This window comes from Microtus pennsylvanicus, chromosome 2, assembly GCF_037038515.1.
Source record: "Microtus pennsylvanicus isolate mMicPen1 chromosome 2, mMicPen1.hap1, whole genome shotgun sequence".
Lineage (NCBI taxonomy): Eukaryota > Metazoa > Chordata > Mammalia > Rodentia > Cricetidae > Microtus > Microtus pennsylvanicus.
In genome coordinates, this window is record NC_134580.1 from 96,788,763 (window position 1) to 96,859,492 (window position 70,730).

The window sequence follows — 70,730 nt, forward strand, 5'->3', positions numbered from 1 at the left end:
ATTGTAATGGTTGGAATGAGAATGTCCCCCCATAGACTCAGGTATTTGAACTCTAGTTCCTAGTTGGTGGTGGTGTTGATGGAGGTTATGGAACCTTTAAGAGGCAGAGTCTTACTGGAGGAAGTGTCACTGGGGGCGGGCTTTAGAAGTCTATAGCCTGTTCCACTTCTAGTTTTCTCCCTTCCTCTATCCCCGCCCTCTGCTTTCTGTGTGTGGATGGAGATGCGATCTCCCAAAGTCCTGCTCTGGCTGACTGCTGCCAAGCCACCCCCACTATTATGCCACTCCTTCTAGAAACACAGGCCAAGATAAACTCTTCTCTAAATTGCCTGCGGCCATGGTGTTTTATCACAGCTGCTGAAAAGTAACTGATACAGAGGTCAAAGCCAAAACCTGGATGGGAAGCCAGAAAGAGACCCAGCTTGGTTCAGGGAGGTCTGTGCTCCTCCCAGTGTCTTGGGCTGTTAGGGGAAGAGTGTTATGTAACACACCCACCTCTGGATGGTTTTCTCCCTGCCTTGGCTTAGAGACTGTGCTGAAAGGAAGGCAATGAAATGATCCAGAAGCAACATAAACCAAGGGACCCATGGAGAAGGGAAGTGGCAGTGGTTCTGCTGGCTTGGGAGATTAGGTCATCTTCTGCGCAGGATCACAGGCATAGCGGGCCAGGGATCTCCCGAACTGCCCTTCAAGTGCTCTGCATTCAGTGTCTCCAATGGTCCTCAATCTCCCCATGTTATTTCAATAAAAGTTCAATGTTGGACAATTCAATTCCAGCTGGGGCCTACCCTCCAATGGGGGGGTGGGCAGGCAGACAGGGTGCAATCGAAGGAAGAGAGTCTCTCTCTGGGGTAGGAGTAAGGTCAAGAGGAACAGATTCAGGGGTGGAGAGAAAATGTTCGAGGTCAGAGAATGCTACAGCTGGGACAGCAGTATCACCCAGGGGCCTCTGTCAACAGATCAGCCAGTCAGCCCGCAGGAACTTGTAGATTTAGGTGTCTTAAAGTGGGGGAACCAATAAGACAGAGGTATAATGAGCCAACCAACGTGTCGCCAAGACGAAGGGAGTAGAGGGTGAAAAGACCCATAGGCCCCGGACTGAGGGCTGCTTGCTGCTGCCCGGCTGCTCCTCTGTAGTAACTGTTGCTGACTGGGTATTTGGGAACTCTCCAGAAAAATCTGGGGTTTTCTTCTCTTCAGTGGAAACTCCTTTCTGGCCTATACTTCTCCTTTTCTGCAGAAGTACCCTACTTTCACGATCATCTCAAAAACATTGGAAATCGCCATGAACGCCTGATCCTTGCATCTCAGTCACCTGAGAAGCTGAGATATAGGCTTGTACCACCAAGTACCACCTTTAGCCCCAGGGAAGCAAGCAAGGGCTTAGCCTTGTTGTATTCTGTGTTATATTATAGTTTACAGGACATATGGCTACCCTGAATGAAAGAATGAATGGGATACTTCCAAGATACTTTAAAAGAAGCTGGTCAAAGTTAAGAAGTCGTAGAGGTTAAAGGTCTTGCTGGGGAAAAGGGGGGCAGTGCTAAACCAGTGTAGGTGTAAGAGATAAAATGAGAACTAGAATCTAACTTTTTTAAATTCAGGGGTTCTATGGGAAACAGTTGGGTGAGAGTGGCCTGAAGATCCCTGGACAGGTGTGAGACTTAGGGCAGACAACAAGACTTGGCAACCCAAGAACTGGGTCAGTCACGTGCTCAAAGACATAACACTCAAAACATCAAAGAAACCCTTGTTCTTAAGGTGTCCCTCGCTGGTCTTAGAGAAGAAACTCAGAGCGAATCTGAAGAGAATTCTTAGCGTCCGAGCCTGCTGCAGCGCCTGAAAAGCCATTGAGACTAGCACCTCAACCCAGGAACTACAACTCCCATTATGCACAGCGCAGCGCGAGTTTAGACCCGGGATAAACTACAATCCCCAGAATGCTTTGGAAGAGGGAGCGCGGAGCGTGGCTACGTCTACAATGAGGGACCGTTAAATTTGAAACTTGGCGGCTTAGGCTTGATGGGGCGTGAGGTGGAGGCTTTGGGAAGGAGTTGGGTGCTTGTTTCATTCAGTCTAGGAGCACGGGGAGACGGTCACCGCAACTCCAAGGTCAGCTGAAGGTTGAGGAAGGAACGTCGGACCGTCGGCACCCGGGGGGAAAAGGTCTGCGGACTGGCGAGAGCAAGAACCGGGAATGCAGGATGGCGGCGGCAAGTAAGGAAGAGCTTGCAGCGAGGTGAGGCCCGGAGCCCAGCTGCTGCAGCTGGGTGCTCAGTGGGCGAGGGCAGGATCGCAGAGGTCGGGGAAGAGCAGGCGCTCCCGAGACCCCTTCCTGATGGCTTGGAGCCCTGCTTCCAGCCGCGAGACAACACTTGGAGAGCTTGGAATTTGCCTTGAGCTCTGAGTCTGCTACTTGACTTTGAACATGCGATATGTGGGGGGTCTTGAGATACTAATGCAGTTTGCTGGAGTTCTGGGAGAATTCAAATTACTTATAAAGTAACTGCTTTCAACTAATAGGTGTTTCGTTATGCCAGTAGCAAAGAGATCTAAAAAGCAGAACATTTGCTGGTTTTCCTCATATATAAAATTATAGAACAGTTTTTCTAGTTTAAAACTTAATATGCATTTTAATTATGGAATCCACAATAGCTGGGTCATTTCCATGTCATAAGCTGTTATTCATGCAACAGAATATGTTGATCACCACATGAACATTGAAGGTGGACAATAAAAGACATAAAATTCCAACCCTTGTGAAGCTTACGTTCTGGGGAGGAATGGGGGAAACAATGACTAAGACAGATTTAAAATCAGAAAAATCAGATAGCAATCAGTATTAAAAAGTGTAAAGCCAGAGATGGCAGGTAGCATCGGAGGTGGGATTGGTGCCAGTACAGAAAGGTTTGGATCTGAGGATGTAACTTGGGTAGGGCCCTTGTCCAAGATACACAAAGCCTTGGATTTGTTCCCTAGCACTGATAGGGAAAAAAAAGATTTATTTATTTATTTTGTATACAATATTCTGTCTGTGTGTATGCCTGCCGGCCAGAAGAGGGCACCAGACCCGATTACAGATGATTGTGAGCCACCATGTTGTTGCTGGGAATTGAACTCAGGACCTTTGGAAGAGCAGGCAATGCTCTTAACCACTGAGCCATCTCTCCAGCCCCGGGAAAAAAGATTTGAACAGACTCCACACTAAAGAGATGGTATTTGGGTCAAAACTAGAACTAGTCATGGACACGGGTTTGGAGATAGAGGTGATTGCTAGCTACCAAGACTGGGGACCTCAGGCCCTCAGTTTGGTCCCCACATGGTGGAAGGAGAGAGCCAACTCTGAAAAGTTGTCCTTTGACCTCCACATACTTGCTGTGGTGCACACACACACACACACACACACACACGTAAATAAATAAGCTTTTTTTTTTTTTAGGTTTTTTTTCGAGACAGGGTTTCTCTGTTGCTTTGGTGCCTGTCCTGGAACTAGCTCATGTAGACCAGGCTGGCCTCGAACTCACAGAGATCCGCCTGCCTCTGCCTCCCGAGTGCCATTCTTTTTTAAAGCTAGTCATGTACATATATTGTAGTAATTTAGGAAGGGAAGCTGCTGCTGGCATGGTCATTGTCCCCGGAACACTGTCCTCAGCGAGTATGGGGCGATGTCAAGGTGAATATGCCAACACAGTAATGGCTGGGCTTTCCATTTTGATTGTAATGGAAAAATCACAAGGAGAGTTTTTAGCAAAACAATCATCTGACTTCCGCTTAAGTGGGATTTATTTATTGGTTTGCAGTGTTGATAGCAGAAACGGGGAAAAACAGAAAAAGGTGGAGACCCACAAACCTGTGAAAACCTAGAGAAAGGGGTTGCTGAGCAAGATTGAAAACAGTGGATATCTTTAGAATTGGTAGATTTCTGGATTTTTTTTTCCTTTTTTTTTTTTTTTAAGACAGGGTTTCACTACACACTACATAGCCCTAGCTGGCCTCCTAAGTGCTGGAACTAAAGGCTTGGGCCACCATGCCTGGCTTCTATTTTCCCGTTTTGTTTGTTTGTTTACTTATTTTTTGAAACAGGGTTTCTTTGTATAATCCTGGCTGCCCTGGAACTCTGTAGACCAGGCTGGCCTCAAACTCACAGAGATCCACCTGCCTCTGCCTCCCGAGTGCTGGGATTAAAGGTGTGCACCACCACCACCCGGCTTATTTCTGTTTTAAATTGAAAGTTAAAACATGACATATTAGTCTGACTAACACTAATTTTGAATAAAACTAGATTGTTTCCTGTTAGACATAAAACTTTCTAGCTTAAAAAAAAGTCCACTTGGCTGGGCAGTGGTGGCGCATGCCTTTAATCCCAGCACTCGGGAGGCAGAGGCAGGCGGATCTCTGTGAGTTCGAGGCCAGCCTGGTCTACAAGAGCTAGTTCCAGGACAGGCTCCAAAACCACAGAGAAACTCTGTCTCGAAAAACCAAAAAAAAAAAAAAGTCCACTTTGCTAACTACATGATGATTTTACAAATTATTTTTTCTGGCTTTAAATTTATTCATATAATATTATCAACAGCTCCCCCAAGTTCTCACTTCCATTAGGTATAAACTTGGAAACCAGGTAGTAGGCTCAGAAGCTGAAGAGTGTGATAATGCTACCAGGGTTCCAACTCCCTGTGTCCAACTGAAGGTCAGAAAAGCTCACCTGTCCAAACATGGTGACAGTCTAGTACTGCAACAGTGTTGGTCTCAGGGCTGCTCTGTTCCTTGTTCACAGTGAAGCCATGTGCCTGGAGGGAGATGAGTGGGAGCTGAGTAAAGAAAACGTACAACCCTTGCGGCATGGCCGGATCATGTCCACACTTCAGGGGGCTCTGGCACAGCAGGAGTCGGCCTGCAACAGGACTCTTCTGCAGCAGAAGCGGTATGTAGTAGCGTAGCACGTAGTGAGCGGTTTGGGTCCAACCACAGGGTCTCTTTGTAGCACTGGCTGTCCTGGAACCTACTCCTGTAGACCAGGCTAGCTTTGAACTCACTGAGATGCCTGCCCCTGCCTCCCAAGTGCTGGGATTAAAGGCGTGCGCCACCACCGCCTGGCGATTGCAAGCTTTTTAATTGCATGAGATGGTGTTTATTCCAGGTTAAAATGTAGTGTGTAACCATACTCGTTGCTTTAGGTCTTTGAAAACTGTGTTTTTATGACTATGCTTTAGAGACATAATAGTATTCTGTTCTCGTTTTGGGTTTTTTGTTTTGTTTTGGTTTTTTGAGACAGGGTTACTCTGTATGTAGTATGTAGTTCCAGGCTGGCTTTGAACTCAGAGAGATCTGTCTGCCTCTGACTAACAAGTGCTAGGATTACAGCATTTGCCCAGTGGTATTTTATTTTTAATGCTTGTTTCTGGCGCCTGCAACTTGATCTTGTCCTTACTTCTCTACTGTCTTGACTGGTGCTGGCTCCCTGATGTGTTTCATCCCAATCTCTGCCCTCAGCTGTGTTTCCCAGCTACCGTTGACAGCTCTTGCCTTCTCAATGGCTATTCCCCGAATCAGGTGTAGATAGTCCCAAACTTCAGAAGATTCAGCTTATGGTTTTATGTGGCTGTGGGAATGATCCTCATTCGGTAGAAAGCATACTTTGAATTTTGGTCTTTTCAAGGAGGAAGGATACTCAATAAGATTGCTCTGAAATGCTGGGCGGTCACAGAGAGGGGGGTACCCTGCATCTCTGAGAGACTGAGCCGTGTTGCTAACTTGTGGTATTTGGTAGGATAAATGTATTTAATGCACTGTTACCAAGGGTACTTTTTTCTTTTCCTTTGGGTTTTATTTATTTATTGTTTGTTTTTGGTCGGGCTTTTTCATCAGGACCGCTGGTTCCTCAATAATGACACAGAGACTTATTAATTGTAAAAGCTCAGCCATAGCTTAGGCTTGTTACTGACGAGCTCGTACAAACATTTCTCTTAGTCTGCGTGTCTTGTGACTTTACCTCTTGTCTTGTCTTGCTTCCTTTGCATCTCCTGGCTACTCCATCTTTCTTTTTCCTAGTGTCCTGTGTCTGGCTGTCCTGCCTGTACCTCCTGCTGTTTAGCTTTTTATTAAACCATTAAGAAGGCACCTTGGCAAAGACATATCTTCACAGTGTACAAAAAGATTATCACATAACTATTGGTTGATTGATTGAGACAGGATTTTTCTGTGTAGCCCTGGCTGTCCTGGGAACTCACTCTGTAGACCAGGCTGGCCTCAGATTTACAGTGATCTGTAAAGTGCTGGGATTAAAGGTGCGCACCACAACTGCCAGGCTACTTAGTTTATTTTCAACGGTGACAGGTTTATCTGGATGTAATTCTGTTGTCAGATAACAAATGTCTTCACTCCCAAACGACCCTCCTTTTTCTACTTCCCCATTTTGGTTAACGCTACAAAAACTCTTCTGAAGGACTTATTCATTGCTCTCTGATTCCCTTTTTGTTAAAAAAATTGTTTTCAATTATTTTTTCTTTTGTTTTCATATGTGAGTATGTGTGTGTGAGTACAAGTTCCCAGGGAGGTCAGAAAGGGCTTTGATCCCTGTGAGCTGGAGCTGTAGGCTGCTGTGAGCTGCCCAGCATGGGTACACTCTGCTCTGCTAGAACAGCCAGCGTGCTTTCTTAACCCCTGAGCCTCCTGAGCCAGCCCTTCAGCCTTCTCTCTCTCTCTGCAATGGCTCCAGGGCCTCCTGAGTACCGAGCCCACATTTTACCATTGAGGCACCCGCAGCACTGACATCCCTGCGGAGGATGTAGTTGGAGGGAAGGCTTGGATTCTAAAGTGTGCTAGTAAAGCGGTGCATTCGTCCTAGCGCCTGACTCTCTCCTCTCTCACTCTCCCCTCCGAGAAGCACCTGCTGATGAGAAGTCTGTCAAAGCCACTTTGCTACTCTGGAGTTTTGTTGTTTGTTTGGGGCAGGGCCTTGCTCTGTAGCCTAGGCTGGCTTTAACTTGTGGTCACCTCCTGCAGTCTCCCAGGTGATGGACTTGCAGGTGTGTGTCAGCATGCTCAGTTTATTGTAGAATTTTTTATAAATAGGATGGTAGTTGGGTTTTTTTTGTGTGTGTGTATGTGTGTTTGTTTTACTCTTTTGGCTCTTTACTCTTTGGGGGCCTGCCCCTCAGCTCCTCAATAATCACACACGGAAATTTATTTTTTCTTGAATATCCAGCCTTTGCTTGGCTTGTTTCTAGCCAGCTTTTCTTTTTTCTTTTCTTTTCTTTTTTTTTCAAGACAGGGTTTTTCTGTACCTTTGGAGCCTGTCCTGGAACTAACTTGTGTAGTTATGCTGGCCTCAAACTCACAGAGATCCGCCTGCCTCTGCCTCCCGAGTGCTGGGATTAAAGGCGTGCGCCACCACCGCCCTGCTCCTACCCCTATTTTTACTTCTTAAAACCTTTACTGGAGCCCAGCCTGGTCAACTCAGTAAACAACAAAATGTAATGATTTTCCAAATTATTCTATTATTAATAAAAACTTGGGAGACAGATAGTAGGGTATGAACCTGGTAGATTCAAAAAGCCACAGAGAAAAGCCAAGCTGACCCTCCTCTTTGCTTTTCCAAGATCCAAAAAGGCCCAAAAAACTCTGGTTCATTCTGGTCAGCTTAGCCTGAACTCCGTCCTCTGGGTCAAGGTTGAGTTTATTAGCAGTTTTGGTGGATGGTCTACAAATCTGCAACAACAAAACACCTTTACTATCTGTTCTTGGCAAGTACCATGCCTATTTTGTATTATTGATTTTTTTTTTCACTTTTATACTTTGGTTTTTTTATTAGGAGTATATTGTTTTGTGTCAAACTGTTTTGACACAAACTGTTTTGTTTGTTTATCTATTGATTTGAGGCAAGACTTCACCAAATATCCTAGGCTATTTTTGAACTTACTGTGGTAGCCCAGACGGGCCCTGAATTTACAGGATTTTGGTCTCAGCGGCTATTGTGCTACAATTACAGATATATGCCATTTGGCTATTTTATTATTAGATGACTTCTCTGTGTAGTCCTGGCTGTCGTGGAACTCGCTCTATAGATGATGCTGGCCACAAACTCAGGTATCTGCCTGCCTCTGCCACCCAATGCTGGGATTAAAGGCACGTATCACTGCACTCAGCTTAGCATTTTCTTTATAATAATTATTGTGTATATTTTTTATTACTTGATGTTTTGATACATGTCTATATTTTAGTCTTTTTCATACTCCCCCTTTGCCTTTTCTTATCCCCTCTAACTCTTGCTGAGCTTCCTTTTCTTCCCAATAAGATCATTCTTGTTTTCATGTTTCTGCTGTGTTGTGTTGTGTTGTGTTGTGTGTGTGTGAGAGAGAGAGAGAGAGAGAGACAGAGAGAGAGAGAGAGAAAGCGAGCGCTCCATTGAGTTGAATTAGGGTTGGTTGCTTCCATGAATTGTGGGCCCATGGGTAACCTAGTGAGTCTACCCCTAAAAACCATGATTTGATCCTCCAGCAACCATTAGCTGCCTGTGAGGACTCATGAGCCCTTTCTCACCCAGGGTTGAATGTCACTGGGCCTCATCATGGTTTTACTTTGTTTTGTTTTGTTTTGTTTTTTTAGTATTATTTATGTGTGGAGGTCAGAAGACAACTTGCAGGAATCTGTTCTCTTCTTCTCTGGAGTTCTAGGGACCCGACTCCTGTCCTCAGGGTTGGCAGTGAGTGCGTTTACAAACCATTGAGCATCTCACTGGCCAGTGGGCATTCTCTTGTCTTGTGCACACAACCACCACTGCTGTGTTGGTTGCGATAGTCGTGCCATGGCCAGGAAACATTTTATGATGCTTTTCTTCATTCTCCATCCCTTAGCATCTTCCCACCCTCTCTTCTGTGTTGTCCTGAGCCTGGGAGGGGGTGGTGCAGATGCGGTTGAGGCTGAGCAGTTGCATTCCCTGGTTCTCAGCTCTTTGCCTGGCTAGGGGTCTGTCTTTACTGTCCCCCCACAACAGGCTTCGCTAACCAAAGCTGATGCATAGTCCCTCGTGGGCTTCTGTCCTTACATGCATGTTCCCACACAGAAACACTATTAAAAATAAATCTTTATTTAAATTGATTTTATTTATCTCTACATTTTTCTCTGCTCCCCTCCCTTTCTCTCCCCTCCTCTTCAACCCTCTCCCATGCTTCCAATTTACTCGGGAGAGCTTGTCTTCTACTTCCCATGTAGATTAGATCCATGTATGTCTCTCTTAGGGTCCTCATTGTTGTCTAGGTTCTCTTGGATTGTGATTTGTAGACTGGTTTTCTTTGCTTTATGTTTAAAAATCACTTATGAGTGAGTACATGTCATAATTGTCTTTCTGAGTCTGGGTTACCTCACTCAATATGGTGTTTTCTAGATCTATCCATTTGCCTGAAAATTTCAAGATGTCATTACTTTTTTCTGCTGTGTAGTACTCCATTGTATAAATGTATCACATTTTCCTAAAAATAAATCTTTAAAAATATAAACAAACCTAATAGGTAGTATTATGATCCCATTTTATAGGTGAAGAAATTTAAAACAGCAAAGTAATTGTCATTGTTTAAATTAATGAATGCTGGGATTAGAGGAGGCCTGCAACACCACACCTAGCTTAGAATATTAATTTTTTTTTTGAGACAGAGTTTCTCTGTGTAGCCCTGGCTGTCCTGGAACTAGCTCTTGTAGACCAGGTTGGCCTTGAACTCAGAGATCCGCCTGCCTCTGCCTCCCAAATGCTGGGATTAAAGGCATGTGCCACCACCGCCCGACAATTATTTCTATTTTTATATGTTTAAGATTTTTTATTAGTTTTTATTGAGGTATTTGTATATGTGGCTGTGTACAAGTGGGCGCAGGTGTCTGTTAAGGCCAGGGGCTTCAGATCCCTATAACCTGGAGTTCAAGGTGATTGTGGTACACCCTTTTTGGGTGCTCTCTAAGAGCCCTGTTTTTTTGAAAGATTCTATTTTTGGAAGGGTGGGACTGGAGAGAGATGACTCAGTGGTTCAAAGCACTGTTCCTGTAGAGGATTCAGATTTGGTGCCCAGCCCTCTTGGTGGCTCACAGCCAACTGTACTTCTTTCACATTCTCTTGTAGCCTCCTTGGGCACTGCACACTTGTAGCAGACATATATACATTCAGGCAAACACTCGAATACATAAAATAAAGCTGTAGATAGTTGAGAGACTCCTGATGCAGGTGCTTGGAAACTTGGGTAGTCTGCAAGAGCAAGCAGCACACACTTACCTCCAATTAGTAAAAGCTATTTGGGAACGATTAGAAGGTGTGTCCTTTTTGGGGGAACAGCATCACTGGGGGTGGGCTTTAAAGTTTTAAAAGTGTGGCGCTGGCCTGCTGCCACACTCCCTGCCACGATGGCAGTGGACTCTAAATCATCTGAAACTGTAAGCCACACCCCCAATAAGCTCTTCCTTCTCTAGGTCATGGTGTTTCACCACAGCAGCAGAAAGTGACTGAGACAGCACTCTTACCTGCTGAGCCCTCTCTCCAGCCCAAACAGCATTCCATAATTGATTTGCTGTGATTGTTTTGTTTTGTTTTTTTGAACTGGCAACTGAGTCTAGGGTCTCTGTACCACTGAACTAAACCCCCAATCTAACCTCTAGGATAGTTGTTTAGATCAATTTGAAGCACTTGAGGGGTGACTAGAAATGAGCTCTGCCAGCTGTGTGTGCTAACATGGTCTATTTCAATTCCAGGATGTTTGAATCCGAAATCCGCTTTTACTCTGGAAGTGACCCTCTGTGTGTGTGGGACCGGTGAGTATTGTAAGTGGAAGGAGCAACAGAGGCATTCATAGGTGAATCTTTTGGGCCTTGTTTCTCAAACTGAGGGCTATGGAGTGGTGAACAGAGCAGAAAGTGTTGTCTTGGCGAGGCAGACTTCGGAACAGCCACAGTGGTTTTCTGAGGTGTTTGTTTCGCAGGGCTGTGCGTAGAGCCCAGGACTTTACACATGCCAAGAAAGAAGGGCTGTAGTGCTGAGTTAAGTTCAGTTTCCCTGAGGGCTTTAAGACTGGAGTATGACACAACTTTGAGGTGCGTCTGTCATCATTTTCCACAGCATTTGTTGCAGTACTTCAAGAGAGTTTGAGAGATGGAGGCTTAGGATTTGTCATTGAGCACTGCTAAAGATACATACTTTGAATATATTCAATAGTTTTTGCTGAAAAATTCAGAATAGAGGGCTAGAACGATGGCTCATCTGTTAAGAAAGAGCACTTGCAGAGAGGATTGGGTTGGCTTCCCAGCTCTCACGTGGCTGCTTTCAACCTTATGGAAGTCCAGTCCCAAGGGATCTGATGCCCTCTTCTGGCCTCTGCTTGCCTTGCACATATGTGGTACACAGGCGCATGCAGACAGAACCCATACACACAAATAATAAAATAAGCAAATCCAGAATGGGTTAGGTGTGGTGGACATGCCTTTAATCCCAGGATTCAGGAAGCAGAGGTGGGCATATCTCTTTGAGTTGAGCGCAACCTGGTCATAGTTGAGTACAGGCCAGCCAGGGCTAAATAAGTCTCTGTCTCAAAACAAAACCAAAAATCCCATTCAGAATGAGACTTAGAACTAGAGCAAAAGTATACATCAATTCAAAAATTTTTCTTTCTCCTCCCATCCAGGTATATTAGCTGGACAGAGCAGAACTATCCTCAAGGGGGAAAGGAGAGTAACATGTCCACGTTACTAGAGCGAGCTATAGAAGCTCTGCATGGAGAGAAGCGTTACTATAGTGACCCCCGCTTTCTCAACCTCTGGCTCAAATTGGTAAGTGTCATCTGAATTCAAAATATTAAATGAGATTTTTCCTATAGAGGTCTTAGGAGTAAACAATTGGAAACTCCAGTAACCAATTGAGCTAGGCATGGTGATCCATAAAATCTCTGCTTGGGAGTCTGAGCCTGGAGAATCACAAGTTGAAGCTATTCCGGTCTACATTGTCAGATCCTGTTTTATAAAACTAGCCAAAAGCCTTGAAAAAATAAAACAGAGGGGCTGGAGAGATGGCTCAGAGGTTAAGAGCACTGACTGCTCTTCCTGAGGTCCTGCGTTCAATTTCCAGCAACCACATGGTGGCTCACAGCCATCTATAATGAAATCTGGTGCCCTCTTTGGGGCAGCAAACATACAGACAGACAGAACACTGTATACATAATAAATAAATAAATAAATCTTTAAAAAAAACAAACAGATGTTAACACTGGTAGAACATCTAAATGCACCATCATTTTATGTTTACTGTTTAAAAGATTTTATTCATTTTTATTCTATGTGTATGAGTGTTTTCCTGCATGTATGTAAGTGTGTTCTTGGAGGGTATTGGATCCCCTGGGTGGCAGGGAAACAAAGTGATAGCTTCATTTTTCTGCCGCCATACCTAAATAATCACACAGAAACTTTATTAAATACAACACTGCTTGGTCAACAGCTTAGGTGTGTTCCTACCTAGCTCTTATGTCTTAAAATAACCCATTTCTGTTTATCTGTGTATCGTCGTGAGGCAGTGCCTGCCGTCTTTCTCCTTCAGCATTTCTCTGACTCCACCTACTCTGGCTTTACTCTGCTAAGCCATTGGCTAAAACAGCTTTATTCATCAACCAATAAAAGCAACGTATATACAGAAGGACATCTCATAACGTTTGTGAGCCTCCCTCTTGGTACTGGGAACCAAACCTGGGTCCTCTGAAGAGCAAATCCTCTTAACCATTGAGCCTGCTCTCTCTAGTTCCAACTCTGTGTTCTGTGAATACCCTAAGCCCAGACCTATTAGTATAAGCCTATAATCCAATTACTTGGGAGGCTGAGGCAGGAGGATCACAGAGCAAAGTTCTGCCTGGGCAATATAATATACTCAAGGCCAGTCCAGGGATGTAAGATTCTTTCTCAAAATCCAGTAAGAGATGAATGGGAGTCCCTTACTGGTGGACCGCTTTTCTAATGCTGCATAGTGGCAGGTTCAAATCCCAGTAGCAGTGAAAAAAATATCAGTTCACAGCGAAGTAGAAATCTTCAAATATGTATGCACACGTGTGCACATCTATGCACACAGGCTCCTTCCTCACAGATAATCAAGCCCTGGTCTAGACAACCATTACATTGAAATGTTCAGCTGTAAAATTACCAGCAGGAACTGGTATATGGAGCAACAAAGCACATAATAAACTACCTTACTTTTTCTTTCTTTGTGAGGGTGTTCACAAGGTATAAATGAAGAATTCCTCATACCACACCTTTCTCTCGCTTTATGAAAAGTTTTTTCTAGTCAGTTATTTTATAAATGATTCCTGTAATCTAGCTAAAAAAAATTGTTACTAGAAAATCAGTATTTTTGGGTAAAGAGGTAAAATTAGTTTGAATGTTTAGAAGTTGGCAAGAAATATTTCACTTTTGAATCTGTTCATCTAGCCATATTGTCTGTTTGTTTGTGTGTTGTTTGAGACAGCTCTGGCTAGCCTGGTACTCATTCTGTAGACCAGGCTGGCCTGGAACTCAGATATCCGCCTGTTTCTTCCTCCCGAGTGCTGGGGTTAAAGGTGTGTGCTGCCGTTGCTCAGCTGCCACATTGTCTTTTTATTTATGTTGTGTCTTAAATGTTCTTGTTCAACACTCTGAGTAATTTGACCTTTATTGGTTATGCTGTATGCAAGAGCATAGGTCACTCAGAAAGCTGCATATATTAAATGGTTGTTAAGCTTTATTTGTGCAATGACGGAACCCAAAATTGATCTTAAACTGACACCACACTAAAGTGAGTTTTCCTAAAGCACCATGAGAAAACAGTACTAATGTAAAGAAAACATTATTTACTGAATTCAATTATGCAAACTTAAACTATGAAACAATTGTTTTTGTTAAAAATGTAAATGGAAGCTGGACAGAATCTGTAAGTACTCAAAAGTTAGCCAATAGGATCCTGAAAAGTTTGAGGCTAGTCTGGTCTAATAGGGAGTTCCAAACCAGAGATACATGGTACAACCCTATCTCCAAAATATAAAATAAAATAAGGTTAAATATTTTTAGATGGGATGTTTGATTTAGTTCACATTTGTCAAATAAAAAATTTAAATGGAGTATTTCGTTTATTCCAGACTAGTCACATAAAACTCTGGCAAGAAACAAGGATATTTGTAGGTAGCAATGCTTTCTACCTTTGTAGGGCTATTTTATTAGAGAAGATAAGTTCGAAACATTGAGTGTAAGTGTAGCAGCATCATTTCAAAAGGCTGCAGATGTAAATTGTTACAGGGAAGGTACAGGAAGACATATAAGGACCTGGTCTAGCATTGCAGGTTAGGAACAGATAGACTCTTGTACAAAGTGTGATGTGCTAAATTTTAGCATTTTAAATTTGTATATTCCTCTTAGAAAGCAACTGATTACTTTGAGCATAATTTGACTTCTAGGGGTTTATTTGTTTCCTTTGTGTCCTATGGTGTATTTTACAAGTGAGCCATCTACTCAGCCTGCTTCAATTATTTTATGGCTGCATAGTGTTAATCAATTGACATTCTCTAATTTGTTAACCAATTTTTCTGTATTTAAACAACTTCTAATTTTCTTCAGAAAATAAATGTTTTTTTAAAAAACTCTATGCATTTTACATTTGTCCCTTAACCTCCTAGAGGGACTAGAAAGGTGGCTTGGTTGTTGAAGTGCTTGCTGTACAAGCAGAAGGCCCTGAGTCCTGATCCCAGGGCTCATGCAAAGCATCTGCAGTCCTAGTGCGGGGGAGTCCCCGAGCTCAGTGTCAGCCAGGCTTGCAGAGCCAGGGAGCTCCAGGTTGAGTGAGAGCCCTTGTTTCAAAAGATACAGTCATTATGGAGGAAGACGCCTGTCTCTACCCCCATGTGCGCCTATCCACACTGGTACACCAGCATACAGACAGGAGGAGGAGGCATGGCCTCACTCATGTCAGGCTGGCCTGGAACTCACTCTTTAGACTATAGACTAGGATGACCTTGCATTCTGGTAATCCTGTTGCTTCTCCCTCTCCAGTGCTAGCGTTGACTGAGCAGTCACAGAAGCATGGCCAGTGATTCTTGTAATTGCTGTGGCTACTGGGGCCGCCAGGCTGTGTAGTGCTTGGATCCATCTCTCTACTCATTCTTACTTTTAACTGGGATAATACTGTGTGCTGGGCCCAGCTGCTCCCCTAACCTTTCAGCAGAAGAACGTGGTCTCCATCCACTCTGAAGTGCTGCTGCCTAATTCCCAGCTGTCAGTGCTCTTTGGGTATTTCCACATGGAAGGGGCCTAAGGCCAGGCCTTCCTGTCTCTACTGCCAAAACCCCATTAGGTCATCCTAGCCCATGAACTCTCCCCATGTGGCCCTGGAGTCTGCTTTCAAGCCTCTACTTCCTGTCCTCCTGTCCTCTCCCTAGGTGTTTATCCCCCCAACACTCCTCCTTATCTTCCTGCAGTGTGTGCTTTCAACAAGGGCGGGCTCAGCAGTGTGCTGTAATGCTCCCATAGAGCAAGCTTAAACTCTGATTCGGGTTCTTTTCTAGTAGTTTAGTGGCGTGACTATTGTACTGTGATGTCAGTCTAATAATACAAACTATGGAGGCTTGCTATTTATTCTGAATGTGAATTAACTTCTTATTCTAACTATTGTTTTTATGTGTTAAATGACATTGATGTATTGCTCAATAAAAATTTGAGGCCAACTGTGGTGGATCTGTCTGTAATGCTAGCACTTAAGAGGTAGAAGTAAGAGAATTACTGTATGTTCAAGGACATCCTGGTCTAAATACTGAGTTCCAGGCCAGCCTGGGCTATGAGCAAGACTACCTCCCCATAAATAAATAAAGAATATGTTTATATGTATATATAAAGAATACAGTAAAGTTTTCTTATGGCTAGGAGATGTAGAAATGTGTCAAAACCTAGTACGATATTTTAATTTTTCCTCTTTTGCAGTTAAAATTTTCTCTACTATACCTGATTACATAGTTCCTTAAATATAGACTTGACCAAATCTTGTCTTTGCTTTTAAATCTCTCAGCATAGAATATATTTATCATCAGATAGAAGCAGAATCAATTGGATTGACATTTAAGACCTGTCCCAGCCTTTACTCCAGACTCCCCATCTTGCCCTGCCCTGGTAGAGTTTCTCCTGTCTTCACTCACCTTAGACGTAAAGGGAACACCCTACTCTTCCCCTGCTGTCTGTGGAATGACCAGTTCCCTTCCAGTCAGCTAAAGGTCACCTGTTTGAAGCCTTTTGTTCCCTTTCTTTCTTTCTTGCAAGTCAATCTCTTACTCTTGTCCCTTTCTTGGGTCCTTATTCCAGTATATTTTAATACTGGGTTAATGATAATATAATTATAAGATAGATACATATTCCCAGTGCAGGAACTACAGATAGTTTCCCTAGTATGTGTTTGGCACACAGGTGTTTGACAAGCGGAAGAAGGCGGACTGACTGTTACCACTTCTGTTCCAGGGGCATCTGTGCAATGAGCCCTTGGATTTGTACAGCTACTTACACAGCCAGGGGATTGGTGTCTCCCTTGCCCAGTTCTACATTTCATGGGCTGAAGAATACGAAGCTAGAGAAAACTTCAAGAGAGCAGACGCAGTGTTCCAGGAAGGGATTGAACGCAAGGCTGAGCCCCTGGAAAGACTGCAGTCCCAGCACAGGTAGTTGGTTTCTCTGGAGCCTGCCTTAACTCTTGATTAGATACCCAAAGAATGCGCTGTTGAGTTACATTTACTTCCTTACCATTTTTCATGTTTTACCATTCTCAAGTGTGGATGATTCTGGACCCTGTAGAGAATGTGCTCACTCGTGCTGTTCTTCCCTAACCCTCACAAACTCTGTAGTGTACTGTTCCAAGGATGTCACAGAACAGCCACAGTATGTAAGCTTTTGGTTTGTTTGCTTCAAGATAGGGTTCCTCTGTAGCTCTGACTGTCCTGGCCTCAAACTCACTGAGATCTGCCTGCCTCAGCCTCTGATTGTGAGGTTAGAGGCTTAAAATGGCCTTTATTCCAGCATTTTTAAAAATGGTTTATTTTTATAACCTTTTGAGTTTAGTTCCTTTAATTGTGCTTTTAAGAATTCCTTACAAGGCTTTTGTAATATATATGATTTGCAAATTTTTTTCCTCGATTAAATAGTTATTTATTTATTTATTTTTATTTTTTATTTTTTTGAGACAGGGTCTCTCTGTAGCTTTGGAGCCTGTCCTGGAACTAGCTCTTGTAGACCAGGCTGGACTCGAACTCACAGAGATCCACCTGCCTCTGCCTCTGCTGGGATTAAAGGCATGCGCCACCACCGCCCGGCTATATGGAAAGCTTCACGAATTTGTGTGTCATCCTTGCGCAGGGGCCATGCTAATCTTCTCTGTATCGTTCCAATTTTAGTATATGTGCTGCCGAAGCGAGCACAGTTTTTTATTTTTTTATTTAAATTTATGGTGTTGCGAGATGGAACCCAAGCCCTCATTAATTATTATTTTAACTATCAAATGGAATAAAAAATTTCAATTTTGAAAAACTCCATTGTATGAATTAAGCTTTTTGTATTGTATCTGTCTTTTCTGGTTCCTAGCAGTAATGGTGACTTATAGTCTAGGACCTGACACCCTCTTCTGGCCTCCACTGGTACCAGACACATGGGGTGCACAGGCATACATCAGACAAAACACTCATATGCATAAAATACAAATTAGATTTAAAAATTAGATGCTTTTACTATTATCTCATGGGTCATAGTTATAATAATTATTTTAAAATCTGAAAATAATACAGTTTTTTAGAAATGAAAAGCTCTGAAAGCATCAGCATGTGGGTAGTCTTGAAGTCAGCGTTTGTCATTTATTCTCCCTTGAGAATCAGCCACATTTTCCTGTTAATCTGTGTGTGAAGGAATGTGCTACAGGCCGGGCATTTATTCTGATAGTGTGCTGGAGCCTGTTTAGTGACAGTCTCTGGAGAGTGAGCGGTGATGCCCATTGTCCTAGACAACTGAATTCCAGATGTCACACAACCTGTGGCAGTGGTTGTGGTATGGTCAGTTCAGCCTTTGTCCTTTGTGGTGCTGTTTGGTCTGTCTCCTACATGTGCTGCTGGGCTAGTGAGACTTGGGCAGTGGATCCCGTCAGAGTTCGTTCTCAAGGAGTGAGCACGGGGGAGTTAGGCGTTCCGATCTCCAGCCTATTCCTCTCCGCTATTCTTCTAGTAGTTTCCGGCCCTCAGAATCCCCTGCTTCCGTTCCTTTGGTCAGAAAGATAGAATTTCTCAAGGAGTTGTAGGGTTTCCCAAATCACCATTGCAGTAGATAAGCACAAGAGAAAACAAGAAACACAGCAGAGAACAGCAGCACAGGGCGTCTAAGCGCCACACCGCCACAACTGTCTTGCTTTTGTTAACCCTCCAGAGTCATGGGGTCTCTTTTTATGTGTTAGAGTTTCAGATTGAGGCTGCAGGCTTGTGCTGTGTCCTAGTGAGCACCACAATCTGTTCACTTCTTTCTTTTCCAGTATACTATAAAATTATAGCAGCAACAGCAGAGAAGTTTTGTTTTCAAATTTCTGCCAACTGTGCTAAAGTAAGATGCGTTGTATGTTTTTCATATGGTTTGTAAGAAAAGCTGTATGTGGAGGGATGGCGGATGTGGCAGTATACTAGCTAGCCATTGGTGGGTCCAGGCGAAGGGCGTTTGGATATATTCATTCGCTCTTTCCACAATTCTGTAATTCTTATTTTTAATTTGAAACTGAATTTCATCAATTTTCTAGTCTTAGCTGATCCTCTGATCACTCTGATGGTAAGTTTTAGAGTATTTGCAACGGGTCAAACGAGTGTTTTAATGGACCCCGAGTCATCTATCTTGCTATGACATTCTTATGTGTTGAGTTTGCTCTCCTTGTTCTTAGAGAACAAGTCTCCTGGGTCAGCTGCACACAGTTTTCTCTAGTCTGCTTATGTTGTGTGAGAACTGGTCATTTCAATTAAAAGCCGATTGTCCTTTGTCATGCCTTAGACAATTCCAGGCCCGAGTGTCCCGACAAGCTCTCTTGGCACTTGAGAATGAAGAGGAGGAGGAGGTGTTGGGGTCTTCTGTACCACAGAGAAGCACACTAGCTGAGCTGAAGAGCAGAGGGAAGAAGATGGCCAAGGCGCCCATCAGCCGTGTCGGAGGTGCTCTGAAGGGTGAGCTTGCTAGTGTTGTTTTGGAGCCCGTAGTCTCTTGCGGTGGGCAGATTATGTAGAAAGGCAACACATAAATATACATGTGGACACTGCCCTAGTTTTCTGAATACTAGGTAGCAAAAAGAAAAGCCAAAAGAAAGCTAATATCATAGGGTGCAGGAAAGCCAAAGGTGGCGGTTTTGTCTGGTGACTGTGAGTAAACCTGATATTTGAGATGTGTCATTTTCTTTTTTTTTTTTTTATGGAACGCTCATGGATTTGCGTGTCATCCTTGCGCAGGGGCCATACTAGTCTTCTCTGTATCGTTCTAATTTTAGAATATGTGCTGCCGAAGCGAGCACAGAGATGTGTCATTTTCTAAACGTTGTAGTTGGAATTAGATAAGTAGTAATATAGTAGATATTACTGAAATAATGCTTAAATGCATTAATGCCTTAGGGAATACTGTTAGTTAAGAATATAATTTTTTTGCTGGGTGGTAATGGGGCACAGCTTTAATCCCAGCACTCAGAAGCAGGTGGATCTCTGAGTTCAAGGCCAGCCTTGTGTACAGATGGGGTTTCAGAATAGCCAGAGTGACACAGAAAAGCCCTGTATAAATAAAACAAAAACTAACCAACTAAACAAATATTAGGCAGTATTACAATGCTGACTGAAAGAATAACAGACTGGATGTGGGTCATGTGCAGTGGTGGCTCCTCTAGCACAGGGCTAGGAGCAGAGGCACGCAGATCTGAGTTGGAGACCAGCTTAGTCTACATTGTGAGTTCCAAGCCAGCCAGGGCTATTCAGTAAGACCCTGTCTCGAAAATAAAGACAAAAAACCTGAAGAGGGGACGGGAGAAAAGGCTCAGGAGTTAAGTATACTTGCTGTTCTTCCAGAGGACCTGAGTTCTGGCCCCAGCGCCCACACCAGGCAGCTCACAGCCGTGTGTAAGTCTTGCTGCAGGCGACCCAGTGCCTCTGGCCTCTGTAAGCAGCTGCACATGCATGTGTGTACTGCGTGCAGACCCACACCCTGCACATGATTAAAAATAGTAAAGATAAATCTTAAAGAAGACTGGAAGTGTTAGGACAAGGGGGAAAGGAAAGAAAATAAGATAAAATGTATAAAAATGTTAGTAGTTGGATCATTGAGAATTTATTACTATCTTTTATTAAGATTTATTTATTTTTTTACTGAGAAAGATCAAAACTTTACTAATGCATATTCCCTATGGAACACATTTCTCAGAGTTGCACAGATAGGCCATGTTTTCGCTTCCACTATTTACACATGCTGCTTGAAATGCCCTACTCAGAAGCATTTCCATTGCTTCCTCTCTGGTTTTCAACCTAACAGTGAGCCAGATCTTAAATTTAATGACTATACTCTCTGAATCTGAATTTTTTTTAAATTTATTTATTTATTAAAAATTTCCACCTCCTCCCATTTCCCTCCCACTCTCCCTTCCTTTCCAGTCCTAAGAGAAGTCAAGGTGCCCTGCCCTGTGGGAAGTCCAAGGCCCTCCCAATCCATCCAGGTCTAGGAAGGTGAGCATCCAAACAGACTAGGCTCCCAAAAAGCCAGTACATGCAGTAGAATCAAAACCCAATACCATTATCATTGGCTTCTCAGTCAGCCCTCATTGTCAGCCACATTCAGAGAGTCCGGTCTGATCACATGTTGGCCTTGGTGAGCTCCCATTAGATCAGTCGCACTGTCTCAGTGGGTGGACACACCCCTCGCGCAAATGGCCAAAAGACACTTAAGATCATGTTCAATCTCCTTAGCGATCAGGGAAATGCAAATCAAAACAACTTTGAGATACCATCTTACACCTGTCAGAATGGCTGAAATCAAAAACACCGATGATAACCTATGCTGGAGAGGATGTGGAGTAAGGGGAACACTCATCCATTGTTGGTGGGAATGCAAACTTGTGCAACCACTTTGGAAATTAGTATGGCGATTTCTCAGGAAACTGGGAGTCAATCTACCTCAGGATCCAGCAATTCCACTCTTGGAAATATACCCAAGAGATGCCCAATCATACTACAAAAGCATTTGTTCAACTATGTTCATAGCAGCACTATTTGTAATAGCCAGAACCTGGAAACAACCTAGGTGCCCCTCAATAGAAGAAAGGATAAAAAAAGGTGTGGCACATATATACATTAGAGTTCTACTCAGCAGTAAAAAACAGTGACATCTTGAATTTTGCATGCAAATGGATGGAAATAGAAAATACTTTACTGAGTGAGATAACGCAGACCCAAAAAGATGAATATGGTATGTACTCACTCATAAGTGGATTCTAGCCATAAACAAAGGACACTGAGCCTATAATTTGGGATCCTAGAGAAGCTAAATAAGAAGGTGAGCCCAAAGAAAAATATATATTTATTCTCCTGGATATTGGAAGTAGACAAGATCACCGGACAAAAGTGGGGAACACGGGGGTGGGGTGAGGGGAAGGGGAGAGGGGGAGAGAGAAGGGAGAAGGGGAAGATTGGGGAGAGCTTGGGAGAATGGGATGGTTGAGATGGAGATAGAGTGGATATTGGGAGCAGGGAAGAAGATATCCTAATTAAGGGAGTCATTTTAAGGTTGACAAGAGATTTGGCTCTAGAGCGGTTCCCAGGTGTCCAAGGAGATGTCCCCAGCTAGGGCCTCAGGAAGCAGAGGAGAGAGTGCCTGAACTGGCCTTATTCCATAGCCACACTGATGAATATCTTGCATATCACCATAGAACCTTCATCCGGCAATGGATGGAGATAGAGACAGAGACCCACATTGGAGCACTGGACTGAGCTCTCAAGGTCCAGATGAAGAGCAGAAGGAGGGAGAACATGAGAAAGGAAGTTAAGATTTAAGTATTAGTATGTTTGTGGGTCTGTGTTTAGATACATGCATGTTGAGTGCAGGTACCCGTGGAGACCAGAGAAGGGTTTGTAGAATTACAGTGATTATGAGCCACCCCATGTGGGCACTAGGAACTCAGCTCAGGTCTCTCTGCAAGAGCAGTATGTGCTCTTAACTGCCAAGCCATCTCTTCAACCCAGTTTAAGGTTTTTCAAGAAAAAATAATCTTTTCAGTCTCATTTTGACTCTGGTAGAAGCATCCCCCTTAATTGGAGCAGACTGTGTATATCTTATATCCATCTGAGTTGATAATCAAAGCTCTTACGTGTCATGTTCCTAATGTTTCTCCCAGCTCCAGGTCAGAGCAGAGGGCTCCAGAGTGCAGTTCCTCAGCAGCTGCGCAGTAACTGCAGGGTCACTGTTTTTGATGAAAATGCTGACAGCACTTCTAGGGCAGAGTTACCTAAACCTATAGTCGAGCCGTGGAAGGCACCCCCCGTCCCAAGGGACAAAGAGAATGAGCTACAGCCAGGCCCGTGGAACACAGACCGACCCTTGGAATATAGGGTAAGGACTCAGACTATTTGTCAATCTAGTGAAGACGTCAGATTCATCTGTCTTGGTTTGTTGTTGTTGTTTGCTTTGTTTGTTTATTTGTTTGGGTTGGCCTCTATTTAGCTTAGCCTAACCTTGAACTTATGTAACCCGGACTGGCCTTCAGCTTTCCACGCCCCTGCCTCAGCTTTTTACGCCTTAGCATACAGTCACACACCATCCTCCCTGGCTCTATTTTAATATCACTTAACTTCTTCACTATTTAGAGATTGTCTGCATAAATTGTGATAGTATATAGAATAATCATTTTAATTCTTTCTTCATTTTTAGCCTCGTGGCAATTCAGCCTCTGTAGCAGCCGTGTTTCCTTCGCTTCCCAGCTTTACTCCCTATGTGGAAGAGAGCGCTCAACAGACGGTCATGTGAGTGCCTTCAGATCATTTGCCGTGGGCATTACTAAGGCCGGCAGAGGTGTTGTGTGATATTTTTGCTCTTTTTCCTCTTTGGGGGGTCCACCACCCAGCTAAATAAATCACGCACAGAGGCTTATTCTTAGTTAGGAGCGCCCGGCCTTAGCTTGGCTTGTTTCTTGCCAGCCTTTAACTTAAATTATTACGACTACCTGTTGCCTCCAGACTTTTCCTTTTCTTGCTTCTGTATATCTTACTTTTCTTCTGTGGCTGGCTGGGTGACTGGCCCCCAGCATCCTTCTTTTCCTCCTTTCTCTTTCTGTTTAGCCTCTCTGTTGCCAGCCACACCTATCCTTGCTCCTGCCTTGCTATTGGCCATTCAGCTCTTTATTAGACCATCCAGTGTTTTAGACATGCGCAGAATCACAGCTTCACAGAGAAACAAATGCCACATAAACGAAAGTCATATACCTTAAAATAATAGGTACCGCTTATATGGTTCCAATGGCATCTTGTGGTGGGAGCGAAAACAGACAAAGCTCTGTCTCCTTTGTGTTCACTGTGTATGCACACTAGAGCCGAGCAACTGCCATGAACTTAATAATTAGGTTTATGGTTATTGATGTGACAGACACAGCCCCTGCGGTTAAGTGAGACATGCTGCTTCATTGCTGACAATAATTAGAAGGGGTCTCTTTTCCTTCCTGATCCTTAACACTTGGAAAAATATTTTTTGTTTTTTAGATTTAAATTTTTTTTTTTAGTGTGTTTGCATGTTTTGCCTGTGTGTTTGCATTTGTCCCACATGCATGCCTGGTGTTCATAGAGGCCAGAAGAGGGCTGGATTTGCTGGGACTGCAGTTATAGGCAATGTGAGCTACTATGTGGGTGCTGGGATTTCAAGCCCAGGTCCTCTGCAAGAACAAGTGCTCTTAACTGCTGAACCAACTCCAGCCCCCTAATATTTTTGTTATAAGAAAAATCAGGGCAAATGACAGATAATCAGCTCAAGCTTTCATCTGATCTTTAGGTTGTGAGTTCTAGTACTAGGTTCAAGTCTGTTTCAGTATAAGGGTTTCCTCGTATCTCAGATGTGAGACGGTCTCTGTGTAGACCATGCTAACCGTAAATTCATGGAGATCCGCCTGTCTACCTTCTGAGTGCTAAGATTAAAGACCTACAACATCACGCCAGACTCTGCTGGCTAACTTATCCCTCACACTGTGTGATAGGTGCCGTAGGATTACAAAGCCAGTGCAGTTCTGAGCAAAAATTCTCCCTGAACCAAACAAAACAAAGGAAGCCATTGGAACCTTTATAGAATTGATATTTAGTTTTATGCCATTCTATTTTTTAAATTTGATTTTTTTTTTTTAAAGATAGGTCTCAACTATGTACCATGGGTATCCTGAAACTTGCTAGTAGGCCAGGCTGGCCTTGAACTCACAGAAATCCTGCGCCTGCCTCCCTAATGCTAGAATTCTAGGCATGTGGCTGTCGTGTACATGTGAAGGTCAGAGGACAGCTCATATGCCAGGATTATACTCAAGCACCGTCATGCCCAGTCAAGTGACTTTTCTTAATGATTTGTGGTTGTCCTTCATAAGTTAAGAAGAGAGCTATTCTTTGCTGAAATTTCTCAAACCTAACTGTGTTAAATTTCTGTCCTTGTCAAAAACACCTGAGCCAACTAGCTTATAAAACGAAAGGCTTTTTTTTTTTTTTGGTGTGTGTGCTTTATGGTTTAAGAAGTTTTGGTGTATGATCTTTTGAACTTGATGGCCTAAGTCACTACTAATTTTCTTAAAGGCATAGGTGGTCCTCAGGACTCACACCTCTCTAGCTAGTGTTTGGGCCAGACTCTGTCTTGATCAGTGTAAGCACACGCTCTGCCACTGAGCTCTAGAACATAATTACTGGCGATTTTTGTGGGTTATTTCTAGTCCCATTTTAAAATATTACTTTCTTTGTTTTTGTTTCAGAAAAGAGTCACATAAAGTCCCAAGGCTGTCATTGTCCATCTAGTTTGGGCAAAATACATAAGACATAACTCATTTGAGCCGGGCGGTGGTAGCGCACGCCTTTAATCCCAATACTGGGGAGGCAGAGGCAGGCGGATCTCTGAGAGTTCGAGGCCAGCCTGGTTTATAAGAGGTAGTTCCAGAACAGGCTCCAAAGCTACAGAGAAATCCTGTCTCAAAAAAAAAGGAAAAAAAATTCATTTGACTTTGGGGTGATTGATAATTGTTTTGCTTTCTTAGGACACCATGTAAAATTGAACCTAGTATCAACCATGTCCTCAGCACCAGAAAGCCCGGGAAGGAGGACGGAGACCCTCTGCAGAGGGTTCAGAGTCACCAGCAAGGGCCTGAAGAGAGGAAGGAGAAGGTGATGTACTGTAAGGAAAAGGTTTATGCTGGAGTCGGGGAGTTCTCCTTCGAGGAGATCCGAGCTGAAGTGTTCCGGAAGAAACTGAAAGAGCAAAGGGAAGGTGTGTGTGTTGTTGTAAGAAGTAACTCTTTTCAAGTCTAAGAGAGATTGCCTCTATTACTTGTATCTTTGTGTGATGTATACTATACACATGCTGAGCTCCCATTGCTGCCTCCTAGAAAACAGAGTCTGTGCCCAAGAGTAAAAGAAGAAAAGGTGGTCAGAGTGCAGGGACACCCCATTTCACCACAAAAGCAGGCAGCCATGACAGGTGTGCATGTAGGTGCACTCCTCCTTAAGTACCTAGCCTTTCTTAGTGTTTCCTGAAATGCTCAGCCTCAACTTCTCTGGCAGTTTATTTATATTAACATATTCAGGCATCTCTCAGTCACTTATAGACTTACTTATATTATTTCTTCAGATCATCTCATTCTGAAATTAATGGAAGATTTGGAAATTGAGGGGAACAGAAAGCAGTCCCAGCTCTGGAGCTATCTCTTTCCTGTCCAGCAGCCACTCTGAAGCTCTCAGAGGCTTAATATTAATTACAAACACTCGGCCGATAGCTCAGGCTTGTTGCTAACTCTACATTTAAATTAACCCTTTTTTTTAAAAATTTTTTTTTTATTTTTCGAGACAGGGTTTCTCCGTAGCTTTTTGGTTCCTGTCCTGGAACTAGCTCTTGTAGTCCAGGCTGGCCTCGAACTCACAGAGATCCGCCTGCCTCTGCCTCCCGAGTGCTGGGATTAAAGGCGTGCACCACCACCGCCCGGCTAACCCATATTTCTTATCCATGTTTTACCATGCAGCTCATGCCTTGTTACCTCATTTTCTATACGTTCTGCCTCCTCAGAGGTTTGCTGGCGACTTCTCAGACTCCATCCTTCCTCATCCTGTCACTCTCAGTTTGTCTTTCCCACGTAACTTCATCGTGCTCAGCTATTGGCCAGTCAGCTTGTTTATTAAACCAATCAGAGGCATGTATCTACACAGTATACAGAAGGGTTGGCTATTCCACAATAGTTGGGGTGTTAGGAGATGAACTGACAATTAGGAAAGCGGATATTGAAGACCTTAGGGCACTAGCACAAGAGGATAAAATAAATCTCAGATGATATATTGAAGAATGGGCCCTATGTGCCAATGGGGGAAGGAGACATGGTTGCAAAGCCAGGGGCCAGCTGTGTGAGGCCTTTTTGTTTTTGTGACAAGGTCTCATCTCACTGTGTAGACCAGGCTGGCCTTAGCCTCTCGGGTGCTGAGATTAAAAGTGTGTCCCACTACACCAGACTGAGTGTGGCCTTTTTAAAATCAGTAACTGAAGGAGTGGAGAAATGGTTCAAGAGTCCAGGGCATTAGCTCTTAAGCAGACCGTGCTCTCTACCTAGCACACACATCAGAACACAGTTACCTTAACTCTGGGGATCTGACACCCTCTCTGGCCTCTGGCACCGGGTACACAAGTAGTACACAGGTATATGCAGGCAAAAACACCCTTACCCATAAGTGTTAAAGAGATAAAATAAAAACAGGAACTGGGGCTTGGTACGATGGTTACTGGGTAAAGGAACTTGCACAAGCCTGGTGACCTGAGTTTGACCCCTAGGACCTCATAAAGCTGGAAAGAGGGAACCGACGCCAAAGAGTCGTCTCCTGTGCAGGCACATCACACGCACAATAATAATACAAAGTTTTTAAAATAGGAACTGAGCTCGAAGGTGAAGCTTGGTACTAAGCGTGCTTATCTGGCATGTGTGAAGACCTGGGGTCAGTCAGTCTGTGGCACAGAAAACACCGCCAAAACCCCCAAAGAGCCTGTCAACAAGGACTAAATAAGGAGGAGGTACCTAGATACAATTATTTTTCTAAGGAAAACTTCTAGTTCATACCTCTATACCAACGTGTGATGGAATGCATTTTATTCTCAGCTGAATAAATCCCTGAGCTGAGCGTTAGTGAGGTTTGTGTGGATAAATTTAGTCTGCTCTCACGTTTTCAAGTCTTACATCCGCAGCTCTGGTTTTCTCCCTTAGTTCATTGAGAGAACTGAAGCATCTCATTTTGTGTCTCTGTCAAGTCTGCTGTCCTACTTGCCGTCTCTGCCCATTCACCCTCCCTGGCGTTCTTTCTGGAAAGACGGTATACATTTCTCAAGTGTTTGCCTGGACAGGTTTTCTTCCCTCCAGCATTTTCCTGTTTCTACTGTTATCATTATGCACATGGATGCCCGCAGTTTTTAAAGTTCCTTTTTATCCCCATGTTCTCCTCGAGCCATTAGCTTATCTTCCTACTTCACCAAAGAGCAAACTTATTTTTCTTTAAAAAAAAAAAAACCAACAAAAACAAACCTTCCTCATTGTTCAGGGCAGGGGAGCACATACAAGCACTCAGGATACAGGATGACATCATTTAATTGGTTCTCTACCTTTAGGTGGGTTCTGGAGAGTGAACTCAGGTTGTCAGAATTGTATTATCTTGGGGTGCAAAGACTTACCCACTGAGTCATCTTCCAGCCCTCTTTAATTTTTCTCCTGTGTGCATGTGCGTGGGGAGAGTACGGGGTTTGCATTCTCACTTAGTCACTGTTCTGTTGCTGTGACGAGACACAATGACCAAGGCAGCTCTAAAAAAGAAAGCACTTTAATTTGGGCTGGTTTATGGTTTCAGAGGGTTAGTCCCTGACCATCGTGGTGGAAGCATCATAGCCTGCAGGCAGACATGGTGCTGGAGCAGGGGCTGAGAGTTGTATATCCTGACTCTAGGCAGCAGGACGTGACACAGTGGGCCTGGCTTAGGCTTTTGAAATCCCACAGCCTACCCCATTGACACACTTCCTCCAGCAAGGCCACATTTCCTAATCCTTCTTAAGTAGTGCCACTCCCAGCACACATTCATACTTGTGTATGTCTCACATGTTTGCGCTTTTGTGTGGGAGACCCGAGGTTGACGTGGTTGGCATTGGGTGTTTCCACCATCACTTTCTGCCTCTTCATTGAGGTAGAGTGTTGATAAGCCAGAGCTCACCTATACACTGGTCTGGCAAGCCAGTTTGCTCTGGGGACGCTTCTCTCCCTACCTTCCAAGTATTGGGGTTACAAGTGGGCCAGCATTTTGCTTGGGTGTTAGGAATCTAAACTCCAGTTCTTGTGCTTGCATGGCACACTCTCTACCACTGAGCCATCCTCCCTTGAAAGGATAGTCAGTCTTCACTGCCCAGTGTTCTCTGAGACATTCCTATTTTTCTTGTCAAACAACTCTGGTCCTGGTCACCAGAAGCCCGTGTGCCAAACCCAGCGCCTGTTTCCACAGCGCCATTTGTTCTCATCTTTTACTGCCTTCCTTCTTCTGTGCTCCAAGCAAGCTGGCTTTCCTTTGAGTCTTCCTGTGTGAACAAACTTTGCCCAGGTCTTGTGACTAATCTTTCATCATTCAGGTTTTAGCTTTATCACAGCATTTTATCAAAATGATTCCTGGTCACTGGTCTTTAATAGCCATGAGCTTCATACCTTCATCCACTGTATACAGTTTTACACCACCCCCTGTTTGGTGCCGTACTGGGTACTGAGCTTGTACTACATGCTAAGTGCTCTATCAGCGGGCTGTAGCCTCAGTCCTGTGTGTTGCCACCTTGCACCGTCCCCCCACTTTATTTTTGTGGTTTCTTGTTTTTGCTTGCTTATTTGTTTTGAGAAATAGTCTCATGTAACTTTGACTGGCCTTGAGCTTACTGTGTATTTTAGGATTTTTGATTTTGGAGCGTCCTGCCTCTACTTCCTAAGTACTGCAGTTCCAGGGTTGTGATATGCAAGCACGCTGTCAGTTAAGTATTTCCCTGCCCTGTTTTACGTATAAATACCTTTAGTGCTTTTGAGAAACTTTTGCTTTGTAGTCCAAGCTAGCTTAGAATGCTAAATGATTTTCTTATTTCTTTTTTTTTTTTTTTTTTTTTTTTTGGTTTTTCGAGACAGGGTTTCTCTGTGGTTTTGGAGCCTGTCCTGGAACTAGCTCTTGTAGACCAGGCTGGTCTCGAACTCACAGAGATCCGCCTGCCTCTGCCTCCCAAGTGCTGGGATTAAAGGCGTGCGCCACCACCGCCCGGCGATTTTCTTATTTCTTTGTGTGTTTCTGCCATATCTGGGTGTTAGCATCATATGGCCAAGGACTTGGTATCATTGGAACCTATTTTTCATTGTACTTGTGCATGATAGGTGTTGCTTTTTTCCTGATTACATACATCAAAGAATGGATACCCCACCTCAAATTGAGGACTCACTTCCCCTTTTCCATTTTCATCAGTGGTAATGAGGCTGTGAGCCGGAGGCAGTCTTTCCTGGAGGGATTGTTGTGAGGGGGAATGTCTCAGCTAACTTCACTGTTTGCAGCTGAACTGCTGACCAGTGCAAAGAAGAGGGAAGAAATGCAGAAACAGATTGAGGAGATGGAGAGAAAGCTAAAGGAAATCCAGACTATTCAGCAGGAAAGAGCTGGGGACCAGGTAAAAAAATTTTGCTATTTTTTTTAATACAGAAAACTCAGGCATACCTGGCCAGAATTCTATCTTTTATCTACATGCCCAACCTAAAAAATACTTTCTTTTTTTGGTAGTTTTTTAGTTACTACTAGCCGGAAAGTAATTTAACAAGTGGTTTCAAATGGGATTTATGACATGTAAAATAAGTGATGTAATTCACTGACTTCTCAATTATTATTCTTATTAATTCTGATATTAACTTTATATTTTAGTCATGGTCTGTTAAAATGGGGTTAGTTTTTAAAATTCAATATATATTTGCCACTGCTCAGTTGAATATAGAGTACCAATTTGATTAGGACCCTAGATTATTGGAGTGCTTTTGTGATACTGGCATCTGATGTGGTTGGCAGCTGTCTAGAAGAAGGTGATAAAGCAAATGTTAGCACTAGAGTATATAAATAGCATTTTCTGAATGAGAGGGACATTGGTTTTATTTATGTTAATGTAAACAGCAAGAAGAGAAGGTGCCCATAGAGGAGGCAGCCAGACTGCAGATTGCTTCACAGCCTCAGGAAATGCTGGGCGTGTCTCTGTCCCGCTCTGTCTGCCCACCAAGCTCTCAATCCAGGTAAGACCACTCTGGTGGAAGGCATGGTGCTCACAGCCCATAGGACACACTGTGGGCTCTGGTGACTTGAAGGCTCTTCCATTTCTTGACAGTACTGAGACATGAGTTTTACAAATTTTAACATAAGGTTTTGTGCTAATGAAAGAATATATGGTACTGTCTGTTCCTTGGTGAAAATAAAAATCAATGTGTCTAGAGCCTGTTCATGCACAGTGGTACGTCCTGTAACCCTACGTAGACGAAGGCAGCGGGTCAGGAATTCAAGGCTAGTAGCCTTTGAGATTGGCCTGGGATCCATAAGGCCCTGTCCCCCCACAAAGAATAAAAGTGGTCATACTCAGGCGGCTAAGGCAGAGTGACTCAATCGTCAAAACCAGTGTAGCCTACATAGTCAGACCTTATCTCAGGAAAACAAAAGGTGGAGTGGAGAACTATACTTTACATACTTAAAGTACATTGCATACTTGTGTGAAATGTCTTATGAACCTGGTGCTATGTACATTGAATTTATACAGTCAAATCAAAACTCAAAAACTTGACACACATGATAACTGCTGTTCACACTCGTGTGTCTTTGTGTCACAACCATCCATCCCCATTGCAGTTAGTTAAGGCCGCCTCGGACAGGGTGGGATCTGTCTCTAAACAGAAGGCTCTTCCTGTGGGTAGTAAGCACATTTTCTTTTTTTAAACAAATTTCTCCACAGGGAAACCTCACCAGCTAAAAGCATTTTGCAAGAACAGCCTGACTCTAAAGGTAAGCTGTATTTGACACATTGGGAGGGACACCGGCAATAAATGCACTATGTAACAGTAAATGCTTTTCTTTCTTTCTTTCTTTTTTTTTTTCGAGACAGGGTTTCTCTGTAGCTTTGGAGCCTGTCCTGGAACTAGCTCTTGTAGACCAGGCTGGCCTTGGACTCATGAAAATCTGCCTGCCTCTGCCTCCTGAGTGCTGGGATTAAAGGCGTGCGCTATCACCTTAATTATAGTAAAAAAAGGGCAGAGTGTGCATAGAGTCTTGTTTGGTCTTTAAATAATGGAACTCATTATAAGCGCATATAATTCATTATATGTGATTTGAGAGAATATTTTCATAGGATTTCTCACTACTTTGAAGTACTTAGTTTAGGGACAGCAGAATGACAGGCACTCGCTGCCCAACAACCTGAGTTTGTTCCTCGGAACCCACTGACCCTCATGTAGCAGCAGGTCTTTGAGTGTCAGCTCCTGAGTAATGACAGAGCTTGGTCCTAACTTAGGCTTTTCCCCAACTAGCTCTTAAAACTTAAATATCCTGTTTATATTAATCTATCATGTTCTGTCATGTGGCTCGTTACTTCTGATACCGTATGTCTGACTCATCTTGCATCTGAATGGCAGACCTCCTGCCTCAGATTCTTTTCCAGAGTTCCTTTCTCTTGTCTGGAAGTCCTGCCTAGCTATCTACTGTTAAACTCTATTAAACCAGTCAGAAGGTGCCTTAGGCAGGTGAGGTGAAACACACGTCTTCACAGTGTAGAAGATTATCCCAACCCCTTCACACGGTCATGAAGACATGCACATGACTGCACAGAGAGACTGATGCACATGAAAAATAAATATTTTTCAAATCTCCACTTTCATACTATGCACTTAGGCAAGTGTTAGCAGGACCAGCAACCAGCCCTGTATGAGAAGGAGCTCCTAAAGAGGGCTAGGTCTTGAACATTCAGATTGGCTCTTTGTATGTATGTATGTATGTATGTATGTATGTATGTATGTATTATTTATTTATTTATTTATTTATTTATTTATTGTGAATGCTGTGTTCTGCCTGCATGTATGACTGCGGGCCAGAAGATGGTACCAAATCTCATTATAGATGCTTGTGAGCCACCATGTGGTTGCTGGGAATTGAGCTCGGGACCTTTGGAAAGTCAAGTAGTGCTCTTAACCTCTGAGCCATCTCTCCAGCCCCAGACTGGTTTTTTGTTTTGTTTTGTTTTTGATACAGGGCTTCTCTGTGTAGAATTTGCCCTGTAGACCATGCTAGTCTTGAACTCACAGAGATCCACCTGCCACTGCCTCCAGGTGCTGATATTAAGGGTGTGTGCCACCGCCAACTAGCTCTTTTTTTTTAAACGCACTTTATTAATTTTTTTAAAATGTGCATTCGTTATTTTGCATGCATGTATGAGAATGTATGAACTGGAGTTACAGAGAGTTGCGAGTTACCATGTGGGTGCTAGGAATTGAATCTGGCTCAACTGGGCTCCTTTGGAAGAACAGCCAGTGCTCTTAACCACCGAACCTTCTCTCCAGCTACAGATTGGTTTCTTTTCTCCTTAAAATATGTTAAAAATATTAGGCTTCCCATCTGTTAAGCTGCGTTGAAAAAGATTATACATTTTCCATTTTCCCTCTCAGTTTCTTTTCACATGATTGTTATAAAAAAGCTATCCAAAAAAATGTAAGCTATAAAAAATATAAGTAACAAATGACATCAGAACCAGTAAAGGCCCTTGCCACCAAATACAGTGACTTGAGACCCACATGGTAGAAGGAGAGAACTGACGTCCACGAGTTTTTCTCTGACCGCCACATGCTTGCTCACACATACGTAAATATTAAACACAAGAATGTTTTAAGTGGTAAAAACATGAATATTGCTAGGTGGTGGTGGGCACGCCTTTAATCCCAGCACTCGGGAGGCAGAGGCAGGCAGATCTCTGTCAGTTTGAGAACAGCCTGGTCTACAAGAGCTAGTTCCAGGACAGGCACCAAAAACTACAGAGAAACCCTTGTCTCAAAATTAAAAAAAAAAAGAAAGAAAGAAATGAATAAATAAAAGATTTAAAGGTTTTTTTCCCCCATATTTATCTATTTGTGTTGTGCATGCGTGACCTACACATATGCAGAGGTCAGGACAGCTTTCAGGAGTCGAGTCCTCTGTCAGGTCAGTTCCAGGGATCAGTTGTGCTGACAAGATCCTCTCATCTGAGCAGATCGCCAGGTCCAGAGGGAAAGCTTTAGAGACTTTGGATTATTGACAACATACAGATCTCATTATGCATTTCCAATTCAAACACATTTAAAAAAACATTGTGAACAATTACTAAAATATAGAACTGACTGTTCAGAAATTATTAGTTTTATAGATATTATTCCTTAGTTAATAAAAAGAACCTTTTAAAAGGCTTACAAAGACATTGAAATATTTACAGATGAAATGAAGTGTTCTGGATCTTTAGGGCCATGTTTGGGAAGTAGCATTGCTGGGAACATAGATGAAGTACAGTCATGCATGTTTAGGTGATTATTATGAAATGGTATCTATTTTTATATGTCCTAACTTTTTCATTATAAAAACAAATCAGAGGCTAGGAAGATGCCTTAGTGGTTAGGAGGGCGTGCTGCCTGCAGAGGACCCAGGTTGGGTTCCCAGCACAGGCTATGCAGCTCCAGGCTGGGATGCTCCTTTCTGTCCTCTTCAAATGTGTGTACTCACTGATGTGCGTGAACTGTACCCACACACAAGACATGTACATACATACAGAATTACTGTCTTTTTCAATCATGCTTTTTCTTTTGAACAACACAGCATTAATTCATTTCTATAGTTTTCTTGAAGAATCAAACACTCCCAAAACCCGTTTCTCTTTCTATAGGTCCCAGCATGCCTTTCTCCATTTTTGATGAGTTTCTTTCAGACGGAAAGGACAAAAGGTTTGATTTTGTTGTTTATTTTGGGGGAGGGGAGCTAGGAATAGATCTTCCTATATAAGTACATTTTTCACTTAAAATTTTAGATATTTGAAAGTTAAAATAAAGATATTTTTATTTGGGTGTTTTGCCTGCATGTGTCTCCACACAAGCCCACGATATCCAGTAAAGGGTGTGGATCGGTACTATCAGGCGAGCCCCGGCCTCTGTAGGAGCATCAGTTCTCGTAACCACTGAGTCACTTCTCTGGATCTTTATCTTAAATTCCTTTTTCTTTTTTCTTTCTTTTTTTTTTTTTCTCGAGACAGGGTTTCTCTGTAGAACTTCATGGAACTCATTCTGTAGACCAGGCTGGCCTCAAACTCACAGAGATCCACCTGTCTCCAAAGTGCTAGGATTAAAGGCATGTGCCACCACCACCAGATCTTATTTTAAATTCTTTGAAAAATTTTGTAAGTTTTTCTTATATGAAAACTTTTGTAAATTGAGTATATTTTTCTACCATTGGTTCTCTGGGATGGAGCTCAAGTTAGCAGGCGTGGACTACAAAGCATGGTTACCTACTGGGCCATGTTGTCCCAGTATTTTAGTCTGTGAGTGAGAGTAACCGGACCCTGGTGTACACAGGGACTGGGAAGAATGAGCTGAGATAGGATGTTCAGGACCAAACTGGACTACGTTATACAACCTTATCTCAAACAACCAAAAGGCTTGAATCAGGGTTGCTGTTATTTTCATACAGATACAGAGAGTGCTAACTGGAATGTGTCTTCTCCTAGTCCTGCTGCAGATTTTCCACAGGCTCTCAAAGCCCAGCGAAGACCCCTTGCAGTTCTCAAGACTACAGAAATCATTGCCTCAAATGAGGATGTATCTGCTGGTGTTTGTGTAAGTTCACATCAGTGGACTTAGTGAATTCTTTCACTCGGATCTCTCAGTTAAGCATTTGGCTGGTTAGATGGCTCAGCAGATAAAGACACTTCCTGCTGAGCCTGACAACCTGATACTGACTCCTGGGTCTCAGGTGGTAAAAGGAGAACAGTGACTTCCACAGGTTGTCTCTCTGACCCCGGTTTCCCCTACCCCCAATACAATTTAGGTATTTAAGTTTAAAAGAAAAGTTTAGGATTAAGTGCTGAACAAGCGTTAATCTTAGTGGGCTGTAGAAGTAGAGGAGACTCTAGTTCAGAGTCAGCCTAGGCTATGTACTGAGTTTGAGCCCAGCTTGAGTGCATGACTAGATGTTGTTCAGAAAGTTTAGGGTTAAAATTAAAATCGTTGTTGAACTAAGCCATGGGAAGATTTCCAGAATGTTGTCACCAGGAAAAGAGTGGAGCCGCAGTGAGATACTACATTGTATGTACTGGAGTTTCTATAATCAAGAGGGGGTAATAATGAGTGTTGGAGGGCAAGGATGTAGAAATATTAGAACCTGGGACAGTCATTTTGGAAGAATTGTTGGTCATTCCTTAAAATGTTAATCCTAGGGGCAATTAAGACCACATGCTCTTGTAGAGGTATTGGGTTTGATTCCCAGCACCCACCTGGCAGGTCACAACTGACTATAATGCCAGTGATCAGCGCCCATTTGTGGCTCCCATGGGTACCACACATACATGGTGTGCTAACATACAAACAGGCAGAACACTCATGCATAAAATAAAAACTTTTTAAATTAAAAAGTAGTTACTAACCAGGTGGTGGTGGCACATGCCAGATCTCCATGAGTTTGAGGCCAGCCTGGTCTACAAAGCAAGTTCCAGGACAGCCATGGCTACACAGAGGAACCCTTTCCTGAAAAACCAAAAATAAAAAAGAAAATAAAATAAAAAATAGAAGTAAATAAAGGAACTTATGTTCTATTTGCATGAAGTGTCCAGGATAAAGCAGAATGGATGGGATTAATGGAGAGGGTAATGGGAAGGGGCTGCAGGTACTGCAGATTCTTCCTGAGGGGTGAAGTGTTTATAAAATAACACAGCAGAACACTGAGACACACACGGGGGTGATGGATTAGATCCCAGAGTTCACCAGAACACTGAGACACACACGGGAATGATGGATTAGATTCCAGAGTTCACCAGAACACTGAGACACAGGAGTGATGGATTAGCTCCCAGAGTTCACCAGAACACTGAGACACACACGGGAGCGATGGATTAGATCCCAGAGTTCACCAGAACACTGAGACACAGGAGTGATGGATTAGCTCCCAGAGTTCACCAGAACACTGAGACACACACGGGAGTGATGGATTAGATCCCAGAGTTCACCAGAACACTGAGACACAGGAGTGATGGATTAGCTCCCAGAGTTCACCAGAACACTGAGACACACACGGGAATGATGGATTAGATTCCAGAGTTCACCAGAACACTGAGACACAGGAGTGATGGATTAGCTCCCAGAGTTCACCAGAACACTGAGACACACACGGGAGTGATGGATTAGCTCCCAGAGTTCACCAGAACACTGAGACACAGGAGTGATGGATTAGCTCCCAGAGTTCACCAGAACACTGACACACAGGAGTGACGGATTAGCTCCCAGAGTTCACCAGAACACTGAGACACACACGGGAGTGATGGATTAGCTCCCAGAGTTCACCAGAACACTGAGACACACACGGGAGTGATGGATTAGCTCCCAGAGTTCACCAGAACACTGAGACACACACGGGAGTGATGGATTAGATCCCAGAGTTCACCAGAACACTGAGACATAGGAGTGATGGATTAGCTCCCAGAGTTCACCAGAACACTGACACACAGGAGTGACGGATTAGATCCCAGAGTTCACCAGAACACTGACACACGGGAGTGATGGATTAGATCCCAGAATTGTAAAAGGTCAGGTGAGTCACTAATTTGACAGTCTTCTCACACTTCCAATGTAAAATGCCTTTTGTGGCAATGGAAACATGTAGACCAACAATTTTTCCTTCCTGTTCTGGTTTTCTTTACATTTAGTTTTTTGTGTTTATGTGTGAGTGCTTGCACATGCGTGTAGAGGTCAGGTTATCTCTTTACTCCATATAACTTCATGTAACTGTCATCAGGCCTGGCTGTAGGTGTCTTTACTCACTCTCTCATGGCCCCTGGCTATTCTGTTAACTACTGTTGCATAGTCCTAACACCCAGGGGTAAGAATGTGCTGTATAGAGGTTCAAGTCAAACTGAAACAAAAAACAAGCATGGGCCTTGGCATTGACATTTTGTTGAAACTTTAGGGAAGGACAAAAGCTGCTTCTCAGCAGACTAGCACCCAGGCACTTGAGGAAGGCTGGCGTGTTTAATTTGAGGATTGTTCTGGGGACATGATGAGTGGCTTCAGTGACAGTGCCATGGGAGACTTTGATGACTGAAGGAAGATACTCAGGTCCCATTCCAGTTTTATGTGATTTAAATTTCTGGAGAGGAATCTAAGCATTATTTTTCCCCTTGTTTTAAATCAATTGGGAAAGTTCCTCTGTGATTCTGATGCCGTTAGTCCCTGGCTGCTGTGAAAGCACAGTGGCTGAAAACAGTAGGGTGCCCTTGTCCTGAGAAGCTCCCCGGGTAGGGGTTAGGCCTGTAGCTGGATATTAAAGGGGCCTTATCATTCATATCCTCTCTCTTTCTCTCCCCTTCTCTCTCCCTTCTCCTTCTCTCTTCCTCTCTCTCTCTTCTCTCTTTCCTCCTTTCCCTTTGCAGTCTCTTTCTTGGATTTTGTTAAGTATCTACCTGAATTTTTTAGCTTCCCTTCCAGTCATACTTAAAATGTCTAAACTAATAGATTGATGCATAATAGTGATTTATTTTACTTTAAATTTTGTTTTGTTGTGTTTTTGTTTTTTTCTAGACAGGGTTTCTCTGTGTAACTCTGACTGTCCTGGTACTTGTTCTGTAGACCAGGCCGGCTGCCCACTTTAAATGTTTTATTTTAAATTTCCTTTGCTTTTTGAGGGAGGCCTGGCCTGGAGCTCTCTGTGTGGACTAGGCTATTGTAAATCTCTGCACTATCTCTCTGAGGTATACCTCTACTTCTGCTTCCTTAATTTTGAGTCAAAATGTGTCAGATATGTCAAATTGTAGGTAATCTAGAAAATTAATATCTAGTATCTATGAGGGTTAACTGAAGTGGGCATTTCCTATATTGTAGGTAAATATATAAAGTAGTTTAATCTTTCAGGGCAGCTAAGCAATACATGTTAAAATAATAAAAGCCTAGTGTTTTTAGCCTTACAACTAGCTAATTATTTTAGGAATATTTATCCTAGGAACATTTAGATGTTCATAAAAATTTGTGTATATTTTAAAATAGTTTTGAGTAATGAAAAATAGGGAATAATCTAGAAGACCTGACTAAGCTGTCTTATATTTTCCTCGTAGTCCTCAAGTTTCGAGCCCCATGAATATTGTATGACTGTCACTGAGTTATAACCCTGGCCCCTTAACTCATTTCTAATAAATAGACATTTTGGGGCCAGCAAGATGGCTTGGTGAGCTTTGCTGCCAATGTGAAACCTGAGTTCCATATGGTAGAAGGAAAAAGTGGCTTACACAGTTGTCCTGTGATCTCCACATGCATGCCATGGCTCACATGCATGCACACATGCGCAGATTGGTTAATTAAAAATGCAACCCGCGTTGTGACCATCCCGGTTTCTAAAGAATTGATTTTTTTTTTAATTTGTTTTTTCAAAGCAGGATCTCACTATGTAGCTCTAGCCATCCTGGAACTCACTATGGAGAGCAGGCTGGCCTTGAACTCAGAGATCTGCTTGCCTCTGGCTCCTGAGTGCTGAGATTAAAGGTCTGGCATTTAAAGAAATTTTTAAAAAGAGTATTTTTATCTGTATCTGTGTGCGGTTCTGTAAATGCATGCCGTGTGTGTAGTAGGCACCTGTGGAGGAGCCCTTGCAGCTGAGTGCCATGTGTGTGTAGTAGGCACCTGTGGAGGAGCGCTTGCAGCTGAGTGCCATGTGTGTGTAGTAGGCACCTGTGGAGGAGCGCTTGCAGCTGAGTGCCATGTGTGTGTAGTAGGCACCTGTGGAGGAGCGCTTGCAGCTGAGTGCCATGTGTGTGTAGTAGGCACCTGTGGAGGAGCCGTTGGAGTTCAGCTGCCCATCCAGGTGGTAGGAACTGAACCTGGGTCCTCTGGAAAGGCAGCAGGTATTCTTTGAGCTGTCTCGCTAAGCCCACAGATACTTTTTTTAAGTGAGAAAAGTGGTATCAGTGCTTCAGCTTTGAGGTAGAATTGCTTGGGAGAGGACACGAAGCAATCTTTCCATGTGTGGAGAGCCCTCACAGTATATTTTCTGATGAAGTACAAAATCACCTTCCTCAGTGTTGAACTATGCTTTTTAAATTGTCTTCAGCTAGACGACTTGCTATGTTTATTTCTAAATCTCATGTCAGTGATCTGATGTCTGTGTGTGTGTGCGCGCGCACCATTCACGTGTTTATTGAACTAGCTCAGCTAAGCTGTGTTTATTCTGTTTTTACTTTAGGATGAACTTACAGGAATTGAACCTTTGAGTGAAGATGCCACCATCACCAGTTTCAGGAATGTAACCATGTGTCCCATCCCCGAGGACACTTGTTACTTTGCTAGAGCACCTCGTTTTGCATCTACTCCTTTCCATGAGATGCCGTCCTTGAAGGGCATCCCTTCTGACCCTGAGAGACTGTCCCAGGAGGAGGATCTGGATGGGAAGACCACTGAAGTCCATCACACTGCAATGGCCACTATTTATAGCCAGACCCTCAGCGTCAAGAAGCTGAGGTGACTGGAGTGTTTGCTCTCTTGGTCTGTGAGCTTATCGGTTATAGTGAACAGGCGTCAGGCTCTCACTGTCTGCCAGATGCTGAACAAGACAGTCTGTCTCTCTCTGGTGTAATGTCAGTGTAATGACATTGGATTTGAGGATAAGAAGTAAATTTTGACGGTAATGAGACTCAAAGATACAGAAGGAGAGTTGGTTCTTGTAGAGGACCCGGGTTTGATTCCCAACACACACGTGGTAACTCACAGCTGCCATAACTCCAGTTCTGCGGTATTCATTGTCTTCTTACCTCTACAGGTACCAGGCATACAAATTGTGTACAACATGTGAGCAGAACACTCTTGTACATACAGTAAATAAATAAAATTTTTTTCTGCTTTGGGAAAATGATGTGCTTTAAAAGTGAGACTAATAAAAATTATAGCAACTATAAATTATTTTAAAATAAATTTTATTACAAAATGAATTCAATGTAAAATTTATAAATTAAAAATATATGAAGCTGCTCTTACAGAGGTCCCAGGTTCAGTTCCCAACACTCAGAGCTCACAACCCTCTGTAACTCCAGTCCTAGGGGATCTGACACTGGTGCGCTGCATACATGCTGGCAAAACACTCAGAAAATTAAATGAATCTTACAAAAATTTAAAAAGTTCTAACATAGTTGGTATACACTATGCCTGAAGACAGCTCCACTTTTGTTTCTTGCAGCCCAATTATTGAAGACAGCGGTGAAGCCACACACTCATCTGCCTTCTCTGGATCCTCTGCTTCCGTGTCGAGTACCTCCTCCATCAAGGGCCTTCAGCTCCCCGAGAAGCTGGAGCTAACTACTGACGCTGCAGGTAGATGCGCCCAGCCTGTGGGCAGGCTCCTTACGCTGCCTGGGGAACGTTCAGATAAGCTAGCAGTAGCTCAGCATAATTCATAAGTACGCAAGGCAAATGAGTGTTGGCAGATTGGCAGTGCTGATTTTGCAATCTTGTTGGAGTCTTTTCCCCTCTAGTCTCTTGTTTGTTTGTTTTTCTGAGACATGGGTTTTCTGTGTGGCCCTGGAGCTCACTCTGAAGACCAATCTGGCCTTGAACTCAGAGACCCACTGGCCTCTGCCATTTGAGTGCTGGGATTAAAGGCCTGCTCCACCACTGCCTAGGTGAGGATTGAGACAGGGTTTCTCTGTGTAGCCTTGGGTGTCCTGGAATGCCCTCTGTAGACCAAGTTGGCCTCAAATTCATAGAGATCTGCCTACTTCTGCCTCTGAGTGCTGGAATTAAAGGCATGTGCCACCACTACCCAGGTTTGGGTTTTGTTTTGTCTGTTTGTTTGGGGGGCGGGGGTTGGGGCAGGGTTTCTCTGTGTGACCCTGGCTATGCTGGAACTTGCTCTATGTTCCCGTGGCTCTTAACATTCCTAATGCTTTAGGAAGACCCTTTAATACAGTTCCTCATGTGGTAGTGACCCCCCCCAGCCATAAATTTAATAGTTACTTTGTAACTACAATTTTGCTACTATTATGAATCATAATGTACATATCTGATGTGAGTCCCCTGTAGGTTGAGAACTGCTGTAGACCAGGCTGGCCTTGAACTCACAGAGATCGGCCTGCCTACTGCTCCCAAGTGCTGGGATTAAAGGCATGTGCCATCACCCATCCAGTCCTAAACATTAATTTATATATGATGCTTATTTTCTCCACAGAAAATGCTGTTCAGTCACCCTGGTGTTCACAATACCGACTCCAACTACTAAAATCCCTACCAGAGTCAAGTGCTTTTGCGGAGTTTTCTGTGGAAGACAGACCAATGCCTACCCTGGAAGTAGGGAAGGAAATTGAGTTAGGTAAGTACTGTTGAATACCTGTTTTTTTGCTTATGATAGCATACAAATAAGTGATTTGAACACTGAGCTCATGAACACTGTGAACGTGCCTAGGTTGTAATAAATCACATTATAGAGGTTAACACATTGGTAATTTCATGCCATAGTAACAATGGCACTTTTATTTGCCTCCTTAAAAGTATTATTTTAAATAAAAGTATTAAATAATACTTTTTAAGATTGATTTATTGATTTTTATGAGCCTGCATGTTTGTGATGCCTGTCGGATCCCCTAGAACTGGGGTTCTCCATATGATGGTGAGCTGCCATGGGGGTGCTGGGGATCAAACCCAGGTCCTCTGAAGGAACTAGTGCTCTTAGCTGAGCCACCCATATGTCCAGCCCTCCTTTTGATTTTAAACAAATGATTTTGAAAAGTATTCCAGAAGCTACTTCCTGGCAAATACACTAGTACCTCTCCCCCTTTGCTGGGAGATAGTGTTAGGACCTCCATATGCTCACAGTGATGTCACATGGAATCAAACCTTCTCCACAGGTAGTGAAGACTACTGCATTAAACAAGAGTACCTGATATGTGACGATTACAAGTTACTCTGGGTGGCACCAAGAGACTCGGCCGAGTTAACCATGATAAAGGTGAGACTGACTCTAATTTTGTTACCTGGTAAATAAGCAAAGAAGACAGTTGTGTCCCCATGGTACTGTCACACCTGTCTACTGGTTACTTTACTGGGAAATCGGCGAGCCATCAACAAAATCAGTCACCATTCTATGTCACGATCAGAGATCAGAAATGAGGGACTATTGTGTAAAGATTGTCCTGTACCCAAGCCTTCTGAGTATTCTGTCCACTTTGTCTTTCTGGGGAGATATCAGACACCCAGATACCTAATTCTCTCCATTTCTTTTTTTTCTTTGGTTTGGGGGTTTTTGGGGTTTTTTTGTTTTGTTTTTTTTTTTTTTGGTTTTTCGAGACAGGGTTTCTTTGTAGCTTTGGAGCCTGGCCTCGAACTCACAGAGATCCGCCTGCCTCTGCCTCCCGAGTGTTGGGATTAAAGATGTGCACCTCCAACCACCCGGCTTCTCCCATTTCTTTTTTAGCTTAATTCCTCTCATTTTGGATGAGTACTTAATAGTTTTCTGAGGAAAAGGAGGCAATATAAAGTTTTTTAAATCCTCTGGGTCAGAAAATTCCTTATTCTACATCTTTTCTTGATTGGTAGTTTGACTGGATATAGAACTCTTTGTTAAAATTTTTTCCCTTAGAATTTTAAAACCTTCTACTCTAAACGTGCTTGGTTTTTTTTGTTTGTTTGTTTGTTTTCTGCTGTTGTTTGATTGTTTTTTGTTTTTGTTCTGCAGTTTTAGAAACTGAATATAGGCATTGTAGAAGCAAACACCACACCACTGGGCCATGTCCTCGGGCCTTACTTTTGGAGTCTTTTGCCATCCTAATCTTTTTCATTTTTTTAAAGCTTAGGGAAGCAATTGTGTTTGCACAAAGGGTTTGCTAGAACCCAAACCAAGCACACCTGGGCATGGGCATTCACTTGATTTTATTCTAACGCATGTGGTAACATTGTGTTTTCGCTTTTGGCTGGGGTCCAACCTCACAGTCTTTAGCTTTTGGCTGGTTTTAAAAGAGTCAGCACAAAGGGAATAAAGGCAGGGGTCAGCCACTTCAGGCCTTCAAGTTCCAGAAGTGCAGTGGAGCTTTTGTATGAAGTGGGGGTTGTCTTGGGGTTTGAGATAGGGTCTTGCTATGTAGCCCTCAAACTAACAATTCTCCTGTCTCTGCTGCCTCCTGGATGCTTTGACTGCAGGGATGTTCCACCATGCCCAGTTGAGCTATGTTTTTTTTTTCTTCTTTTTTAAAACTTTTTATTGATTCTTTGGATTTCACATCATGCATTCCGATCCCTTCATTCCCACATCCCTTCATATCCACCCTTTGCTCTTGCAAATTCCCTTCCCCAAAATAAAATAAAATTTAAAACAAAAACAAACAAAGTCTTGGCCCTGAAGCTGTATTGTGACACACGAGTCATCCAGTGTTCTCTTTAGTCCATACATCTTCATGTGTCAGTGTTCATTACAGTGAGTCATTGGTCTGGTTCAAGGCTGCTGCTTCTGCTACACCCTTGGTACTGGGCCCTCTATGGGACTTCTTGTCTATACTGTTGTTGCCTTGTGTCATGGAGACCCTGTAGCTTTGGATCTGCAGGTCTGGCCAGCTGACTTATTAATTCCAGTAACTTTGTGTGAAATCTCTCCCTATCTCTAGATCCTGTAGTCTTGTTTGTTGCCAGCACATAGTGATTACACACTTATTGCCTGTGTGCTGGGCAGATAGAAAAGTCAGTGGACATTTATTCTTTCAGTCTTGACATTTTCTTTGAAAAAAATTATTTCAATTTTCTGCTTTCTCAATTTGTAATTTCTCATATTAGGTTATAGGTTTTTCCTGGACAATCATTTATTTGTTTAGCATGTATTTGTATGTGTGTGTATGTGCCCACGTGTGTGTGCGTGCGTGTGCGTATGCGTAGGTGTGTAGGTATAGATGTGTAGGTGTAGATCCAAGGACAAGTTTTAGGCCTGTGTTCTCTCTTATCATGTGGTTCTGGACTTGATGAAAAGAAAAAAACCAAAACACCTTTACTCACTGAGCCATGTCACCAACCCTTATTTCCTCTGTGTTCTTCCTTCCCTTCCTCCCCCTCATTTATGGGACTGGAGAGATGGTTCAGAGCACTTACTGCTGTTAGAGAGGACCCGAGTTTGATTCCCAGCACCCACACTGGACAGCTCACAACCACCTGGGACTCCAGCTCCGGGGTCTGCAATGCTCTTCTGAGGGTGTGCACTACATACAGGCAGATAGAATTAAAGTGAAATGTTTTTATCCCTCTAGCTTCTCCTTTGTCCTGCTTTCTGTAGTGCAATCATGTCTCAGTTGTAGCACAAATAATAAAAACTCAGAGACAGATATTGGGGTTCAACCTAAAAATTAGAAAAGCAAAGCAGCCAGTCACTAGAAAAGTCTTACCTCTACCATGGCTGGGTGACCTCAGACTAAGCAGCCAGAGCCTCTCTCCCCTCCCTCTAGTGTTGGGATTAAAGGTGTGAGCCACCACCATCTGGATTTGTTACTGCATTGATCTTGTGTAGCTCAGGGTGGCCTTGAACTCCATTTGCCTCTGTCCCTCAAATCCTGGTATTAAAGGTGTGTGATGCTACTGCCTGGCCTCTAGTGGCTTAGCTTTGCCTTTCTGATATTATTCACGCTTTATTTATGAAAACATAAATAAACTATACTCGGTAGTTGTGGAGGATTGATTCTAAGACACCTCCCTCCCATTTGAGATACCCAAACCTGAGGATATTCAAGTCCTTTCTATAGACTGACATCCACTATAATATGCTTTAAGTCATCCCTGGGCCACTTACAATACTAACATAATGTCCATATTTATTGTGTGTTGTTCCCATCACCCCTCAAGTCATGTCCATCCATGGTTGGTTGAATCCTGCAATGTACAATCTATAGATTTAGAAGATGATTTTATCAACTGTAATTTCAGTCTCTTTATAGGTTTTGCATTTCTTTCAAATGGGCTTTTTATTTATTTTTATTTTTTGTTGTTGCTGTTGTTTATTCTCAAGGCAGGGTTTCTCTGTGTCCGGCTGTTCTAGAACCCACTCTGTAGAACATCCACTAGCTTCTGCATCCAAAATGCTGGGATTAAAGGCATGAGTAGTCACTAATGCCCAGCTAGTTTTTTTCTTTTTTTTGTTTTTGTTTTGTTTTGTTTTGTTTTGGGAGATAGGTTTCTCCATGTAACACTGACCAAGAGAGGCCAGTTCCTAGGTTCTGCTCCAGGGTAATAAAAAGAAAAACCTCAGAGGAGCGGGACTAAGAAAAATTTTTATCTGAGGGTAGCTAGACCCTTACTATCTGAGGGTTAAATAGACCTCTTTACTTCAGCTTAAATAGTGTCTTTATCTTGACAGTCTGTCTTACATACGTCTGTCTCCTGCTCAGTTACATGTTTCAGTTACATCTCTTCTCACATGACTACGTGTCTTTCTTTCACATGCATTTTTCCTCCCCATCTCTTTCTTCTATCCAGCCTCATTGTCCTTGGCTCCACAGTTACAAGTCTGCACACAGCCACAGCTACATCTCATTTACACGTCCCCTCAGCACACAGCACGTCAGACAGCTCTAAGTGCAGCCCCTCTCTGCAGTAGGTCCCACACGCTCTCTCTCACACACACACTTCCATAGCGGTCCTTCATCCACCACTCTCCCTCTCATGCTGCGTCTTCATCTCTCACACGTCTCTTTCCCCAGCAGCCTTCTCTCAACACCTCCACTCTGTGTCTCTGTCCCCACTCCCTGCTCTCTGCTCTCCCGCACACAAACTCTGGACAAGTTACATTTTTAGGGCCCGACCCCTTCTCAAAACCCAAGATAAGTCACATAGTGTCTTTCAGACTAGGAATGTCACAGTGACCAGCCAGTGAGCAACAATGCTCTTACACGTAGCTCCTGGTGAGGGTTCCCAGACGGTAAACAGTTGGCTGGACCTTGAGGTCACGGAGTACACACAGACTAAAGTTCCTTCAAACTCTGACCTTGAATTAGTAAAACAACACCTGGGGAAAAAATGACCTCATGTATTTGTCTCTAGGAGCAACCAGCCTGTTTTGAATCTGCTCTGAAGTCTAAAGCAGCTGTCTGTGTAAGAGGCTGTCTTTGTGACTGAGAATCCTGTGTCCATCTGAGTAATGTAAGATAGCCTGGTATTTCTGTTCATCGGTATTCTACAGAGAGCAGGAATCATCCTTCTGACCGTCCACAGTTATCTGTGTGCCCAGTAGATGGACATTTTCACAAGATAAAACACAGCAGTTGGAATACACTAAAAGCTGTTCTTAGGAAAAAATCAAGTTTTTAGGGAAGAAACGAAGTGACTCATGAGCGAAATTACAAACAGGAGCAACTGCTTTCCACACCAGTGACCCCACGGCCTTTCCAGGTGCGGTTCCCCACTAGGGAACCATGTGTCTGATGGGTCGCCCACCTGCTGTATGCTCCATGGCAGCTCTTGGCATCTGTGCAGTAATAGTTGTTTGTGGATGTCCTGGAGCTTATTCTGTAGACCAGGCTGGCCACCAAGGCTGACAACCTGAAGTTCAGTCCCTGCAGCTGCATGGAAGAACACTGCCAACTCCCGCAGCTGTCCTGTCACTTTCTCACCCATGCAGTGACACACACACACACGCACACACACGCACACAATGAAGTGCTTTTCTAAAGGAGGGAGGAAAAAACAATCTTCCCCCTCCCCACCCTTCCCCCCACCTGTTTTCTTTTCATCTATTTAAAATTGTCTTCGTATTAGCAGCGTGGAGTGTTTTGCTCTCACTGGAGTTAGGTGTGTAACACTAAAGTCTAGTTGGAAGCTGTGTGTGTATAGAGAGACCCCGACAGTGTGGACGGCACTGCAGATGGTGTAGTTTTGGCAGTTTGTTGGAAACCCACCAACTGCTACATCTTGAACTGGTTGGCTCTCTGAAAGAAGGCTTCTCATTTCCTGCCCAGGGTAGTGGAGAAGTGGCATGGTCTGTGCGACCTAGCTCCCACCCCACCCCATCCCATGGGGCTGGGCTTCTAGTTCAGTCCTCTTGCCTTGTACACCTGGAAATGATCTTCTGTAGAGGAGGAAGTGGCTGTCGAGCTGGGCTACAGGACTCCTCAGTGTGGTTCAGGCACTCGCGTGGCTGCATCCAACCCCACCTGGCCGGTGCTGCAGGACTGTTCAGCAGGGCCTGTGTGCCAAGGCTGCTCTGCTGTGTCCTCCACGTGTGTCCATTCTGTTCTCTCCCGCTCCCAGGACTGTACCGCTCCTCTGTTCTTGTGTATAGGCTATGCTTTGGTTTTTGTTGGTTTGTTTTTGGTGTTTTTGACCGGGTCTTACTATGTAGCCCTGGTTGGTATAGAGTGCTGGGGTCAAAGGCTGTACCACTGTGCCTGGCCAGATTATGCTTTTTATTTTGTGGGCATGAATACTCTAACTGCATGTACTCCTTTATGTCAAAAGGAAGCATCACATCCCCATAGATGGTTGTGAGCCACCATGTGGAGGCTGGGACTCAGGACCTGGAATAGCAGCCAGTGCTCTTAACCACTGAGCCATCTCTCCAGCCTCCTGATTATGCTTTTTAAAATTACATTTTAGTTTATATTTGCTTGAATATCAGAAGGTCTGTGTAGTGATTTAAATGAGGATAGCCCCCATAAGTTTATATATTTAAATACTTAGTCACCAGGGAATGTAACTCTTTGATAGGATGAGAAGGATTGGTAGGTATGGCCATGTTAGAGGGAGTATGTCACTGGGGGTGGGTGTCTAGCTTGCAAAACCCATGCCAGCCCAGAGGGAGTCTCCTCTCTCGTCCACTCCCCCCCCCCCCCCCCCAAGCATCAGGTTGTGGAACTCTGGTCCTTCTCTGGCACATCTGCCATACTCCCCACCATGACGATAATGGACTAACCTCTGAAACTAAGCAAGCCCCCAACTAAATGCTTTCCTTTATAAGAGTTGCCTTGACCATGGTGTCTCTTCACAGCAATAGAACAGGGATTAAGGGTGGAAGAAATGTGGAGAATTTATTGCCTTTGTTTTAGACAGGGTCTCATTCTGAAGCCCTGGCTGGTCTGGAATTCAGTATGTAGACCAGGCTAGCCTAAATTTGTGTTAGTCCTCCTGCCTCTGCCTCCTAAATTCTGCAGTTTTTGTTGTTACTGTGTTTTGGGTTGGTTGGCTGGTTTTAGGTAGCAAACAAAGTAATGGGTTCATTATACGTAGATGTGTATATGTATAAATAGTTGTGCTTTACTCTCGTTTCTCCCCTCCTGCTTTCATGCGTGCATAGTCAAATAGAAAACACAGGCATTTGTCCTTCTGTGTTTGGCTTCTCTACTTAACATAATCTTCATTTCTGTCTACTTTCTTTTCTTACAAATAGTATGATTTTTGTTCTTTATGACTAAGACATGTGTCTTCCAGCCAGGCAAGGTAGTAGACACTTTTTATCTTAGGAGGCAGAGGTAGGTGGAGCTCCATGAGTTCAAGGCTAACCTGGTCTATATGAGAGTTCTAGGCCAGGCAGGGCTACGTAGTGAGACCATGTCTTCAGTCTCTCAGCCATCACCACATATTCTAATTGCCTTTACTTGTGAAATATTATATCTTACAGGCATCTTTTCAACCTGTCCCATGGGATTTCTATATCAACCTCAAGTTAAGGGAGCGTCTAAATGAGGACTGTGACCCGCTCTGCAGCTGTTGCCAGTACCAAGATGGCCATATCGTTTGGTACCAGTATATAAATTGTTCTACCCTTCAGGTTGGTGAAGTACCAAGATGGCCATATCGTTTGGTACCAGTATATAAATTGTTCTACCCTTCAGGTTGGTGAAGTACCAAGATGGCCATGTCGTTTGGTACCAGTATATAAATTGTTCTACCCTTCAGGTTGGTGAAGTACCAAGATGGCCATGTCGTTTGGTACCAGTATATAAATTGTTCTACCCTTCAGGTTGGTGAAGTACCAAGATGGCCATATCGTTTGGTACCAGTATATAAATTGTTCTACCCTTCAGGTTGGTGAAGTACCAAGATGGCCATGTCGTTTGGTACCAGTATATAAATTGTTCTACCCTTCAGGTTGGTGAAGTACCAAGATGGCCATGTCGTTTGGTACCAGTATATAAATTGTTCTACCCTTCAGGTTGGTGAAGTACCAAGATGGCCATATCGTTTGGTACCAGTATATAAATTGTTCTACCCTTCAGGTTGGTGAAGTACCAAGATGGCCATATTGTTTGGTACCAGTATATAAATTGTTCTACCCTTCAGGTTGGTGAAGTACCAAGATGGCCATATCGTTTGGTACCAGTATATAAATTGTTCTACCCTTCAGGTTGGTGAAGTACCAAGATGGCCATATCGTTTGGTACCAGTATATAAATTGTTCTACCCTTCAGGTTGGTGATAATGCTCAGAACATACAACTTAGAATGAAAAGAAGAAATTTGCACTACATCTGCGAAAGATGTTTAATGCAGGGCTGGTGAGGCGGCTCAGCAGGGGGCACTTGGTGCCAGGTCTGATGACCTGAGTTTGATTCCCCCGGGCCCGAACTGTAACGAGAGAGAATTGAATCCTGTACGTTGTCTCTGGTTTCCACTCATATCATGGCATGGGCACACACACATAATTGTAATTAAAATTTTAAAATATTTAATACAAAATTCCTTTCAGCCATCTAGAAACAAGCCAGTTTTTAATTTTTATTTATTTAACACGTATTGTGTGTGCACGCGCCATGGTATACATGTGGAGGTTCGAGGATAATTCTCCATAGGTTCCAGGGATCAGACTGAAGTGTATAGGATAATTCTCCATAGGTTCCAGGGATCAGACTGAAGTGTATAGGATAATTCCCCATAGGTCCCAGGGATCAGACTTAAGTGTATAGGATAATTCTCCATAGGTTCCAGGGGTCAGATTGAAGTGTATACATGGTATACATGTGGAGGTTCGAGGATAATTCTCCATAGGTTCCAGGGATCAGACTGAAGTGTATAGGATAATTCTCCATAGGTCCCAGGGATCAGACTGAAGTGTATACATGGTATACATGTGGAGGTTCGAGGATAATTCCCCATAGGTCCCAGGGATCAGACTTAAGTGTATAGGATAATTCTCCATAGGTCCCAGGGATCAGACTGAAGTGTATAGGATAATTCTCCATAGGTCCCAGGGATCAGACTGAAGTGTATAGGATAATTCTCCATAGGTCCCAGGGATCAGACTGAAGTGTATAGGATAATTCTCCATAGGTCCCAGGGATCAGACTGAAGTGTATACATGGTATACATGTGGAGGTTCGAGGATAATTCTCCATAGGTCCCAGGGATCAGACTGAAGTGTATAGGATAATTCTCCATAGGTTCCAGGGATCAGACTGAAGTGTATACATGGTATACATGTGGAGGTTCGAGGATAATTCCCCATAGGTCCCAGGGATCAGACTTAAGTGTATAGGATAATTCTCCATAGGTCCCAGGGATCAGACTGAAGTGTATAGGATAATTCTCCATAGGTCCCAGGGATCAGACTGAAGTGTATACATGGTATACATGTGGAGGTTCGAGGATAATTCTCCATAGGTCCCAGGGATCAGACTGAAGTGTATAGGATAATTCTCCATAGGTTCCAGGGGTCAGACTGAAGTGTATACATGGTATACATGTGGAGGTTCGAGGATAATTCTCCATAGGTCCCAGGGATCAGACTGAAGTGTATAGGATAATTCTCCATAGGTTCCAGGGGTCAGACTGAAGTGTATACATGGTATACATGTGGAGGTTCAAGGATAATTCTCCATAGGTCCCAGGGATCAGACTGAAGTGTATAGGATAATTCTCCATAGGTTCCAGGGATCAGACTGAAGTGTATAGGATAATTCTCCATAGGTTTCAGGCATCAGACTTAAGTGTATAGGCCTGGCTGGCCTCAAACCCACGAGTCTCTGCCTCAGGCTTCCGGATGCACCAAACGTTCAATTCAAATTGAGACGTTTTAGTGACTCCTTCTTTTCTCAGGTGATTCTTCATTGGCTGGTTGGGGTTCTTTTGTTTGTTTTGTTTTGTTTTTTAGTTTTTCAAGACAGGGTTTCTCTGTGTAACAGCCTTGTCTGTCCTAGCACTCACTTTGTAGACCAGGCTGGTCTCAAACTCAGAGATCCAGCTGCCTCTCCCTCCCAAGTGCTGGGATTAAAGGTATGCACCACCATGCTTGGCTTTTATTTTATTTAATTAATTAATTAATTAATTTTTTTAAAAGGTAGAGGGTTCTGGTTGGTGTTAGTGCTGGGGATTACCTGTACATCTAGGTAATCGCTTTGCCAGTGAGCTACCTCCCTGACCTTCTTCTCCAGTGGTTTTGATCAAGTCCCTATTTGGTATTTTTAGCATTTTATTCTGGGACGTGAAGGAAATGAATGAGTCACCTAACTAGAATAATTATCAACTCATTTAAAGCAAAATAAAATTTTTGTCTTGACTATTCTGTCTCCCCTGGATCCAGATACAATATATCATTTTATTCTTTGCTGTGTTCTTCAGATTTTGCTACCAAAATATAAAAAAAAAATTAATGTTTTACTTTATATGTGTGTTTACATGTAGGTGAGCGTGCACATGCATGTGGCAATCAGGGAACAGCTTGCAGAAGTCGGTTCTTTTGTCCACTCTGTAGATTTCAGGGAGCACAAGGGTCTTCTGGCTGGGCAGCAAGCGCACCTTTCCTTTTTCTTATGCTCTTTGCCCACCGTCTCATTAAACCTCCCAGTATTCAGGAGACCTCATTTTAAAGCTGTGGGGACCAGAAGGAAGTGCATAAGAGTGATTGTCAGGGGATGACGCTGCATGTACACCAGGGAGAAACAGTTTTCTGTCTTTCTGTTGTCAGGATCTTCTTCAGCACAGTGAACTTGTGACTCAGGAAATAGTAGTCTTGATTATTTATAACCTCTTGACAATAGTGGAGAAGCTTCACCAAGCTGAGATAGTCCATGGAGACCTGAGCCCACAGAGTCTGATCCTCAGAAACAGGTGGGGCCTTTTTATCTTCCTACATGGGCCACTTTTTTTGAAAACACGGATAATTTTCATATTTATGCCTTAAAGAAATGTGTGTGTTTTTCGTGCTTGTTTGTCTGTGCGCCTCTTGCATGCCTGGTGCCCACTGAGGCTGGACTTACACATGTAAGATGTTTGTAAGCTGCCATGTGGGCACTAGGAATGGATCCCGTGGCTGTGAACGTGTTGGTGGCAGAGTGCTTGCCTTGTGAGCTTAAGCCTGGACTTCAGCTTAACACCAGGATAAGAAACAAAAGGACTTTATCTTTTTATTTAACAAATTTGACAGGAAAGATTTTATAGTCATAAGATACTAAAAGCAAGAAAGCCTTTTTATTGTTATTTTTATTATGTATATATACATATTTATATGTTTTGTTTGTTTTGTTTTTTGAGACAGGGTTTTTCTGCATAGTCCTGACTGGCCTGGCACTTACTTAGTAGACCAGACTGGCCTTGAACTCACAGAGATCCACCTGCCTTGCCTACCAAGTGCTGGGATTAAAGTGTGTGTCACCATGCTCCACTATACATTTTATTTTATTTCTTTATGTGTGAGTGTTTGTCTGCATGGCATGCTCGATGCCAGGTGGTGGTCAGGAGAGGGCATAGGATCCCCTGGAACTAAAGCTATAGATGGTTGTATACCACCATGCAGAGTCTAGAAATTGAGCCCTGGTTTTCTGCAAGAGCAACTTAACTAAGACATCTTCAGCCCCCTAGAAAAAGACTTTTGAAGTCACTAAGTTCATTGTTCACATAATTTGTGAGGAAGACAAGATTGAGGGGTGGGAATATTGCTTGATGGTAATGAGATTGGTAACCTGGGTTTGATCCCCAGGGAGTGGGGAGGAAAAGAGGTTTTGCCCTTGGCAATGTGCTGAGGAGATGGTGTGTGTGTGTGTGAGAGAGAGAGAGATGTTCTTCATTAATCCGGGAAACACACTCCTTCAAGCTTAGAAAAAATGTTTTGTTTTGGGGTGGTTTTTTTTGGAGACAGAGTTTCTTTGTGTTATCTTTGGCTGTTCTGGAACTCACTCTGTAGACCAGGCTGGCCTCGAACTCACAGGATCCAGCTGCCTCCCAAGTGCTGGTGTGTGCGCTACCACCACTAGGTTAAAAAATGTTTTAAGTGATCATAGTTTTAAAAAACAAGATTAAGTCAGATCTCTGCCAAGGAACAATTGGAGCTGCCGTAAACTCTAAAGTCCTGCTGCAGAGGTGTGTGCTCCAGGTCAGGTAAAGCCTGGATGGGAGACCTGCATTTGTCCCAGAGGCGAACTGGAGGACTAATAGAGAAAGGAAGCAAAATAAACATGCAGAAAGAGTTGATTTTTTTCTCTCCGTCAAATTGTTTCTTGGTATTCATAACAAAAAACTATTATATGAAATATACTTACTTGATCGTAAGTTTGTGTTTTGAAGGGCTTTTTTTTTTTTAGGAAGTAAGAGATGGGGTTACCAAAAAACGTGCTATTGGGGTAATTGAAACAGGAAACTTTACAACATAGCAGCTCACTAAAAACCCTATAAATTGCTTTTCTTTTTTTTTAATTGCTTTTTTTTTTAAATTGAGCTCTACATTTTTCTCTGCTCCCCTCCCTGCTTTTCCCCTCCCCTTCAACCCTCTCCTATGGGTTCCATGCTCCTGATTTGCTCAGGAGATCTTGTCTTTTTCCCATAAATTGCTTTTTTTTTTTGGTTTTCCGAGACAGGGTTTCTCTGTGGCTTTGGAGCCTGTCCTGGAACTAGCTCTGTCGACCAGGCTGGTCTCGAACTCACAGAGATCCGCCTACCTCTGCCTCCCGAGTGCTGGGATTAAAGGCGTGCGCCACCATCGCCCGGCCCCCATAAATTGCTTTTCATTAACCTTTAGAGGAGGAACCTTTGTTCTTGGAAAGCCCACCTATTACAGTAACAAGGGCAATGGCACCTGCATGGGACAAACCTGCTTCTACTTCCAGTACTTATTGTGTAGTCTAAAAACTGGAGAATGTCCTGTGGTGGCCACGCACTGTGCCAAATCAATCTTAACCCTTTGAACTGGCCTTGTCATGACTACTACTATGTGTGCATTTTCCTAACTAGCCACTGGAGGGCACTGTTGGCAAGGCTAAGACACACCTGTGGTCCTTAAGGAAGAAAATAAACTTGCTTTCACAGCCTGTTTCTATTTTTCTCCTCTTGACTCTGAATCAGAATCCACGATCCCTATGATTGCAATAAGAACGATCACGCTGTGAAGATCGTGAACTTTTCCTACAGCGTTGACCTGAGGGTACAGCTAGATGCTTTTTCCTTCAGTGGCTTTCGGACTGTACAGACCCTGGAAGGACAAAAGATCCTGGAGAACTGTTCTTCTCCCTACCAGGTAAGTGGAAGACAAGCCTGAGCAAATACGGAGAGCATTTCTTAGGTTCCTCCTTACCTCGATGTGCTGTGAAGGCTACTGCCACTGACTTGCCTAGAAAAGATGACCACATTTCCAAATATTGTGTCACCATGCAACTTAGACGAAGCCATCTTTCTATTAGCACTCAAGGGTGTAAACATACATACACATGCAAATACATAACTGAGTAACTTAAGTACTCCGGCCATTTCTGTTCCTCACCATCCGTGCCATCTCTTATGAATTATTCTCTTTGTTTTCACCCTGCAGTAAAGATAGTATTCTCTGCCCTTTATACCTCAGACTTGTGAGGACTAAATGCAGGGATGTCTATGAGAAGAGCACTAGGGCAGATGTGAAGTGTCAGTACGATTGTTCTACATGCAGACATCTTCTGAGTTAGCTCTGGTCATAAGTTGTTAACTGACTGAACAGGTAGCGTGTACCTGAAGCTGGAGTCTTGTGCTCATGTGATTTGACAGGTCATCTGTTGTCTTTGGCTGTTAAAAATAATCCCTTAGCCATGTGGTCGTGACACACACCTTTAAACCCAGCACCTGCCAGGCAAAGGCAGGAGGATCTCTGTGAGTTTGAGGTCAGCCTGGTCTGCAGAGTGAGTTCCAGGACAGATAAGGCTACACAGAGAAACCCTGATTGCAAAAAACAAACAGTAATGATGATGATGATGATGATCCTTTAGGTTATCTCTGGCCATTTCTTTGAGGGGCTTCCCCCATCCTGAAAAGATAAGAACATCTACTAAAATATGTCATAAGATACACAGTTTAGCTCTGTCATGCTTTTCAACTCTATAAGTTCATAATAGAAACAGGCGACTTTAGTCCATGGTACGTTTTGTGATTTCAGGTGGATCTGTTGGGTATAGCAGACCTAGCACACTTACTGTTGTTCAAGAGACACCTGCAGGTCTTCCAGGATGGACTCTTCTGGAAACTTAGCCAAAATACTTCTGAGTAAGTACTGTACCGTGCAGGGGTTTCCACCCATCCCAACAGTTCCCCCCCTTTCTCAGCGGTTTCTGCTGTGGAGGTAACCTTAGTTTCCTAAACCAAGTGCTGTAATTCCAGTGATCTCTCTCTACGCTTGCTAGAGTATCTGCTGAGCACATAATACAGGGGGAAAGAATTGCCGACTGAAACTAAGGCATAGACTCTCCTTCCTGACTTTCAGGCATGCTGAACCTTGGTATAGCACATAGGAGTTTAGACATTTCTTGGTTTAGAACTATTAGAAACATTTTAGAGAAATAATTTTCTAACCAATTGGTGTTAGTCTTTTTAACAGCTATGTTTATCAAAAGTTAATTGTTTTAAGAAGAGAGTTAAGTTTCCAAATTATATACTAACTTTAGACTACATTTATTTAAGGAGTAGATAGGACAAAGCCATAAAACAGCCTCCTCTGGTGCACCCCGGGCTCCTTAGGCCTGTTGTGAATCTGGGAGATAGCATGCCCTCCAGAGGCTCCCCCACAGAAGCTCACCAAGTAATGACTTACTGCCTGCTCTTAAGTTTGTCTTCACTTTAAATCAGTGTTGAAGATTTAGTGCCCCTTCCCCTACTTCCTCTCCAAAACATTAAGTTGTATTTTCTTCTTCGTTTGGCTTAGAACTTGATCAATCACATTTGTCTCTTGTATATATTTTTAAAGTAGGTTTGAGCCTGAGATGGTGGCTCGTACCTTTAACCCCAGCACTTGGGAGGAAGAGGTTCAAAACCAACCAGGGCTAGACAGTGAGACCTTGTCTCAGATAACAGCAATAATAAATAAGTTAATAAAATAGCTTGAAGCCTACTTTTAAGATGTTTGGGTCAATAGGCATCTCCAGTTAGCTGTGGACCAGCGAGGTGTAGCTAACACAGGCAGACAGATGGGGTGAGCTGGCCTCTCCTAGCATCCCTGCCCTCTGTAGCAGCGGGTGTTTTCCAGAAACAGACAACAAGAATAAGTAAGCAAGGTACTTTAATCAAGTTGAGCATTCAGAGAACTGTGAGTGTGACAGACCCCTGAGGTGGGAGTCAGGAAAGTTAGAGGGGAAGCAATTTCTTTGTACCGTTCATAGAGGAGAGAGGCCAGGAGACATTACTCATCTTAGTGTACAGAAGAGATCTGCAGGCTTGGGTGAGAGAGTGAGTGGCTTTCCCTTGGTGCATTGCACACCACCACGGTAGACTGATTTTTGTGGTTCTTCCCTAAACTTCCCACAGCTCTCCAGCCTTAGATCGCTGGGTATTACCCTGCGTCACTTTAGCACATTGATGGACTGCTGGGTTAAACTGAAAGAATTCTAATCTTCATATACCTGATCTTGCTAGAAATGATTTTTATATTTTCTTAGGCTAAAGGACGGTGAATTATGGAATAAATTCTTTGTGCGGATTCTGAATGCCAGTAATGAGTCCACAGTGTCTGTCCTGAGGGAGCTCGCAGCAGAAATGAATGGACTTTTTGACACCACATTCCACAGTCACCTGGACAAAGCCTTGTGGAAGGTGGGGAAGGTAATTAGTCCTGGAGCTTTGCTCCTCCAGCAGGACAGACAGACAAGCCCCTCACAGGTCCTTGCCTCCTAAGCTGTGCTGTGTTGTGGGAAGCTGGCCTGCGCACACTTGGACACACTACCAGTTCTTTCTCCAGTTTACTCTGAGTGGCATGGTTTTAACAGAACACTGCCCTGACAGCCTCACCTATTTTACTCAAAATGGGTTCTGTACAAAAGGGTACTTTTTAGCCTGTTTCTACTTTCCCCTCTGCTTTTCTCTTTTGTGATTTTACAGCGTGTTCTCTTGCACTCACCATGTATGTTACAATAAAAAAGTTTTTGTTAAATTTGTACTTCTGGTATTTCATCTACATTTGTAAACTAAGCTGATGAATGGTTTAATTTTGGAAAGGGATTATTTTACCATGGAAACTTATGTGTCCTGGATTTAGAGCAGCTGCCATCGGGCTGTAACGAGTAGCTGGTCGGCCCTTGTTCAGGTGTCTCTGGCCTCGAGCAGATGCCCGAATGGAAACAGGTTATACTATGTGCCCAAGACCAACTTTTCTGAGGTTTCAAAGTTGTGTTTTGCACATGGCTCACATCTGAGTGTTTGCAGTTTTATTTTGTGGTTGCCAAAAGCACCTACCAATCTTTTGGAACGGAATACTTCACCTTCTGTCGTTTGGTGCAGAGGGGAGCAAGGATTGCTGAGGGGATAGAAGATGGCTTTCCTTGACTTGAGGAAGCAGGGGTCAGAACCTAGGGGACTCGGAAATGTGGACTAATTTGAGAGAGTAAGTCTGATGAGACACTGGACACCAGAGAAGAGCACCAGCTGCTCTTGGCCTTGAGGGGTTTGCTTTTTTTCAATAAGGGTAATTAAAGTCATCTAGTTGTTTATTTCATATTAAAGCAATCGATGTTATTTGATGTTCCTCCATGTTAGACCTGACTTTCCCGTAGTTACTTACTGCTCTATGAACGCTAGGAAGCAGAAACTCCTAAGTAAATATCTCAATTTAAAATATTAAGCAAGCCTTGTGGTGGTGGTGCACACCTTTAATCCCAGCCTTTGGAAGGCAGAGAGAGATGGATCTCTGTGCGTTTGAGACCAGCCTGGTCTACAGAGCTAGTTCCAGAACAGCTAGGGCTGTTACACAGAGAAACCCTGTTTCGAAAAACGAAACAAACAAAAAAAAACTTAAGCAAACTGTACAGTTAAAGCCATAAAACATGATTTGGTTCCAAATAATAACTAAAATTTTTCTCTCAACCAAAATATAACTCTTCAAACATTTAATTTGCTTCTTATACTGAAAATATAAAATGATGACCCTGTGTCTTTCTGTAATCAAGCCCCTCTCTGCTCTCCTTAGTTCCCAGTTTCCTACATTGGCCCAGGAAATTTAGAGCCTTTAACATAAGCTTCTATCTAGCGAATTCTTGAGCAGGCTAGGCAGCCAAGTTGCTGTATGGACAAACCTTTGTTTCTAAAATGACAAGTAGTTGTTTTCCAGTTCTGTGGGTGCCTTCCTTCCTTCAATCAGATCTCTTCTGAACTAGACCTTCTTATGCATCCCACGGGTTCACTGTTACTTCCTGCCCTTTTCGCCTTCTGTATTTTCCATAGTGCCTTTCACCGTCTCGTGTACAAGGAAGTATTCCTCATGTGAGCTTGTATATACAAATCCCTTTTTCCATATCCTCCACTACAATTTAAACTCTAAGAAATTTACGTTAGTTCTTAACTGTAATACCTAGAGCAGCACCTAAATAAATAAAACCTTTACCAAAGTATAAAAAACAGAACAGAAACAGGGAATGAACAACCTATTCAGACACTTCAATGAGAACTTCAATGTCCACTAATGAAAGACATTGAAACTGTATCATCATTTACAAGAATGAAAATTGTGTTCTTGAGGGGCTGGAGAAATGACTCAGGTTAAGAGCACTTGTTGCTCTCCAGAGGACCTTGGTTGGTGGCTCACAACCATCTGTTACTCCAGTTCCAGGGGATCCAGCACGCTCTTCTGACCTCTGAGGGCACCAGGCACATGTGTGCATACACACATACAGGCAAAATACTCAAAGTCTAATATATTTTAAATACGTAGATTATTATATTAAAGAAAAATACACTAGTGAGATTAATAAAGCAACCACTCATTAGCAGGTTCATTCTTAGGAGCCAATTTGGCAATCTTCTCTAAATTTAAACATTTTCTGAGGAATTTTCCTTAAGAACTCACATTACCCAAACATCGCTATGTGTGCTAACAACTGCCCTCACTGCCCCCGAGACTCATTGTCGCCGGTGGGACCCATGTGGCGCCAGGCATTCGCTGTTAGCACCAATTTGCCATGAGTCCTCCTGAGAGGTAACAGAAGTGAGACAAGCAGTCACTTCCAGCTGTGTTTAAAACACTAGGGTGCCAGGTGTAGTGGCTCACACCTTTAATCCCAACCCTGGTGGCAGAGACGGGTGCGTCTCGGGGAGTTCAAAGCCAGCCTGGTCTACAGAGCCAGTTCTGGGACAGCTAGGGCCCTGTCTCAAAAATTAAATAAATAAAATTCTGGGAAATTTAGCAAGCTGTATCATTTTTGTTATTTATTAAAGATTTGTTTAGTATGGGTATTTTGCCTGGGTATCTGTTCAGCACACTGACCCAGTGCCCAGGGGACTGGATTCCCCGGAACTGGCACTATAGTCATTAGCTGTCATGTGTGTGCCAGGAATCAAACCCACGTCCTCGTTTTTACTTAGTTTTTTTGTTTTTTTTTCTTTTTTTTTTTTATTAATTTATTTATTATGTATACAATATTCTGTCTGTGTGTATGTCTGTAGGCCAGAAGAGGGCACCAGACCTCATTACAGATGGCTGTGAGCCACCATGTGGTTGCTGGGAATTGAACTCAGGACCTTTGGAAGAGCAGGCAATGCTCTTAACCACTGAGCCATCTTTCCAGCCCCCTTTACTTAGTTTTTAAAGATTTATTTATTGTATGTGTTTGAGTGTTTTGCCTGCATGTCTGTGCAACACATGCATTCCCGGTGGAATGTCATGGAAGTCAGAAGAAGACGGTGTTGGATCCCCTGGAAATGGAGCTAATGTGTGTGTGTGTGCTGTGCTGGAACCAAACTCAGGTTCTCTGCGAGAGCAGCCAGTGCTCTGAACCTCTGAGCCAGCCTCGGCTCTTCATCTTTAACATCGTCAGAGAACGTGGCTGAATGCTGAAAACTCTTGAGTCTGAACGTTCTGTGATCTGTTCCATGTACACTGAAGCCACCATTTCTGTCGTCTGTGTCACATTTGTGTCTGTGAACAACTCTAGGTGGGTAAATTGACAGCCTGAGTTTGATCCCTGGAACCCACCTGTTGGAAGAAGAGAACCAACCCCTGAAAGTTGTTCTCTGACCTCCACACGTGCTAATGGCCTGTGCGTGAGTGTGCATGTGCTGAGAGTGAGTGTGCATGGCAGCCCTGGCCCCTGAGCCTGGTGACCTGAGTAGCATCCTGGGGCCCCCATGGCGGAGGGATGAACCCCTTTCACGTTGTCTTCATGCCCTGAATAAAACCTCGAGTTGTCCCAAGCTGATCCTGTATGGTTATGAAAGGATCAGCCGAGCATCTGCACATGCCCTGTTTCCCCACCGAAACATCTGCTTCTGCTATTGCTCCTGAGAGGCCCCGTGGCTGACCTGATGCTCTGCAGTAGTTATTCAAGCTTATATCAGCCTCTCCCTGACACTGAGGTTGCCCAAACTGCTAGTTTTCAAACCCCTTGTAAGCAAGGGATTCGTGTCTACTACACTGTATCCAGCAATATGTATAATTCTCAAAAATGAAAACACCAGGGGGGTGGATGACTACAAATTCAGAGATCAGTTATATTGGCTCTGAGGTTAATGTCCGTCCTTAGCTCTTGTTCTCACTTTAGTATGCCTTTTCTCATGCTGCATTAGCATGCTAAGTGACTGTTAAATTCGCGTTGTGATACACTTGGCTGTCTAGGTTATACCTTTCAGATTAAAGTTATGCCGAGTGTGGCGGTGCATGCCTGTAATCCAGAAGCTGAGGTCAGCCCGGGCTACATATAGAGGCTCTCCCTACAACCATCATTTCAGAAGTGTCTTCTTTGTGGCATGTTCTCTTTTATTTCCATGCATACTAAATTTGGGTTCGTGTTCAGCTGAAACAGGAATGCCACGTGTGCTGCAGATACAGGGCTGGTTCCGCTCACCCTGATCACGTGATGCTTTTTGTCTAATTGCTCCAACTCTTCTTTTCACTTCAGTGAGGTACGTTGAAAAGCCTCTGGGAGCTGGAGACGTAGCTCAGTGGCAGGGTGCTTAGCATTTGCAAGGCCCTAGAATCTGTTGCCAGCATCATGAAAATAAATGCTTAGTTTTTAATGAAAAGCGCGTTGGCACCAGGACATGGCTCAGCGGTACAGCCCTTGCTTTACACACACGAGTAAGGCTTTGATTTCAAACCTGGCAGTATAAAAGCAAAATACAACGGCTTGGGGAGCTGTTCCTCCAGCCCTGTGGTGGCCAGAGTCATCAGGGCAGCCACGGTCTAGGCCACCAGGATTCCTCGAGGTTAGAGCAAAGGTTATGGAGAATCAGGTGAGGCTTGGGACTGGGTGGCCGGCACATCTTCCAGGACATAAGCACTCAGAGGCCAGCACCAGCCTTAGAGCTCCCAGCCCTGAGGACAGGTCTCAGGAACACAGCTGCTCTTGCCAGCCAGTGCTTCAGTATGGCACACTGGGGCTGTGAGGATGCAGAACTGTCTGGATACATAGCTGTAGATCAGCCTGGGCTGTGGGGAGCGGAAGAAGGAACAAAAGCTAGGGGACAGAGCATCCCATGGATAGTAGAACACCCATAAACAGTCCAAAGAAAGCAAGAGACTGGGAATAGATGGTATGGGAGAGCCAGGGGAAACCGAGGCAGAGCACTGTACCCAAAACATCCCCCAAACTGCCTTTTGCACAGAGGGGCTGTGCAGTATGTATATGGCCTAAGTATGGTCAAGGTCCCTAAAGTGAGGAACACCACAGACCCTGCAGATGGGTCAAGGTATTGACAGTTCCTGTGTGGGGTGTAGAAAATGTCTTTGAAGCCAACCTGAAAGGGAGATGTCGGCTCGCTCTGCAGGGCAGACAGAACCAAGGAGATGAATACATGTGTTAAGTGACCTATAAAATAGTGGCAGCTACTGAAATCATACCTGAGGTGCTGGGACCTGGTAGTTACTCAGTCCTCGAAGCTGGGTGCCTCAGCAGTTGGAGGAGCCCCACAATAGCTGTCTCTCGCTGGTAGGGTGGGGTGCCTCGTAGTCCCAATCTGGCGGTGGGAACCCGGGAGGATCCTGGAGAGCCAGTGGTTCCTAATCTGTGAGGGAGCTTGGAAACTGGCTCTACTGTCAGTGGAAGATTCAGCCACAGGGAGAATCAAGTTGGTGCAAGAGAGGCCAAGTGAGCGCAAAGTGAGATGAGCATCCTTCTGAAATGCCATTTTTCATATGGCTGCTACCCGAAGGTGCCACGGGCAATCGGGGTGTACCTCCCCACCTCTATCGAGGCACTAGGACAGTCTTCAGGTGAGGCTCCTTACTGAGTGATTCTAATTTGTGGCAAGTTGACATTAAAACCAACCGTAATAGAGGACTTAGATGGGCTGTGACCGCTTGAAGCACACGGCATGGCTTGGCCCTCCGGTGACCCTCCACCCTCTGGGCCCGCAGGGTGAGCCAGGACCTGCACCCGATCTGCTTCCCATTTCCGGAGCACTAGGCACATCTGCTTTCTCGCTCTGCTTGGATTGGCCATTGCGCATGTGTTCTCTTTTGCTCAGCTAGTGCACTGTGTCCGTTTTCCTGTTACTGGCCGCAGCTCTATTACTCTGTAGGAACATATCAGGCCGAAACCTCAGTACCCCTTACCTTCAGCTTGGAAAGTCAACCCCAGGGGATCGAGGTCCCTGGGAAGACAGGCAGAATGGGCAGGCTCGGGAATATGGGGGTCATAGTACCCCTCAGCACTGGAAGGAGCCTGTGGCCAAGTGGCCTGGGTAGTCAGTTTCTTCTTTGTGCTGGTCATTCAGTCTGTTCTTTTTGAGGTGCTGGAGGTGGACCCCAGGGTCTTCTGTTTTCTAGACACATCCTCAGCCCTCTTCTGCCTTGCCTTAATTCATACTCAGTGCACCTAAACTCGGACTGTGAAAAAACAGTCAAGAAACCATTCTGGCCGGGCAGTGGCGCACGCCTGTACTCCAAGCACTCGGAGGCCGAGGCAGGTGGATCTCTGTGAGTTCAAGGCCAGCCTGGTCTACAAAGCAAGTTCCAGGACAGACAGGACTGTTACACAGAGAAACCCTGTCTCAAAAAGCAAAAACAACAAAATTGTCCTGAAATCTAAAGGTTGGAAGTAATATCAAAAGAAACAAAAGTCAGGTCATCAGGAGGAAGTATCCGCCCCTCCGTTTTGGTCCATAAGACTGTTTGGATCCAAAGGGTCCCTAACCTGCCGCTGCGGGACTTCTGCGCTGTGTGCGGAGTGCACCAATCTTTATCTCAGGCCCCATTTACCCTCACACACCGGGCTAGTGCTGCCCACAAGTCACCCACAAGCCACCCACAGATGCGGTGCCTCGTTCCCCTCCCCTCCTTTTCCCTACATGGGAACTCTCTCGCTGGCTTAGGGAGCAGGACCCACTGACGTCACGCAAGGCAAAATCCTTGGCCTCTCCTGCTTGCACTTGGGCCTTTGAGCCTTTCCGTTGTGCGCTCTGCTTCTGCTGCCTCCCTTTCTGAATGCGAGGCGATCGGTTGCTTACTAGGAAAAAGTCGGGGGGTGGGGGGTGGATGGGAAGTTCCCTGAGCTTGACTCAGGAACTGGAAAAGTGGCCGTGCCGGTCACCGGCTGTGGATCAGAGCGGGCCAGTCTGCCAGTGAGCAGGAGAGAGAGAGGAGCCGGACCTTTCTTGGGCTCACAGAAGGTCATAGATTGATCTGTCTGCCCGGCACTCAACCCTGAGAAGAGCAAGGCTGGAACTGCCCACTGTTGAATCCTAGCCAGGAGCCGGTGAGATGCTTCCCACGCCTACTTGCGTGGCCTCCCCTGCAGCCACTGACTCCTGCCTTACTGCTTGTTGAAACCGGTCCACGGGCCTCCTCCAGGGCAGCAAACGATATTCTGGAATGTGGTTTCCAAAAAAAAAAAAACAAAAACAAACTAACCAATAAATATATATTAAGCTTCACAATGGTCCTTCACCTATCATGGGATTTAAGGGAATGGAAGGGCTGCTCATTTCCTGGGAGGAGTTTATGATTTAGAGTGTACGGGATATAACAACAGAGTAGTCAAGAAAGAACACAAGAGAAATCAGAGTCAGCACAGGCAGCCAGGTGGCTCATGGGTAAAGGTGTTTCCCACACAAGTCTGGAAACCTAGGTCAGTCCCTAAAACCTATGTGTGGTAGGAGAGGACTGACCACGAAGCTGTTTTCGGACCTCCATGTAGCTTCAGATAGATGTAGCGTACGTGCTCCCCACCCAGCGTGCACACACAATAATAATAAAAAAAATTTGAAGTCTTTTTGTGTGTTTGTATATGTGCCACAGTATGTGAATGTTCACCACAGTATGCAGGAGCCAGCAGAGGTCAAAGGAGGGTGTTGGATCCCCTGGAACTAGAGTCACGGGTGATTGTGGGTCTCCATGTGCGTTCTGGGAACCGAATTCGGGTCTTCTGCAAGAGCAGCAAAGCCCTTAACTGCCGAGCCATCGCTTCAGCTGGGAGTGGGGGTGGGGAGACCTTAGGGGGACATCTCAAGGAAAGCCACAAGCAAGAGCTGAGGATATAGGACCCATAGTCTGTGAGGACACTCAGAAAGTGAAACCAGTGGAGAGGGCAGCAAGGAGCCACCCCAGCTGGGCAGCAGTTGGAGCTGCATGAATTAAGTAGTCCAGAACTGGCAAAAACAAACCACAACAAAACCAGGAAGGCCTGGCTCCCTCACACTACAGAGCCTGGAATGCGGCGGGCACGTGGTATTCGGTGTCTTTTTGCCGCCCCCCTGACCTGGCCTTTGCCTCAAGCTGGTTGGTCCCCTTGTGAGAGCATTTGGCTACCACAGTTTGGGCAACTTGAAGCTGGAAAAAAGAAGACAAAGCAAACAGACCTTGCAGACACCCTTCCAGCCAGTCTCCCCACGCGTCTCTTGGCCAGAATGTCACATATTTGGGGCCTAAGCCAATTCCTGCCTAAGGGAAGAAAAAGGCCGTTACTGAGACTGTTTTGATCTAATTTATATTCATCCCCAGGGCTGGGAAGGGACTCTTCCCTAGGCTCGTGGGTAGAAGGTGTGCCTTCAGATAACCAGGCTTCATCTGCAGAGAAGGGAGGGGAAGCTGGTTTAGAAGGACGGTCAATAATGTCTGCTCCACGAATAGAGGGTAGAAAGGGGGGAATTCAGATAACCGGGCTTCATCCGCAAAGAAGGGAGGGGAAGCTGGTTTAGAAGGATGATCTACGGCGGGCGTCTGCTCTGCGGATAGAAGTAGAAAAAGGCAGGGAGCAGAAAGGAAAGAGTGTTTCTTAGAATCGCTCCACCACTCCCTGAGTGAGTGAGCTAGCCTTAGGAAACTTTAGCTTCCCCAGCTCTACAGCGGGAATAGTGTCTGCCCAGGGTACAGACTTCATGTGGATGGGCATTGCTGAGTTATCTCCTGCAGTTAGCAGGCACTCGGGAGGAGTTTGTTGGCTAGGTGGATTAATTCATCGAGGTGGTGTGAGGTTTAGCACACCAAGTAACCTATAGTACATGTGAGGAGAGAAAGCCCCTTTAGCTAAGCTCTGGGGAGCCGCCCTCCACAGGCCTCCTGCTGCCCTTGCTCTCCCGGAAACTGGGGCGTTTTCAGAAGGTTCTGCATCCGTGGGTGGTGCTGGCATACAAAGGCCCAACACTTTCTAGGCTGGTAGGAAGGCCCTGCACATCATATCTGTGGCCCCTGGCTTCCAGCCAGTCCCACCTGGCGCTGCAGTTTGTAACTGTCCTCTGACTGACAGCAATCTACATGGCCCTTAACCCCTCAGAGTTAACCCCCCCTCCCTGGACGATCCTCACTCCCTTCCAAGGCCACCTGGCCAGGATCTGGATGAGTGCCCATCACTGACAAAAGACTTCTCTTTTTCATCCTTTTCTTACTGAAATGTCAGTCAGTTCCCTCCCCCCCCCCCCCTCTCTCCCTTTTCTGACAGCAGTGGGTAGCCCCTCCTGGAGCCGCTACTGCCTGTATATGTTCCTCTGCAGGGAATGAAATACTTAGCCATCAATAAGCTAGCCCGTTCTTGGGCCTGCTGCCAGCTGCAGAAAACTAAGCACTGAAAGCCGGCTCCCACCTGAGGTCTAAGCTCCTGGCTTTCCTGTCCCACAGCCGTGGAACCCTCCAGTCACAGAGGCAGGTGGTTCCTTACAAGTGATCCACCCCTGTACTGTGTTATCTAAAAAAATGCAACCTCCCCCCTCCCCCCCCAGTAAGTCTTGCCTCTGTCCTGCATTGCCCCTGGAAAAGCCTGACGCAGACCCCAGATCTTGAGCCTGCCAGTCCCTCCGGGACTTGGGACACTGAACTGCAAGCTCCTCGTTACCATCTGGGGTAACTGCATTCGCTTAGGGGTGCTTTGAGGAGTCTGCGCAGAAATAGGGTAGCTAGACCATCGCCTTACGTGGCTGTTAAATGTCCCCCAGTGCGGGCTTTTCCCTGTGCAGCCTGTCTCCTGAGCGCACTTCCAAAGAACTCCAGCCCCTATTTACCTCCTTGAAAATCCCTGCGCCAAGCGAAAGCTCCTCTGGAGGAGGGTCCCTTGCCAGGGTCACTCCTGACCCTGTGACAGTCTGACTCAGGATCCCACACTCACTTCCCCCACAGCGCGGTGACTAAGACAGTGAGAAGGAAGTGAAGATGGGACAAGGCCAGTGCGTGCCTGCCACCTGAGGCCCTGGCTCTGTGCTTGGAATGCTGGTCTTTAATCTCCCAAGTCCCCAGAAACCGGGTCGTGGTGGGTGTGCAGGCTTCTCAGGGAAGAGTCCTGTCTTCCTTCAGGTCCCTCACAATTCCTCCACACCTGTTCCTGCCCACGGGCAGCCAGGATTGCAGCCCAGCTGCGATATTGGAAGGCTTCTCTTCCTCCTCTTTACTTCCAGGAAGAGAAGCAACCTCACCCCAGGTCAGGCCTGGCGGGGCGGGGGGGGGGGGGGGGTGTCGTGGCCCACAGTACCCTCTGCTGGGTGGTCATTGGTGGCCCCTCCTGGCACCCCTTGCCTCAATTGCCTTTACCAAAAGAGGAAGAGTTCCCGCCCACATTTCCTCAACTGCCACCTGGGCACCCACATCTAGAGAAAGGAGACAGGACTGTAGGCAGACCCCAAGGAAGGTGGAGCAGAGCTGGAAAGGGCATGGAGGGGACCTGGAGCACCCCCATCGACAGACCCTGGGGTCCCCTTCCCTCTAGGAACACCTTGAATGGACCTTGTGGTTCTCCTCTTTGTGGCCAACCCCCTAGAGTGGGTGCAGTGACCTGGGATGGACCTCTGCCTCTGGGCTAGCCTCTTCCACTTGAAGGCCAGGGCTAGGCCAGCTCTGAGGTGCAGGGCATCCAGGGGCAACACCTGTCCATGTGCCCAATCTGTTACTCTCAGGCTTGTCCTGACCTGGGCTGGGCTGGCCCCGGGTGGGTGTGCCTCCTCTCTTCCAGGCTCTGACAGAGTAGGCAGGTGCAGACAAGCCCAGCTCAGTCAGCAAAAAGAGCTGTGTAAAAGGTGGTAGAGAGTAGAGAGTGTGGGGGAGCACTACAAGATTAGGACATCTGGGGCCATAAAGAGGACATTTTTGGACACACTGGGACCCCAAAGTTTGTGTCTAACATTTTGTCACTTAAGGCAAAACTTTGGAGTTATTGATGTATGAAAGCTTTAGTTTTTGTTAGTGACATGGCTTTCCCAACCACACCCCCAAACGATTTAAAACCATGAAACGGGACAACGCAAGTACAAATGGTTGTTCCTGCCGAGCTGACTCTGTGAAGTGAGGAAGGTCACTACCGAGTTCGTGAGTCTGTGCTCATTCACAAAGACAGAAGCGAGCAAAACAAAAGACTTTATTTTGAAGTTGTAAGGACACTAGGTTGGCTGACTCACACTGCGGCAGATCCCTGGGAGCCAAAATTTAAAGGCCAAAATGTCCACGCTGACAGGACTGCCGCTGCCTGGCCAGAGTCACTGAAATATCATATCGCACTCAGGGCTACCGGCTATGATGGACCTGTGTCAGCAGTTGGGAACACCCAAACCTGGGAGGCAGGAAAGCTACCTTCTACTCCTGACTGCCTGTAATTTCCTCCGTGTTTTTGCTGAATCACCTCATCTCCCAGGGCTGCAGTTGGCAGTTGGCATCTTTAGAAGAAGGGGTGGGGCTTCCTCGAATCCATTTGCGCTCTGAATCACGTGTTCTAAGGAGCATCTTCTGATGGGCCCTCATTCAACTACAGGACACAAGCAGCGTCTGTATCCTGTCCTAGAGAGCTCAGAGGCTGCTGGAGGGAGGACGGCCACTCCAGAAGGACAAGGAGGGTGTCGGGCATACCACTGGCCAGGACTTGGGGTATCTGAGACCTCTCATTTCAACAGGCAGTAGTCAAGCCTTTTTAGGAATTCTGTCTGTGGCTGGTGGCAGTTCTGCTCTTCTTATGGCCTATGCGTGTGTGCACATGTGTACAGACCCGAGTTTACAGATATCTTATCACATCTCCCAACCATGCAACATGACAGAGGACTGGGTCTCAGTCTGCGCAGGCCATCAGCTTTCAGAAGTCCCTAAAATTATGAGGAGTCTAAGAGACAATAATAACTGCGGGCTCTCAGGAAGTGACCTCAATTAGAAAAAGTGGTGGAGATGCCGTGATGCCCCCTGGCGGATGTATTTGTTGTTGCTGAGGGTGTTTTTGGTGGTCGGGAACCCAGTTCCCTTTTCTTTAATGGGATCACACTAATTTTCCAGCTCACATGTGTGAGAGCAGAAGCCCTGTTCCCAGAGTCTCCCTCCCCTTCGCCAGAGTGAGCGGTGCACACATGACCTGAGTCAGCCAATCAGAATCCTCTTGGTCCCCGTGCAGGGTTGCCTTAGGTGCTTCGAAGCTTTTGTCATGGTGTGAGCATCCCTGTCGACTGGAATCCGATGCTTAGAGGCCCTGAGGCAGCCCTGATTTCTCTGTGCTGTTCTCCTTTCTCCGGGCTGGTATCTGGAGAACGTGGCTGGTCCGGGGGTGGGGGGTGGGGGGTGGGGGTGTGGCTTGTTTTGTTCTTCATGCCCTTGCCGTTATCTGTGACTGCTGGGTATTGTAGCAGAAAGGAGATGTATCTGGACTGGGGATGCAGGCCGTTTCTTCAAGATTTCTGCTACTTCTTCTTCTTCTTCTTCTTTTTTTTTGGTTTTTCGAGACAGGGTTTCTCTGTGGTTTTGGAGCCTGTCCTGGAACTAGCTCTTGTAGACCAGGCTGGTCTCGAACTCACAGAGATCCGCCTGCCTCTGCCTCCCGAGTGCTGGGATTAAAGGCGTGAGCCACCACCGCCCGGCTCTGCTACTTCTTATAAACCAGCCAGAACCTATAACTGTCCCATTTCCTAAAGAGAGTGACTGTAATTGTTATCGCAGTCAACTATTCTTTCAAATGTAGTATAATAATAATAAAAAAAACCCATCTCCATCAATCTTTATGTTGCCCTTCCTTCTAAAACAGATAATTTCTGGAAATTTGAAAGAAGAAAAAAATGATTTTTCATATGCCCACATTGCCTTAAAATTTGAAATTGAGAGATGTTCAAATATAAGTATTTTAACTACTCTTCATAACTTGTGGGTTCCCATGTTAGTTTTGTATTCTGTATTTGAAATTTTAAACTCATGCTTATTTCTTTAGAGTTTTTATTTTATGTATATAGGTGCTTGCCTGCATATTTGTGCACCATGTGTGTGTCTGGTGCCCACAAAGGCCAGAAAACGGTGTCAGATCCCCTAGAATTAGGTTTCAGGTGGTTCCAGCTGCTGTGTGTAGCTGGGAATCAAACCTGGGTCCTCTGGAAGAGCAGTCAGTGCTCTTAACCACTGGGATTTTTCTCCAGTCCTGCTTGCTTATCTTTAACTTTGTAATTTTAAAACTAGAAAAATATGTTCGCTCAGTGACAATTTC

At 44.4% G+C, this 70,730-nt stretch overlaps 1 protein-coding gene and 2 non-coding genes across 3 annotated transcripts; 1 reads left to right on the plus strand and 2 right to left on the minus strand.

Moving 5' to 3' along the window:
• Positions 1-1,991: 1,991 nt before the first annotated feature.
• Bub1b (BUB1 mitotic checkpoint serine/threonine kinase B) lies at positions 1,992-57,814 on the plus strand. Its single transcript, XM_075961773.1, has 23 exons — positions 1,992-2,239; positions 4,775-4,921; positions 10,729-10,788; positions 11,655-11,799; positions 16,480-16,676; positions 19,027-19,196; positions 22,394-22,608; positions 22,927-23,018; positions 25,268-25,497; positions 29,819-29,931; positions 30,423-30,538; positions 31,246-31,295; positions 34,189-34,246; positions 35,023-35,131; positions 39,735-40,009; positions 40,722-40,855; positions 41,709-41,849; positions 42,385-42,485; positions 49,119-49,268; positions 52,400-52,542; positions 54,769-54,940; positions 55,829-55,935; positions 57,321-57,814. Exons 1-23 carry the CDS (start codon positions 2,205-2,207, stop codon positions 57,553-57,555), a joined length of 3,195 nt encoding a protein of 1,064 aa, XP_075817888.1. The 5' UTR covers positions 1,992-2,204; the 3' UTR covers positions 57,556-57,814.
• Positions 17,323-17,429, minus strand: LOC142845360 (U6 spliceosomal RNA). The gene has a single exon (XR_012909906.1). It is a non-coding gene; the product is annotated as a U6 spliceosomal RNA (small nuclear RNA).
• On the minus strand, positions 19,431-19,537 carry LOC142845372 (U6 spliceosomal RNA). Its single transcript, XR_012909916.1, has one exon. It is a non-coding gene; the product is annotated as a U6 spliceosomal RNA (small nuclear RNA).
• Positions 57,815-70,730: the final 12,916 nt, after the last annotated feature.

Coding starts and splice junctions, on each gene's coding strand:
- Bub1b (XM_075961773.1), top strand. CDS start 2,205: ATGGCGGCGGCAAGTAAGGAAGAGCTTGCAGCGAG. Junction 40,010..40,721: donor CTCAGCGTCAAGAAGCTGAG/GTGACTGGAGTG, acceptor TGTTTCTTGCAG/CCCAATTATTGAAGACAGCG. Junction 41,850..42,384: donor AGGGAAGGAAATTGAGTTAG/GTAAGTACTGTT, acceptor CCTTCTCCACAG/GTAGTGAAGACTACTGCATT.